The following is a 72,089-nucleotide window of genomic DNA, read 5'->3' as shown; positions in this document are numbered from 1 at the left end:
TTTTCAACTCTGAAATGGACAACCACAGTATGAATCAAACAAGGGTGGGTGGGTGAAATGGGACTTTAAGAACAGTACTAACACTTCGAAAACAATACGAAAGTGAAACTAAGATGGCAGCAGCGCCATTTGATAAAAGTAAATTTGAATAGTCTTACCTACGAAATAAAGCGATGAACTCAAAACGTAAGTAAACTAAACTAATTTTATGATGCCTATATTTATCAAAGATTCTACTCTCAAGTCTATGAGATATAGTGGAGTAGAGTGATTCGTTCCACTCTTAGTCCTTCCGCATGCTATGTTCTCAAGTGTTCGTACTCTAAATTAAAGTCTAATGAGAGTTTTACGAAAAAGGCAATAGACTACGATGCAACTACCCACGAAATGCAACTAGTCGACGATGGGAATAACTAAGGGAATGCTACGTTGATTCGATGATAAGGAGTTAGAGGGGGATTGATTCCACCTTAACTCGACTTAATCCTATTAATGACGAATCTTAGTAATCCGAATTGAACTGCTTCGCAGAACAATTGGTTCTTCCTAATCCCTAATTACACATGGCATTCCTACCAATTCATAACTAGCATGTGAACGATTAAACCCATTCTCATGGTGAACTAATCGTTTCTAGAGTGGAAAGGAAATTACGACGATTCTACGATATTCGGAATCAAGCTTTCATCAAGGCTTCTTAACCCCCTCTAATGGAGGTTTAGCCGAGAATCATTATGCAATCATTTCCGATTACTTTTAAACTAAACATGATATAAAGAATTGAAATTTACTTAATTAAACAATAATGAAATCTAATTTAATTACTCAAATGAAATAAAGACAGGAAATGAAATTAGATCTAGGAATGGAAATGACAAAATCAAAATTGATAAAAAATACTACTTTATTGATCTAATCAAAATGAAGAACAAGATTCAAAGGTTTAATCTAATACAATAATTGAAATGGAACTAAACTTAATTAATCTACATGAAAAACTAGATCTAAAATTCATTAATGGAGGCTAACTAATCTAAATCTAATCTAGGTCTAACTATCTACCATTAACAATCTACTAAGCTTTTGTTTTTATACATTCAGATCCAAAAATCGTGCATGGACTTGGAGCCATGTTTTGGGCCAGAGAATCAGGCCCAAAACCCAATTCTTTCAGTCCAAAAAGGCCTCTTCAGCTGCAGTTGGCTTCAACAGACTTTCCGTCCACTTCTGCTCCTCTGATTGGGTCAAGGCTTAGACCATTGGAAAGATCTTTCCGAGCCGGTCGTTTTGACATAAGGTAGGCCCTATTCCGAGGTCTAAGTCCAAAGATATGTCCTTTGGAAGTTCTGCTGACTTTGTGTGCTGTTTCGGCCCGCGTCGACTTTTCAGCTTTTGACCGGGCTTTTAGAAAGGCTTTGTCTTCTCGAAACTTGGCCTTTAATCACGGAACTCCTTAGTAACCGACCTTTTCTCCTTTATCTCGCTAAAGTGGCACATTTCTGCACATAATGGACTTTGAAGCCTGAAATGCATAAAAACACGATATCAGTGTTAACTCTTAATTATTACTCACATAATTGGTCTAAAAGTATGACTGTTAAAGGGTTAAAACTACAGTTTTGGGCTCTTATCATTTCCCAAATTCCAAGTTTCCAACAAAGGGGGTTTATCTTTGTCTACATTACGAGTACATGATTCCAAAACAAAAAAAAACACTTGATTTAAAAAGGAGCATTAAACTGTGTAGTTGTAGTACATTTGTCTATACTTTAGACCCACTTGATATATTCATCCAAGTTTACCCATTATATCCATTTAATAAAAGCGTAGCATGGTACCTGTAAAATGAAAAAGTGTCCTCTAAAAGTGATGGGTCCTAAAAAGGTAAGTCTCGTGCATGGTTATTGTCTAATACCCTATTGCAAAATGGATGTTGTACTATCAACTCCTACTGTAACATTCATGTTGCACTGTTAACTTGACTACAACATGAATGTTGCACTTTGCAATATCAATTACTACTACAACATTAATCATTTCATAGGCTATGGAATTCCATTATAACAAATGAAAAATAAAATAAACCGATTAGCAAATAATCTCAAGTGTGTATCAACATTCAATAAAGAGTATACAGTGAGTATCAACTTCTCATTGACAAACGTCAAAAGACCAAACTTAAAATTTTCAATTAAGATACCAAAAAAATATAGTTTGCCGAGAACATCAAAACAAATCACAAGCTAACGTATCATACCAATGCTTTCAATTCTTTTCTTCTTGGGTTTACCAAGACCAATCTTCATACTACAAGGATAAACAGAAAGAGAATCAGGCATACGTCTTGGTGATTAACTCCTAAATGTGCATTTTATTACCCTTATATTACTGCATTACAACCCTTCTTACGCATAATGAAAAGAAAACTCATAGCTTTTATTACTTTTTTCAAGTTATAGAGTAATTCAGACCACTTATCTTAAAAGCTGCGTCTTAGCACCAAAAGGAGACTTAATTATATTTATTATGAAGACTCAAAGCTGCTATGAAAAAATGTTGAAAAAGTCAAAGTCAAAGTCAAAGGTCAAAGGTCAAAGGTCAAGGACTCAAAACCAGAGAGCTGAAAGTTAAGTCCTTAACTCATAAGACCAGAGATAGAAGTCCTTGACACAAAAGAAGGCTTTCTCTAGACCTAGCTTGATCAATAATAAATGAAAAAGCAAAAGCAAAAAGCAAAAAGGAAAAGAATAAAGCAAACTTGGTGAGGTATCTTGATTGTAGAGGGAAAGGGCAAATCAGTCTTTTGTAAAAGTAGGGGTATAAGAACTCAAAAGTAGGATGAGAGAATACACCTAGACTTATTCTAGTGTCATGTAGGAGTAGTGTAGGATTTTATTTTTTCAAGTCATTTACATTCAAGTTGTTTACTTTTTGTTTTTTAATTCAATCAAGTTATTTCTATCAATTTGTTTTCTTCATTTCAATCAAAGTATTTCTTTCAAGTTGTTCTCTTCATTTCAATCAAGTTATTCATTTCAATGTTTGTACTTTCAATCTTTCATTCAACAAGTCTTTTCTTCTAATGTTCTGCAATACGACTAGAGTTAACTAAACAAGCCCTAAAAGAAAAGTACCTTTCTTCTTTCAAACTCCCATTGATTCAAGCTCTAAGCAATTTATGGTGAACCTCACTTAACACTTTGAACTTCTCACTACACTAAAATTTCAAATGGCGCCGCCGTCATGGATTGAAGGAGCATGAATGCTTGGTTGAGCATCTAAGGAGGGAAGCATCATTTTCACAATTTCATTTTTCATTTTTTTTTAATTTTTGTTGATATTTTTCATTATTTTTCAATACTAATCTATTTTATTTCAAATCTAGGTTCAACATTCAACTGCTGGAGAGGAGTCGAAGCTACTGCTAGAAAACAAAGCACGTTGGCCAGAACCGACTGGGCGACCACCCGCAGGTCCACCCTACTGGTGGCGTGCGACCGCCCAGCCACCTCAGCACAGTGGTGTCCAGTTTTTTCATGGTTCATTCAGTTTTGATTCATAGTTGTAATTAAAAGCCCAGATTTTGTAATAGAGTAGTATAAATCAGTGGACTTTGTTGTAATAGATAGAGATAAGAAAATAAAAGAGAAAAATGAAAAGAAAAGGAAAAAATTGAGTTTTTCATTGATTATGTGGATGAACATGAGTTGAATACTTGGTTGAAGTTGTGGAACTTACCAAGAGTTGGAGTTTTCATTGCCTTGGGAAGTTCAAGTGTGCGAGGCGAGTCGTGAATCATACGCTCACGCACTTTGAATAAACTTGGTAATCAATACTCTAATTACGATTGACTCTAGTTAATCTAGATAATCTATCTAATCTAGTTAATATATTAGTTTAGTAGTAGTGTTTGTTTACTTTTATGTTTGGGCCATTGAAGGCAAAGTTGTTTAATTATTAAAAACCTGGATTGTGGGCTTTTTAAGTAGACCTTTTTTGTAACCTAAAATAGGAAACGCTCGAACGGTTGGGCCTGATTCTCAGATCACGCGCCAACCAACATCGCATTCTCCTTAAGCAGCGTGTAAGCACGGCTTGAGAAATAAATTCTAAACCTCCTTGAAGCTCGCGTAAGAGGATATCTTGTGTGTTCAAGCATGCTTACGTGATTGTTTGAAATTAAATTTTCACACTACAATTTAAAATCTCGCATAAGGCTGAACCCGAGTAACATAACAACCATTGGGAAGTCATTCCCCAATGTAGATAAATCGGACGTTGCTTGATTCTTGAAGCCCTAGACCAAACAAACAAATTAAAACCAATCAACTAAAGTCTAAAGTTGTCACGCTCCTCCATAAAAGGACAAAAATATAGCCACGAGAATTTAGAGTAATCAGTTACCAGATTCTAGTGTACCAACTAATGCCTCACTCCCCTCCCCCATATTCATCGTGAGTGAGATTTTTAGTAGCATACCACTTAGTGAAGTGATTGCTTACTCTTCTGAGCCGTGTAGTAGATCCATCCTAGTCTCACGCCCAATTGTTCTCTTGAACAGGGCATAGTAAATTATATATTAGCAAAGATTTTCAAAACTCCAAACTTGCAAAAACAAATTTTGATTGCTTGAGCATATACTGCATAGTTTGAGCATGTTAGGATAGTTTTGCTGTCTTGCTAAAAGTGCATAATACTGCGCTCAGGCACTACAAGGGAGAATAAAACTTACTCACGTAGGAGAGCACGTCGTCCTAGACAATCTCCAATTTCTCGTCCTCCACCTTCTAAGATGGTCGACGAAGTCGTGCAAGCTGAAAAGCCTCTCTCCAACTTCTACACACCGTTGCATGATGGACCTCCATCTTGTATACGACTCACACCGCTCATGAGCGATTTTTGCATTCCATCAAACGTGTTCAATCTTCTACCCATCTTCCATGGGTTTGAACAGGAGTTACCGTATGAACATCTATACCGAATACATGAAGTATGTAATAATTTCACTACAACAATTTTATGATATGACATCACTTTTTTAACACCACTTTTTAAAATATAATGTTGTACATAAATTTTGAGATCACTTTTTCCAAAGGTGATGTTAGTAGTTGGTGGTAATATTGTTTTAAGGTCACTTTCCACAAAAAGACTTAGAAAAGGTCTACAACATCACTTTTAGAAGTGATGTAAATATTGTGATATGGTTTAATCTTTTAAATCACTTGTTGAATCATTTTATAAGTGATGTTAAAGTTTAAAGTATTAAATCACTTTAAAAAAGCGACTTCTTGTTTGGGAAAACAAATCACTTGGAAAGTGATGTCCCATTGTTGCTATTTCGTGGATGTTGAATCCTCTAAAGTCTAAACCCATATATATAACAAGTTTAATTAGTAAGCAAAAGTGATGTCCCGGCCCGGTCCATTAGATTACAACTGTATCGCTTATTAGATTAGCAGGTAATGTATACCTAAAAACTTGAAAAAGGAACTTATTTTCCCCAATCACTAAAATAATTTTGTTTTCCTGTCTGAGATTATTAGAAGTTTCTTGTTAATTAGTTAGGGCGGCAACAGTTATGAAAAATAGATCTCATCAAGCCAATACAGGTACTTATCAAATTTACATCTCTCATACAAAACTAATTTTCTCTCTTTTTTGGTGGATTTTACCAAGTATGTCTCTCTCATTAATGCACGATTATTCTTGTTTCACATTTAATTTTGTCAATATTATTAACTTATTAGTTCTATTAAAAGTTCTCAAGATTTTAAATTTATGTTGTAATTAGTTTCATTTTATATATTATTGTTTATTGGGTATTTGTTTGAGATGTATATTAATTACTTTCAGTTTATATATTAATTATTTGTTTGAGATGTATGGTAAATGTGGTTTTGTATAGAACTCTCGATATGTTTCCAACTTGAGGGGTATTAGATGCTAGTGAGGAGTGGTGTTTGTTGTAGTTATTTTAGTGTGTGTTTATAATGGCAGTGTGAGTCTGGGGCTGACTATTTTGAAGATGAGCATTATAGTTGTTTAGTTGATATGCTTTTAAAGGCAAATGAGTTATAGGAAGCTAGTGAAAGAAAATGCTATATATATAGAGGTAGTGTTTCCTTGTGGGGTGCTTTGCTTAGTGCTTCTACAAATTGTGGGAATGTTGAGATGCCTAATTTGGCTTCTCAAAGGGCACTGGAGGTGGATTCAAAGAATGTTGGCATATATGTTTTGCTTTCAAATTCTTATGCTAGAGTTAGTATGTGGGACAAGATTTAAAGTTGAGGAAATTGATTTAAGAAAGAGGTCTGACAAATGGTGTGGGACAAGATTTGCTAAGATACAAATGATGGCGAATATTTTCAACAGAAAAGAAGTGCTTACACTTATACTGCACTAAGTCGTCTTGCTTTTCAAGTGTACAATGAGACTAGTTGAAGGCTCCTGTAGGATAATTTCAATTACTTTTATTGTTGTGGGGCTACTACTGATAGGGTTATATACTAAAAGCATTACTTTTGTAATAACTCTAATTCTTTATATTTTGAATGAGAATCATATGGGAAAATGTTATGCATATTTTATATGTTATTAGTTATATGCATGCGTCTAATATCTTATGTTATAGATGATATGGTGTGTGGTGACACACAGAAGATCATATCATCAGTACCTTATAAAGTATAAGTAAACGTTCACAACCTAGATGGATTTGGACAAACCATTGGTACGGTTATAGTATAATCTGGTATTAGTCTATCTTGACTACAGGATTATACTAGTACACTTTGTGTGTATTGAATAGGACCAAGTGAGGTTGTTTCTCTTTATACTGACTATATAAGAGAACAAACACCTCTATTATTATGGATGCTTGTCCTCTTAATCCGGATATAATAACGGGCACTTACGTGCATTGTACATTGCTTTAAATCATCAATGAGAGATTCATTTGTGAATCAACAAACTCGATGGATTGGGTAATGACATTGTATGTAAGGTGTGATGTTGATTATAGAAGGAATTTGTGACCGGCAGGAAGTCGGGCTGATGATGTCCCCTTGAGGAGCTCATAAGGATTGTCATGTAAACCCTCCAGGTGGATTTAATCTGATATGACAATGAGGTTGAGTGGTACTACTCAAGGATATAAGAAGTTGATTAATATAGTTGTCAGTAACTTGACTTAATCAACGGGCATTCGATATCTTAAACACGGGGAGATCAATGAGCATATAATATGGAGCCCATAAACATAACACGTAATTTGGGATTAGGGTGGTAGTGCAACAATGGCCTTTAGTGGAATAAGTCATTTGTTGACGGACTTGGGCCGTGTGTTCTGGGAGAACATGGGAAGCCCAAGCCCGTCAGGAGACCTAACCCTGATTTCTCCTCATGGTCCCTGTTGTAGCCTATAAATAGAAACCCTCTTTCTCTGGCTAAAAAACCAAGGTTTTTCTCAAGAAAAGTGAGATCCAAATTCAGTTCCAACTTTGAGAGTGAGAGAGGCCAAGAGAGAAAGAAGAGGTTGGAAGATCGTTGCCCACACAACGTCCATTCTAAGGATAGGAATACACCAGAAGATCAAGAGGTTGCTGATTTCGTAGATCTTGAATTCTCAGAGATATCACAGCTGATCTAAAGGTATAATTCTAAACAAAATCATGAGAACCCTTTATTCCGCTGCGCATGGGTTTTCGGGGTTTGTAGTAAATCATTACATGAAACCATAACGGTTCCTACAGCTACACCGTTACTAGTTGTAGTAACTAGTGGTGGTGTTGATGTTGGTGTTGGAGTTCATTCGCTGTTTTAGAGTTGGGGTGGATCTTGCAATTGTGTACGTATCCACCATCCATACTTTAAAAATATTTGTTTATTTCTTCTAAGTGTTTCATTCATAACATGCTCATCTGTATAGCTTACATGTAATTCTCTTAAAAAAAAAGAGTTCCTATTAGAATGCGCATGAAGTAATTTTCTTTTCTGTTTGTAACATTGTTCATATTAGCAGTTCGTACTAGGCATAGTTAAGCAATCTTTAATGACTAGAAACAAGTGAAGTCTAATTGTTCAGGATCATTTGTTGAAAAGGGTCTATATTTTCCAGATTGACTTTGAATAATGTATACTTCATGGTTATGGCCATCTATTATCCTCTGTGTTACTTATTGTCTGTTCATTAGGGTGCATAGGAGATTGCCCTCTTATTAGCTAATAAAATGTATTTGGAAGTCCTATAAGTATTATGCTTGTATGAATGGCCTAGTGTTGTTCTCGCTTTAAGTTGAGAACAAAATTCAGTTCATCAAACTCGTGTCTTATAAGTTTATTGTATGGTAATTGGTAAGGAAATTGAGGGGGTTTGACCAGTGTCTTATCGGTTTATTGTATGGTAATTGGTAAGGAAATTAAGGGGGTTTGACCATTTAGGATTTGATTAATGTTCTTTCCTTTAACCAATATATATGAGAATGTTGTTGTTTGATGTAATCTTATGTTTCTTTTCTACTTTTAGCCAAGTGCAAGGTTCTTGGGTTCGTAAGCAGTTTCAAGTCAAGGACGCAAGTGGTTGGTAAGTCTTAAATACTTCCCTTCTTTCTTGTACCCAAGTTGCATTGTTTTAACAAATTTTAGATGAAAAGTAGATAAGTTCCAATGAACAAGCCATGTTAATATATCTGACCTCTTACTCTCTTTTATTATAGTGGTGGTGCTTGAAAAATTATGAATGGTGTTTCTTATATATAAATTTTAGAATTGGGAATAGAGTTTTAGAATGTACACTAACTTGTACGGCAATCGCTAGTTTGACAGTGCATAACCTATATCTTTGATCTGTTTCGATGTCAATTGAATAACAAATTCACGGTTAGTTCCAAAGTGCATAAACTATAGTTTCTTGTCAATTGTGAAAGTCAACCAGTTAATATTGGTTGTAGTATAATATCTTTTGTTTCTTCTGTCTTCATTATAAGTCATAAGTAGGGTGTCTAGTACATAACATAATAGGTCATTGGTTTATTGAATTGGACTTTTAGTTGTTTCGGTTTATATTCAAAGTGGCATCTCAGATAGGATGGTTCTTGCACTGTTGGAGTTAGAAGTTGGTAAATTTTCTGTTGGACACTAAGTACACATACTTGACATGGTAAAGAACTACAGATCTTGGACTTTTGTTCATTTTTTAACATGTACCCTATTATTCCTTATAGATATGTAGCTTTTATCTATGGGGTTGCTTAATCGAATACTATTTTCTGTATAATATCAAAGGGCAATCAACAAAGCATTAATAAACAAGGTCCCAGATGAGAAAGCATCCACCGTAACCAATGTAAGCTTATTTTATAGTTGTCTACTTTCCATTGCTTGTGAAGCTTTTTTGTCTAGTTGGTTTTTGAGAGTTGCAATGGTTAGACTTTAATGGACAGGGTTAGTAGTTAAACATTGTCATAAATATATGGTTCAATAGCATTGTTAATACTTTTGTAGTTAGTAACTTGAATTTTTAAGTTGCAAAGAAAAAAAATATTCTGCTTATTTGGACATAGTTTCGTAGGCTACTCTTATATTTTCCCCAATAGCTAGTCAATGTTTGTTTACGATAAAATGGATCCATAAGCTCAAAATGGCAAAAGCACTCAAATTTTTGAGAGGTTGATGGTTCGAATCCATCTGAATCCAATTATATTATTGTTTTTTCAATTTAAATATGTACTACTATGAATCAAGCACCCCTTTTTAAGTGATGTCATTGGGCTTTTCTAATGTCATTTTTCAAAAGTGATGTCAAATTGCCAAATATTACACCACGATAAAAGTGATTTCTATTCTTGCAACATCACTTTTGAACATCATATTGAGAAGTGATGTCATATCTTTAACCTTGTAACATCTTTTCAAAATGTTACGACATCACTTCTAGACATTAATTAAAAAGTGGTGTTAAAAACACAAACTTTTAACGTCACCACTATTAACATCACTTTCAAAAGTGATGTGATATAGTTTTAACATTATTTTTTCAGTGCTGTAATACAACTTTTCTGTTGTAGTGTTTCCACCATCCGGGCGTCACCGACGATCAAGTGAAGCTACGAGTGTTTCCTTTCACTCTAGCAAGTAAGAGTCACGCATGGCTTCTTTCTCATAAGCCCGATTCCTTCGATACATCGGAAAAGGTTGTGTTCTCCTTCATGAAGAAGTATTTTTCGTTGAAGAAAACAAAAGAGATAAGAAGTAAGATACAGTTCTTCAGACAGAGTCCGAGTGAGACATTTTCCGAAGCATGGGATAGATTCTCAGACCTACTCCATTCATGTCCTCACCATAAACTAGAAAAATCTACTCTTGTATAATATTTCTTCAAAGGTCTTCTCCAAGAACACAAAGTAACCCTCGACATCATGAGTAATGGTAATTTTTTTAATATAGGTGTAGCCGAGGCTTTAACCTTTCTTGAAAACCAAGTTGAAAAGAGTACCCATTGGGGTGATATAAACAATTCCAGAACAGCCCAACCTAGTACATCTAAGACTAGTGGTATCTTTGAGGTGAAATCCAACCTTGAAATCAAAACTTTAATCGAAACCCACACAAGAAATATAGAAGCCCTCACAACCAAACAAAAAGACCAAACTCCGCATCCTGTCATGAACATAAATACCTCACTATGCAATTTATGTTTAAACTTAAATCATATAGATGTCACCTGTCTCTTGATCACAAATGTATCATCACTTCAACCAGAAGAAGTATGTACTTTCAATGTACCAAATACACCATGGAGATAACATCCAAATTTTGCATGGACTAACAATCCACAAACCCAACCACTTCCAGGTTTCAATAAACCACTAAATACATTTAGACAATGACAAGGTACCTATAACAATCAGAACAGAGCATTTGTTTCATCCTATTTTAACAAGAACTACCAAAACCCACCTATCAATAACCAAACAGACCTAGTTCTAGTTACACCATCAACTAGCGTCCGAAAATATAAGCCCACCGAGGTAATATTATCTGTCATGCAACAACAAATCCAAATTCTAGCCTCCATGCAACAATCTCTTAACTTGTTAGACTAAGACAAAACCCAAAAAGGTGTGTTCCCAGGACAAGCTATTCCAAACCCTAAACCAACAAACACAGCTTTTGAAGCAACAAGTGCCGTGAACAAAGCTGGAGCACTAAAAATTCTTTCATGATCATCTTATATACGTGGATTAAATCCTCTTTCCCTCGATGTATTCCTTCCCCATTCCTTTTCACCTTTTGCTTTAAAGGGAATACATCAATAAGGTAATCGAACCCTCCATTTGGAGTGTGTGGTTGTAAGTGCGGAAGACTTAGTCCACGTATATCTTGCATATTCTTTGTAAAACATTTTTTACTCATAGTTTAAGTAAGTGTGAACCTGTAGAGCGAGTATACAATTTTTCTTTTCTTTATTTTACATACATTTCTTTTTCAAAATAGTTGTTTTTTCCATTTTGTTAATGCTAGATTCTCGATACATCAATAGTTATGTGATTTTCCAAAAACAAAACGGTCAATGGATTTTACATAGACTAACCCCTAGAACAACACAATCTAGGGGCAGTTTGAGATCATATCAGATTTGCTTACTAAGGGTCGCCTATATCGCCATGTTATTATTCCACGGGTTAGGACATTCCATGTCTTACGCAGTAAATCCTCCAACTCGCGTAGCTAAAGCTCTGTCTGTCTAGATTGGGTTCGCCCCAAAACTGACACAAAAGTTGTCTGAGATTACCTGTTATGGTTTGTTTTTCAAAAATTAGCGTTTAGAATCACAGCTTTTGAGTACGAGTATCTTAAAGACATCTCTCCATAGTTTTCAAAACTAGATGATATAAAAATTAAAAATTATACGCCCCGGAGTAACCAAAATGATACCAAATTCACGAATAATTTTATCATATTGTCAAAACCTCTATATGGGTAGATATATCTTTTGCTTGAGAAAACCAACTAAAAAAAAATGAGGCGACTCTAAATGAGAATGAAACAAATAAAGTAACCCAAAGTGATACTATTCTCTTTTTAATTCTATCTTTTTCCTCCACCTATCTATTTGTCTCGAGAATCTGACATTAAAAGACTCAAACTTGTACAAATTTTCAAAAATTCTTTCTTTTTTCCTAAAAATATTTCCCCTTCTATAGGTCCTATCTATGCTCACTGCGTCCAGAAACTCTGGCATCCACCTACCGCTAGAGCTGCTGAGCAAGCACGCCCTACCGAGCCTGTACATTACTTCATTGAAGGTGCCACTCGACAGTTCACTCAGCCCATGGACATAATTCACTTCTTCCCTGAGGGCCAGAGGATTCTGCACCAGCACATCCACCACCTTAGGCAAGGTCAGCAAGTTATCAGGACGGCTCAGCAGAACCTTAGAAAGGAGCAGCAGTCTTCCCAACAGGAGTGGCGACATTTTCAGCACAGTGTCACTAGAACACTGCATAGCATTAGATATGCACTCCCGCGTAGCAATAGACACGCTAGGACCCGACATCATCCAGGAAAAGGATTTTCTCAACGTCGTGACGAGTCACGCACGGATTCTGACTAGGCTGCTCCCTAGTGTCTGTATAAATAGTTTATAGTTTATGTTTTATTTTTAGTTTATTTTCTTTTCAGCACTTATGTATAATTATAACTAGTAGTGTAATTTTGATATTGTCTGCTTGTTTTATTTGTTTCTCTTGTGGAATTTGGTATATGAGTAGAAAGTAATACAAATGCATCATGCCAAAATTTTCCATTTTTCTTTTATGCAATTCATATGTTTTCAAAAATACAAAAACCCAAAATTTTCATAGTAGAATAATTTTCCCTAGTACAATAAACTATGTATTTCTCATTCTATATCAAACAACCCATGCCCCAAACTTATTTAAGGGTGATGTATTTTCATCATGAAGAACAGAATACAGGTGTATCCCCGTTTTTGCTCATGTTTCTATGGTAATCTCTTTTCTTATCTCTTCATACTTTGAGGACAAAACATATTTCTATTTGGGGGTGGTATAGTAACATTTTGCAAAAATTAAACATTTTCTTATATTAGATATAGTAGTATATTTCTTCCTTTCTAAAAGAATTTTTTGAAAAAGACCAAAAATATTTTTCTGTTTAGTATTAAAAGTCTTGTTTCCTTTTTCTATGATGAATAAAAAGTTTAGAAGTCTCATCATAGCAATAGAGTAAGGATTCGTTCTTCAAACTTAAACTAATATACGTACAATAGTTTCTCTATCTTTTCATGAATGGCATGCATAAGCATTTGATTGTATATAGCAGTGAGTTTTTGAGACCAAGGTTAGAACAATTAAGTTCCATATCCTGTGAGAATCTAGCCAAAAGCCTCATCTGAATGATCATTGAGTGATGACACAAAAGATGTCCCGATAGAAAGACCACACGTCCACTTGCTTGATCACCACGTCATATCCTAAAAGAGAATTTAGGCCCTTTTTGGATCGATATAGCCAAATCAATGTTAAAAACCCAAAAAGATAGTTTTCCTCTAGTTACCCTTCTTGAGCCCTTCACCAATTTCTAAAAGCCTTTTTATTCTTCACCATAAATCTCTAACCCGTTACAACACACAATAAAAAGCATACCCAGTTGATGAGTTGAGAATTGGATGGATATCAGAAAAAGATAAGAGAACACCTTGTACAAAAACAGATCAGTTAGTTTGTTCGAAAAGAAAAGAAAAAAAGTCCATCAAAAACCAAAACTCCAAAAAAAAATCAAAGGAGTCAAAAATCGAATCTCCTAAAAGTTCAAAAATCAAAAGGATACAATATCAAAAACAAAAGAAAAAAGAAACAAAACCAAAGTTAAAACTCTCAACATTCAAAATCATATGAAGTCACAAAGCCAAAGGGCTAAAGAATCACAATTCGGAAGCAAAGAACAAAACAATGTTCTTCTCTGGTTATAAATATCTTGAAGACCCAATTTCTCAACTTATCAGATTTTATTTTTCCCTTATTTTTTCTTTCTAAACCATCACCCCAACCCCGTAACTCCTAATAAAATACCTCTAGCTCAATTAGGAATAGGATGGTGTAATAGTAAGTGGTAAGTGTGATCAATCAACTCCAGTTTCCTTTGGATGTCATTCGTGTATGTGAGGAATATAAATACCCGCTGCATTTGAGAGAACGAAACTTGAATGAATCTATCAAAGAGTTTGTGTTTTAACACATTCCTGTGAGAACCCACCTTAAGGACGCTCTCCAAAAGTTTCAAAAACAACTCTCCTATTGCATTTCATTGCTCATGTTTTGCGCATTTATCTATAGATGATTCAATTACTATACATATATGTTATTCTAAGTTCAAAGGAGCTTGTCATTATTCCCACTAATGAGATGTATAGACTTCTGAGAATAAATAAGGAAAGAAGACATTTGTACTAGAAGAAGAAGTTCAATCAAGTTATTTCTATCAATTTGTTTTCTTCATTTCAATCAAAGTATTTCTTTCAAGTTGTTCTCTTCATTTCAATCAAGTTATTCCTTTCAATGTTTGTCCTTTCAATCTTTCATTCAATAAGTCATATCTAATGTTCTTCAATACAACTAGAGTTAACTAATCAAGTCCTAAAAGAAACCTACCTTTCTTCCTTCAAACTCCCATTCATTCAAGCTCTAAACAATTTATGGTGAACCTCACTCAACACTTTAAACTCATCGCTACACTAAAGCTTCACTTGGCATAGAACCATTCAGAATTGGCCTGAGAGAATGCGAGTAACATTGCTTGAACGCAATCACCGTATATCCTTCATCAATGTAGCCATAAAAGAAATCACCCTTACTACCAATACAGGCAATAACATGTATGCAAGGGAAATTATCAATATGTTAATAGTTACAAGTACATGTTTTGTTCATCAAATCAACTGAATGAATAACGTCACTATGAACTAGAAACTGCTTCTCATTGGATCTAACCACCCTCAAAGTACTAGCCAATAATACCTCCATATTTTTACATAACACTGAATTCCATTTCATAGACTCCTCCAATCTGTTCCAACTAAGTTCTAGAATCTTTTCCATTATTCCAAAAAGCATACGAGTAATAGGCAAGAAGCAGTACTTAGTGATCCATGCATTGAAACATCTAGATAGTGTTGAGCACATCTCACCATATCTAGCACCACAAAAGTATGCATTTGCCTAATTTTTCAATCTAATATCTCTCAAAAACCTTTGCATAGGAAGACCGCCATGTTTTTTCAACTTTTCAGCACAAGTAAAAAGTTCATGATGAGAAGTTGTATAAGCACAATTAGAAAATAGCTTCACAACATATTTCCTCAACTTATTATCTTTCTGTATAGCATAACCAATATTGTTCTTCAAGTGCCAACGATAATACAAGTAAAATGACCACAAAAACACAATTGGAATATTTTTAACTAGTCCAACATGTCGATCACTCAAAAATGTCAAATTTCTATCACTTGAAATAACAAGTTTCAACTATTCTAGGAACCAAAACCAATTTGCATCAATTTCAATAACCACTATAGCAATGGCCAATGGAAACATCCCTTCAAGAATAACCAAAATAGAAAATAAAAATAAAAATGGTTAGTCTAATATGCATTAACAAACATTATTACTAGGTAAGTTTCTCAATAACAATATAATATTATTTTATGCTTATATAGAAAACAAATAACCAATGCATTCTAAACGATATACTACCTTGATTTCCATTTTTGGCGGTTGCATCTAACAAACATCCCGTATGCTTATTCTTCAAAAAAGTATCATCTAAGTACACCATAGGAAAACAATGGTTAAAACCATAGCTCGAAGCCTCAAAGCATATGAACATTCTTTCACACTTTTTCGTAGAGTCAATATCCAGCATAACACGACTTCCAAGATTACTTTCTCCAATTGCATTCTTCAACCATTTCTACTGATGAAAACATAATCCATCTATACCGTGAATCTCTTCCAAAGCCATCTTTTGAGTTGTGTATGCATAGTGATAATACTAAAAATAGTGTTTTACTACTATTAATGTTAAGAAACACTAATACGTAATTCTACCGTTCTTACGTTTAAATTAATACTCTTACTCTCAAAACATAATCATGCAATATAAGGAGTAAGGATTCGTTCCACTCTCAACTATCTCGACGCTATTGAATTCAACTAATAGAACACAAGAAAACAAGGTGAGAGGAATATTTGAGATGTGAATTTACTACAGTGATTAAACTTATAATATAATAGAGTGCACTCTTAATTGAATTCTTAAGGAGGAGGTGGAAATAAGAGAACTTGTATGCCTCCTTGCTACGCTTACTTGTGCCTTCAAGCACGAGTTACATCGACTTGTATAAACCTGGAGCACCTTACCAGCACGTGTTTAGGATCAAGGAGTGACCTGTAAGGGACCTGGAAAAAATCAGATAATTCATAACCAGGCAAAGGGCGTGCACCCTTTGGTGCGTGTACCCAAAAGGGAGTGTTATGTGTCCTGACACATTCCTTGTGAAAACCTACTTAAGGCATGCTAAAACTCTCATGAGGCTATAACTCGTCCACTAGGGAATTCCTAGAGGTTTAAGGCCTTATTGTATATGGTCAATGTAATCGCATTCTGCGAAACGAGATTAGTTAGAACCACATTTTTTGCCACTTATCTATTTTTATTTCTCATCTTTGCTTAAGGACTAGCAAAATGTTGTTTCGGGGTGGTTGATAAGCACCCAAAAGTGTAGTTTAAATCCCTTAATAGTATTATATTTAGGCCGATTATGTTTATAATAAATAAGAGTTAATTAGTAATGTTTACGTGTTTTTCTGTATTTCAGGTCTTGAAGCTGTTTTTATGCTTAAAGATGTCATTTTTCATGGAAAATGAGTCAAGATGATTGCTGAGAGAGTTCTATTTTTAAAGCCCAAGAATCAAGAAGAAAAAGTTTGTTCAAGCCCAGTCAAAGCTAGGAAGTCAAAGTTAATTCGGGTAGAAAAATGACAAAAAGCCATAAGAACTTCAAAAGGGTGTATCTTTGGACTCGGACCTCAGAATTAGGGCTACTTTATGAAAAAACGACCGGCTCAGAATAATATTTCCAATGGATTTAGCCTTGCCCCAATCAGAGCTATAAAAGTGGATGAAAATGTACTAAATTAATTTCTAACAGTTATAGCCTCTTTAGACTTAACCTAATGGACTTTAGGCTCACATTAGAGGCCCAAAGTCTTCCTTTTTGGCCCATGCACGAAAATGTAACCATAACCCTCTCTTATATAAAGAGGGTTAAGGCTAAACTTAATCTTGCTTCCTCCCCTTAGTCTCTAATTAGTTTAGTTTAGTTTTAGTTTAGTTTAGGGTTAGAATTAGTTTTATAATTGTAGCCTCCATTATAACCTATCAATAAAAAGCTTTAGTTCTTCAATTAAATTCTTGTCTTTTACATTATGTCTTCTATTAATTGTTTAGTTCATATGAATCCGATGACACAAGGTTAAACCTCCATTAGAGGGGGTTTATGAAGTCACGTGAGGATGATTAGTAGTTACTTTTATTATTGTTTTGCATAAGAACTTCAAAATTCTTCGTTGTGAGTGTCTAGAGATAGAGCTCATAATGGAGAACTAGAGATTAGAAACCCCATCAAAGATATTTGTGGGGGTGGTAATCTCTCATGCTAGTCAAACAATGACTATAGAAATGTTGGTTGTTTACTAGGGATCAAGAAAGGCGATTCGATGACTAAACTAATAGCCAATCGAATCGTGTGGTGGATTAACTCCTCTCTAATCCTTTCTCATATCTTTAATTCACTATTTTGACATCTTAGTTTACTGTTTTCATATCATAATTACTCTCATCATTAGTTAATAGTAGTCTATTCTAGATTCATTTACAAGTACGTGCAAACAAGAGTGGATCGAAAACGATTACTCCTAGGCCTATATATCAACACATGTTTAGAGAGTATAATATTGAATTATTAGCATGATTTAGTACTGTAGAAACACTATTTTACATCTATCAAATCTAAGTTATCAGTGGACTAACGTAAAAAGCTTAAAGTCTGAGTACTGGATAAGGGGGCGTGCAACCTCAAATCCATAGTAAATATGGGGTGTGCACCCTCTGTACTGATAAAGAAAAGGGGGTGTGTGCCCTCTGTGGAAGAGTAAATAGGGGGCGTGCACCCTCAAGATTACTAGGCAGTACCCCAAACTTTTCCAGTTGGGTCATAATGTTTCCAAGAGATGAATTTTCAACTAGTATGTAGCCTGTAACAAAAAAAAATAAAAACTCAATATCGATCCAATAGGAAATTTAATGGAAATAAGAAAAACAATGTGAAAACAATAGGGTGGGTGGGTGAAATTGGACTGTTTTGCTTGAATTAACTAGCGAAATTCACATACGTCTTAGACCAATTAAGATGGTAGCGGTGCCATTTGATAATACTAAAAACTGTGTTTTACTACTATTAATGCTAAGAAACACTAATACGTAATCTTACCGTTCTTACGTTTAAGTCAATACTCTTACTCTCACAACATAATCATGCAATATAGGGAGTAAGGATTCGTTCCACTCTGAACTATCTAGACACTATTGAATTCAACTAAATAGAACACAAGAAAACAAGGTGAGAGGAATATTTGAGATGTGAATTTACTACTATGATTAAACTTATGAATTTCAACTTCTACTAATTTAACTAAACAATAGAAATATGTGAATCAAATAGATAAAGTTAGAGAGAGATTAAATTCCACTTTTCAATTCCTTAAATGCTAGCATAAATTTTTGAGAAAAATCTAGTCTTTATATTCTCACACAAGGTTCAAACATAAATCCTAGACTTTTCATGGCCCTTAATTAATTACTTTATACTATCTTTATTTATAAACTAATTAGTAAGGTGTGCATAAAACTGACCGAACTTCAATTTTTAAATTTCCATAGTACCCAATACACCCCAGAGTTTTCTAATCATGCAAACAATTCATGGAGTTCCATCACAGACAGTCAACCACCATTCATTTATCCATATGGTCAGTCAGAATATGGGTTCACTAACAGTCCATTACCATTCACATCACCATCCATTTCAAATTCATATTCTACTCCACCATCTATCGCAGACCAACTTTACCAAGCAATTGTCGAGCAAACAATTCAAATACAACAAATAGCAAAGACCTTCTGTTCTCTCCAATCCATTTCAATCTATACCACATCTGAGACTAATATTCTTCCCACCAATCTAGAACCTAACCAAAAAGAGGAACAAGGTGTTGCTATAACAGAGTCAATTGCTAAAGCCCAACCTGATATTTATGACCAATTAAAACCACATCACCATCCACCTAAATATCGTGTGAATTCTAGTTCTTATGATGATTACATGCCTAAAGTTACATTTTCTCCCATTTGTCTTAATACACCCATGGATGAGACCACTCCGGCATAAGAAAATCTAGAACATATGTTGGAAAATGACTCGACACACTTGGACAATGACAAAGAGAACAAAGAAAATCAAGTGCATGGAGAAGAGTATATAAACTCTATAGTGGAAAATTGATCTAATTTTAGTTTGGCGGTTAAAGACTTATCGATGGAACAAATTTGTGGCATCCTTAATATTGCAGATATAAACCACAAATTTATGGAAACGCTAAAGCTAGATGAAGACTTCCCTGAGTCCTCGAGATCATATGAAGAACCACCACCTGACCATCATTCTCCTAAGTTAACACCTCTCGAAAGCCAACCTCCATTCATCAAAAATCCACCAAATTCTGAGGACTGCACCATTAAACCATTTCAAAGAAACCTCAAGCTCGCACTTAAGTCAATCGCCTTCGAAATCTTTCATAATTTTCTAAACCTTCCTAGTAAAAAGACTTTGCCCAACATACAAACTCCCGAGACTATCATTCTAGTTAAGAAAATCCCCACATTGTTTGAAGTACCAGAAAAAGAGAAAATAGAATCTAAGGTGGAATATGAGTTCTTGATAGCATACGATGATCTCTTTATTCAAGTAGTTGAAAAAACCCAGTTTGTCATATGTTGCATCATCTAAGCCTCATGAAAAACAACTACTACCACACTCATACTCTCTTGGACAATTCAAACATGACGGATTACTACATAAATTCCATGATGTGTTACATAAGCTTTCTCTTATCATTTTGTATTTTACACTCCAAATGCATTATTTCATTCTGTTTGGGGGTAAATGCTTGCATATGTTTTTCAATAAAGATCCCCAACTATTTAGACTATTAGTATATAGTTAACAGCATATCATCCATCTCATATGCATAGTCTTGGGGAATCTGACTTAAAACGACCCCATATATAGTCTTAAATATCTTACTATCAAATATTCATGTTATGTTTTCTCGATGCATTCCATGGGAGTACATCATAAAGGTAACCGGACCACTCCACTTGGAGTGTGTGGTTGTAAGTGTCGGAGCCTTAAGTCCACGTATACTTGTATATTCCTTGTTAGCACTTTTACTCGTAGTTTGAGTAATGTACCCCTATAGAGCAAGTATACAATTTTCTTTTTCTTTATTTTATACTTCTTTTAAGAATTGCCTTTCTATTCTTGTCATTTACAATTCCTATCTTTATTTTTTTATTTTCTATTTTTACATAAGCATTTTTCTTTCAATCTCACCTTTGACGCTGAGTAGTCTTTCCTATATAAAGAAGAGATGTGGAACAAAGCAGAGGGCGATGGGGATTAAGTGAAGGTGTCTTATGGTTGTCTCTCATGGTTATTTAGCATGTCTCGTCTTCCATAGGCATGCCAAACCATGGGATGGTTGGCAATTAGAGCCCTTGATTTCGAAAACTTTTTCCTTCTATGGGTGATTTCTAATTATTTCGAGCTTCGTCTTTCTCTCTGGTTGGAATAGCTACAAAATAGGGCTAACTAGAGATTAGGAGAGGAGAGACTAGAGTATCTAGTAATAGAGCTAGTCATCTTCACTAGATTCACTTTCTTGCAAAACAAGGAAGTGCACAATCTAGGGCAAGCCAAACCCCACGCAGGTTCTCAATTAGAATCACTTAATTTCAAACATCTTTTCATACTATTGGGAGGATCACTTTTCATCATAGTGATGATTCTTAGTAGTAGTTTTTTCTTTTTCTGTTATTATTTTAAGTAATTTAGGAACATAAAACCCAAAAAACCAAAAAGAAAAACCTTTCTCTCACCCTTTCATAAAAGTTCTTGTTTTTTTTGTGCTTATAATAAAGTTTCTCAATACATCAATAGTTATGTGATTTCAAAAAAACAAAACGGGCAATGGATTCCACATAGACCAACCCTTAGAAGTATGCAATCTCCATTCTTCTAAGGGCGGTTTGAGGATCAATTATGTGTTATTAAGGATCGCCCATATCACTATGCACTTTCTGTCTCAGCTTAACCCACATAGATACCTTGTCCCTTGCTCACCATCATACCATCATATCCACCAGAATAAGTATGTGCATTCAATGTACCAAATGCACCATGGAGGCAACACCCAAAGCCACCTCCAGGGTTCGTCAAACCACAAAATATATTTAGACAAGGACAACGTACCTACAACAATCAGAATATAGCATTGGTTCCACTCTATTTTAACCAGAACTACCAAAATCCACCAAAGATACCTAGTTCCACCATCCACTAGTGTCCAATCAGATAAACCATCCCACTATGTTCTGCACAGTAAATCCCAACACACACATAACTAAAGCCACAGTCTAACTGGATTAGGTTCAGTGAAAAGCTGACACAAAAGTTGCCTAAAATCACATGTTATGCTTTGTTTTCAATCACTACTTTCGAGTACGAGTCTCTTTACAACATCTCTACATAATTTTTAAAAAACTTGAAGATATAAAAAAAATAAAATCTTATGCCCCAGAGTAACCAAAATGATACTGGATAAACATATAATTTTATTCTCTTATATAAACCTTTCTATATATCCAGCAACCCACACTCCAAATTTGTTTGGGGGGGTATATTTCCATCACGAAGAACATAGTATAGGTCACTGCCATTTTTGCTCATGTTTCTATGGTAATCTCTTTCCTTTTCTTCGTACTTTGAAGACAAAACATATTTGTGTTTGGGGGTGGTATAGTAACATTCTGTAAAAACTAGGCATTTATTATATATATTAGATAGATTTAATATATTTCTTTCATTCTTAAAATATTTTGAAAATATCAAAAATATTTTTCTTTTTATTACCAAAAGTCATGTTTTTCTTTTTCTATGATGAATAAATGGTTTAGAAGTCTCATTATAGCAATAAAGTAAAGATTCATTCTTCGAACTCAGACTAATATACATACAATAGTTTATGTACCTTTTCATGAATGGCATGCATCGGCATTTAATTGTATATAGCAGTGAGTTTCCGAGACCAAGGTTAAAACAGTTAAGTTCTATATCATGTGAGAATCTAGCCAAAAGCCTCATCTAAATGATTATTGAGTGATGACACAAGGATGTCCGGATAGAAAGATAACACATCCACTTGCTTGATCACCATGCCATATCCTAGGAGAGAATTTAGGCCATTTTTGGATCGATATAGCCAAATAAACGTTAAAACCACAAAAAGATAATTTTTCCTCTAGTTACCCCCCTTGAGCCTTCACCAAATTCTAAAAGCCTTTTTATTTCTTCGCCATCAATCCCTGAACCATTACTGTTTCGACCAAATATGATTAAAACACTAAGTAGTTACGAAAGATATGAATAATGTAGAAAAGTTGTGAGAAAAGTGATGGTGATTGAGTGAATGATGAAACTGTACCTTTCGATTGCCTACGTACCCAAATTATTGATGGGATCAAGTCTCAAGAATTTAGTTTTGTATGAAAAATAGTTTGGTATTTATATAGGTAGAGTAGAGACTCCTTGTAGCTCAAGTATTCTTATAGCTTAAGTAATTGTGATTGAATATAACTCTCAACTGATAATTATCTCTCTGATAATAAATCAATTTGGACATAAATTAATGTACATTAGTGGCAAGCCATGTGGCTAAGGTTCAGCCTTAGACACATAAGTTAATGGGCATGTACATTGATCCATTGTATTGCAAATTGGGCTTTAGCCCTGTCGATTAAACAAATAAAATAGAGACCCCTACTAATGGACGTTTGCCACGTAGGTGGGGGTCGAAACAGTTACTACACACACAATAAAAAGCTTACCTAGCTGATGAGTTGAGAATTGAATGATATGTTAAAAAGAGAAGAGAAGGCCTTGTACAAAAACAGAATAGTTAGAAGCTTCAAAATAAAAAGAAAATAAAGAAAAGATTCAAAGATCGAAATCTCCCAAAGAAGAGAAGAAAAATTAAGAAAAAAATGGAATAAGCAAAGAGTGAGCGGAATGTATAACAAAGTGTCGTGTGAACTTAAACGATAGGAAAATGGACAATCGTTTCGACAGTCGGGAAAAATTCGTGAATTATCGGGAACGAAATAATGTCAAACTAACGTATACGGGACGCAATGTAGTTAAATAAAAGATGGCTGAAAATACACAGAAAAAATAAAAGATGCACAGAAAAAATTGCAAAAAAATTGATGGCCGAAACTGTACCGAACGCATTATATAATAATACGAAAATTGATTTCAACAACGCATGCCAGCGGAATAGTGATATGAGGACTTAGACATTTAAAATTAAGTGTAGGGGCAGTTTAGTAATAACAAAAAGAAAATAAAGTTAAATACAAATTGGATTCAAAGGTTTCGGATTAGATAAGAATTCGGATTAGATAAGATATTTGATTAGATAAGAGTTCGGAGTAGATAAGAGTTTGGATTAGATAAGAATTTGGAGTAGATAAGAGTTTGGATTAATTAATGAGAAAATTAACGATAAATATGAATGAGAAAGTTAATTAATGTCAGAAACGTGATTCAAGGGAGTGGCAGTAACGTAATAGCAGTAGGAAGTAAAGGGAGGAACTTTTGATATGGACGGAAAAAGGGATGATTGTTTGTGTTAGCAGGCATGCATGTGAATTAAAAGGAGGGCCAAAAGAGTACTAATAAGAGGTCAACGAGTTAAAATATGAATTGGAATTGAATACAACTGCACATGTGCGTGAACTAGCTTTAGTATATAGAATCTCATTTCAAAAACAAGACTTGGGATGGACTTGGAATAATATTTGAACTTGAATGAGAATTGCCTATAACATATCTTCAAAGGAAAATAAAAAACGAAAACCAGAACTCTCTCTCTCTCTCTCTCTCTCTCTCTCTCTCTCGAAAAAGGGTCGTCTTCTCCTCTATTTTTGGCTTTTCTATTTTGGGGCAATAAGTGGGATAAGTGGACGCAAAAATTTGTGGCAAGTGGGGTATATATTGCTACTGTTGAAGAGAATTCAAGTTTCAAATCGGATGTCGCAGATCTCAAACAGGTGAACCTAAGAAGACCAAAAAGGTAAGAAGCGAGAATATCTTGGGAAAAATTGTAAAACTAATATAGGATGGCATCAAGAAAAACGTACAAACTCGGATTTGTTTTGTTATTAGGCGTTACCAATATTGGTGGGAAGTGGGAAGTCTGAACATAGCAAGTTCACATCAACATCTAGAAGAAGAAGACAAAGAAGATATCATCTTAGAAATTGTTAAACAATCCAAGGACGAGTTCAGGTACTTCAACCTTAACTCTCAAAACAATAAGAAACCATTGAAATTGATATTTTCCATAAGACAGGGTGTAAATCCAAACGAATTATCATTGAGGTCTTCTTGTAACTACATGCAAGAAGCATAAACGTTGGCAGCAGAGGATGGTGGTGGTGGAGATGCCTTGGATCGTAATTAAGAGTGTTTAGATGCATTGGATGCAGCGACTGCTGAGAAACGGGTGGCAGAGATTTTGTTTGGACTTGAGTTCGACAAGAAGATGCAAGCTAAGAAAACTCGAGATTATTCTGGCGGATGATGCGCCTTGTTCATGAATCCGACCATACTTCTCCTTGATGAACCTACAAATCATCTTCACTTGGAAGTTTATGTCTGGTTGGACGAGATGTTGAAGAAATTCGATCGCATCCTGGTGACTGCGGCTGGTATCATTGCTCAGGAAACTGCTGGTGGCGTTAGGATATATGACAGATACTTGCGCAGATGATAGGCATAATCTAGGTCATGATTGATCAGGTTCAAATTGGATCTGCTAGGATATTAAATTCAAAGTGTTGGGTTTCGATCAAAATTGAATTTGGGTTGCTGAAGAAGACAGAGAAAAGTTCGGAGAATATGAAAAAAGAAGTGTCAAAGAGTGTCGACAGTATAAAACAGGTATGCTAGTATTTTTTATCAGTTATCTTAAAATTTTGGTTAAGTCTGAAAGACTGACGAAAAGTTTATTCTTGTCATCGCAGGTAGAAAGTGAGGAATTACGAGCAAAAGATATTGATGAAAAATTTCGAGTGGAAAGATCTCAATGCCTTAGGAAAAAATAAAGAAGCTGAAGAAAAGTTTTGCCCAGGGTGATCGCGCCGTAATGCCATAGAAGAAATAAAGAAGCCTGAGAAAATTTTCACTCAGAAAAACCGACGAAAAGTGTCTCTTAGAAATATCGGCCCAATGCCTTAAAAAAAATAATGAAGATGTCAAAAAAATTCGCTTGGAAAATTTCTCTTAGAAAGATCAGCATAATGTCTTAGAAAAAATAAAGAAGCTGAAGAAAGCTTTCGCTAAAAAAGTTGACGTAATACGAATTTTCGCCACACGGAGAAACGGAGGTATGACGAGCAAATTATATTCACAAAGAGTCGACGGAGAAAAGTTCCGCACAGAAAGGTGTTAATTAATGTCGTAGAAGAATTAAAGAAGCTGAAAGAAGTTTCGTTGAGAAAGACCGGCGCAATGCCTTAGAAAAAATAATGAATGCGGAAGATAGTTAACCGAAAGCGCTAAGCGAAGCGAATGCAGATTTCGAAGAAGAAAACGAAGATGTAATCGAGTGACTGTAAGACAATTGACAGAGACAATTGATTAGGTAATTGTGTGAATGTAATACCATAGAGCTAAAACTTCTTTGAAGAAAAATAAAAATAAAGTATGGGTTTGTTATTGAATATTGTTGTTGTGTCAGATAACATACGTGTGAAAAACTGACACTGTTGTCGATTTATGTAGTTGAAATGAAATAGAAAGAGACGCCCCCATATAGAGAAAAATGCTCCCAATGCTAACTTAACTAGGCAAAATTAGACTAAGCGAGCGTAAAAGCGGTCAAACTTAGACTGACGAAGCTAAATGTGGTAACTTCGTCAGATTTTATCGTAGTGATAATAACGAACTAAGCAAGCGTAAAAGCGTTCAAACTTAGACTGACGAAGCGAAATGTGGTAACTTCGTCAGATTTTTTCATAGCAATAGTAACGAACTAAGTGACCGTAAAAGCGTTCAAACTTAAACTAACGAAGCTAAACGTGGTAATTTTGTCAAAGTTTGTCGTAGCGATAGTAACAAACTAAACGAGCGTAAAAGCATTCAAACTTAGACTGACGAAGCTAAACACAGTAACTTCGTCAGATTTTGTTGTAGCGATAGTAACAAACTAAGCGAGCGTAAAAATGTTCAAACTTAGAGTGACAAAGCTAAACGTGGTAACTACGACAGATTTTGTCGTAGTGATAGTAACGAACTAAGCGAGTGTAAAAGTATTCAAACTTAGACTGACGAAGCTAAACACGGTAACTTCATCAGATTTTGTCGTGAGCGATAGTAACGAACTAAGCGAGCGTAAAAGCGTTCAAACTTAGACTGACGAAGCTAAACGCGGTAACTTCATCAGATTTTGTCGTAGCGATAGTAACGAACTAAGCGAGCATAAAAGCGTTCAAACTTAGACTGACGAAGCTAAATGCGGTAACTTCGATAAATTTTGTCGTAGCGCGATAGTAACGAACTAAGCGAGCGTAAAAGTGTTCAAACTTAGACTAATGAAGCTAAACGTGGTAACTTCAACAGATTTTGTCGTAGCGATAGTAACGAACTAAGCAAGCGTAAAAGCGTTCAAACTTAGACTGACGAAGCTAAACGTGGTAACTTTGTCAGATTTTGTCGTAGCAATAGTAACAAACTAAGCGAGCGTAAAAGCGTTCAAACTTAGACTGACGAAGCTAAACGCGGTAACTACGTCAAATTTTGTCATAGCGATAGTAACAAACTAAGCGAGCGTAAAAACGTTCAAACTTAGACTGACGAAGTTAAACGCGGTAACTACGACAGATTTTGTCGTAGTGATAGTAACAAACTAAGCGAGTGTAAAAGTATTCAAACTTAGACTGACGAAGCTAAACACGGTAACTTCATCAGATTTTGTCGTAGCGATAGTAATGAACTAAGCGAGCGTAAAAGCGTTCAAACTTAGACTGACGAAGCTAAACGCGGTAACTTCATCAGATTTTGTCGTAGCGATAGTAACGAACTAAGCAAGCATAAAAGAGTTCAAACTTAGACTGAAGAAGCTAAACGCGGTAACTTTGTTAGGTTTTGTCGTAGCGCGATAGTAACGAACTAAGCGAGCGTAAAAGCGTTCAAACTTAGACTGACGAAGCTAAACGCGGTAACTTTGTCAAATTTTATCGTAGCGATAGTAACGAACTAAGCGAGCGTAAAAACGTTCAAACTTAGACTAACAAAGCTAAATGCGGTAACTTTGTTAGATTTTGTCGTAACGATAGTAACGAACTAAGCGAGCGTAAAAACGTTCAGACTTAGACTGAAGAAGCTAAATGCGGTAACTTCATCAGATTTTGTCGTAGCGATAGTAACGAACTAAGCGAGCGTAAAAGCATTCAAACTTAGACTGACAAAGCTAAACACGATAACTTCGTCAAATTTTGTCGTAGCGATAGTAATAAACTAAGCGAGCGTAAAAGCGTTCAAACTTAGACTGACGAAGCTAAACGCAGTAACTTCGTCAAATTTTGTCGTAGCGATAGTAACGAACTAAGCGAGCGTAAAATCGTTTAAACTAAAACTGAATAAGCTAAACGCGGTAACTTCGTCAGGTTTTGTCGTAATGCGATAGTAACGAACTAAGCGAGCGTAAAAGCGTTCAAACATAGACTGACAAAACTGAACGCGGTAATTTCGTCAGATTTTGTCGTAGCGATAATAATAAACTAAGCGAGCGTAAAAACGTTCAAACATAGACTGACAAAGCTAAATGCGGTAACTTCGTCAGATTTTGTCGTAACAATAGTAACGAACTAAGCGAGCATAAAAACGTTCAAGCTTAGACTGACGAAGCTAAATGCGGTAACTTCATCAGCTTTTGTCCGTAGCAATAATAATGTTGCAATGGAAACAAAATTATACCATTAGAACTGAAGTGAAAGAAAGACTTTATTGATCACCAAATCTTGAAAAGTGTAAAGATAATAACGGAAAAGAAACTATTGAACTGGAAACAGACTAACAAATTTTTGTCCGATTTTCGTTCAACTTGTTAATTTTGTCCGCTCACTTAGTAAAATAATTTGTTACGACGAGCAAGAAAGGAACACTGCCGGGGCTGTTGGAAATAAACCAATAATATCAAGACCCCATTTTGCAAATGACCAAGGTTTATGGATTGGATGCCGCTTCATCATGGAAAATTTGACCCATATCATATATCATGTTTTTGACAAGGCATACACTTCTCAGACAAACGCTTAACATCCGTTGGCATGTATGGCCACTAATACCATTGGGTCATTGCTATGTGAGCGAGACTTCGCCCACGGGAGTGGTGTTCTCATAGTCCTAACTGAATTTCTTCGAGGCCTAGTAAATCGTTCATTCTTCCCAAAACAACGAAGTAAAGGATTGAGACTTGTGCCGCTGCGATAGAGTTTTTGTTTATCAGGAATTCCGGAGCATCAGTAGCTGCATGATCGTCGTCAGTAGATACAGAGACATTATTAGTGTCAAGCTCGTTGGAATCATCTGACCGCATAAGTGGTTAATCCAGTGTTGTCGTAATAGCGATAACTTGATTTTCCACAGATAAGTTGCGATAGAATCAGGATGTCGTATATCATAGCGTGAATACTACACAATACTGATAGATATAAAATTTTATACAATTTATTGAATTAAGTCTATATAAACAACCATTTTATTATCGCGAGTTGCATATTATCATTCAAAGTGGCTAGCAACTAACTGAGAATAATTAATCGTAACGTAGTCGCCCCCAGCTGAAGAGTTGTGCGTATACCGCAAATGACAGTTTCGGACTCGGCCATATTATTTGAAGCGTCAAAACCCCAACGTAGAGACCTCCCAATTATGTCTTCATTCAACTTTAAGATGACAAAAACAAGATCGGAAGCGGACTTATTATGCTAACTATCAGTGTAAATCTAGCAATCAGCTGATATATCCGATAAATATTTCAAGTCATCGCCCGGGAGGTAATGACAATTAGGGATCAACATTTTCCTCATCGAGTAATGCATTCGACATAAGAATATCATCAATAAGAAAATTAGTCATTAGTGAAACCAAAGTTTGTCTATGTTTAATTGTACGAGTGTCAGAGACAATGTTGTAAACGCTAATGTAACTTTTCCATTCTGCGACTCGATTCGTAGACATTGCGAAAAAAACTTGTACAGCGGATATTCAATAAGTATAAATTTCGACTATTCCTTATGTGAAATAAGCTTAAGACGTCTGACAGCATGAAACAAGACCAGTGCAATATTCTCAATACAAGAATGCCTCAATTCAGCTGAAACGGCAATGGAAAAATATGAATTAGATATGTGTCATTGAGATTCGTGAAAAGTACCCATTGTGAAGCCCGCATGTATTATCTTGAACTCGTGGGTAACTATTGCGAACAGTGAGAATCTAATCACCACCACGTAAACGATCCCACATGCAACTATGTTATTGGCGTGTGTTATGTTGTGGTGTGATAGATACAACACCATTTTCAAGAACTCATAGATGACCGTACATTGTGAACAACATGAATCTCATCCTTACCACGTAAACGATCCCACATGCTACAATGTCATTGGAGTGTGTTACATTGTGGTGTGACATATACAATATCATCTTCGAGAAGAATGGTTTGTTTCAAACGACGTTTGTAGTAGTTGTTATTTTTGTCGTACACTCGTGCACTTTTGAAGAAGTATTTCTCGTGACATATGATGAACATTATCCGTAACAGATGACGAAGAATCATCAGAGGCAATAACTTTGTGCCAAATAATTTGGTGCATCGGTGGAATGGTAGCCGGGTCGCATGCAATCGGGTGTTGAAAGGGAGTAGTCCGATACCGCCAGGTTAACCTTGAACCTCCCATTCGCGATGATCGTCAATAAGTACATCAAAAACTTAGGCTCGTCGAGTATTCATCATAACTTTTGTAGAATGTGATTGTTGGTTTTGAATAAGAACCGCAGACGGCACCAATTATATTTTGACTAAATATGATTAAAACACTAAGTGGTGATGAAAGATATGAATAACATAGAAAAGTAGTGAGAAAAGTGATGGTGATTGAGTGAATGATGAGACTATACCTTTCGGTTGCCTACGTACCCAAATTATCGATGGGATCAAGTCTTAAGAACGTAGTTCTGTATGAAAAATAATTTGGTATTTATATAGGTAGAGTAGAGACTCCTTGTAGCTCAAGTATTCTTATAGCTTAAGTAATTGTGATTGAATATAACTCTCAACTGATAATTATCTCTTTGATAAGAAACAAATCTGGACATAAATTAATATACATTAGTGGCAAGCCATGTGGCTAAGGTTCAGCCTTAGACACATGAGTTAATGGGCCTATACATTGATCCATGGTATTGCAAATTGGGCTTTAGCCCTGTCGATTAAACGAATAAAATTGATACCCCTACTAATGGACGTTTGCCAAGTAGGTGGGGGTCAAAACAGTTACTACACACACAATAAAAAGCTTACCTAGCTGATGAGTTGAAAATTGAATGATATGTAAAAAGAGAAGAGAAGGCCTTGTACAAAAATAGAATAGTTATAAGCTTCAAAAGAAAAAGAAAATAAAGAAAAGATTCAAAGATCGAAATCTCCCAAAAGTTCAAAATCAAAAGGAGTCGATTTCAAAAGAAACAAAAGAAAAGTTAGAACTCCCAAAAATTGAAAATCATATGGAGTCAGTGGATATTGTGATCAATCGACCCGGTTTCTTTGGACGTCATTCGAGTATGTGATGAATATAAGTGCCCTCTGCACTTGAGAAAATGAAATTTGAGTGAATCTATCAGAGAGTTGTGATTGCAACACACCCCTGTGAGGACCTAACTTAAGGACGCTCTCCAAAAGTTTCGAAAACAACTCTGCTTTTGCATTTCACAGCTCATGTTTTGCACGTTTATCTTTAGATGATTAAACTACTATATATATATTATTCTGAGTTCGAAGGAACTTTTCTTTATTTCCCGCTAATGAGATGTATAACCTCTGAGAATAAATAAGAAAACAAGACCCTTTGTACTAAATAGAGGAAATTTGTGAGTACCTTCTTTGGAAAACTCTTACGAGGCTTAAGCTCGTCCACTAGGGAAGTCCTAGTGGTTTAAGGCATTGTTGCATATGGTCAATGCAATCGCACTCTGCGAAACGAGACTATTATAATAAATCACACATTTGTGATCTTAGTTTTTCTTTCTCATCTTTTGCTTGAGGACAAGCAAAATACTGTTTGGGGATAGTTGATCAGTCCCCAAATGTGCGTTTTATTACCTTTATATTGCTTCAAATATGCCCTTCTTATGCTTAATGAACAAACAACTTATAGCTTTTGCTACTAGTTGCAAGATACAAGCCATTTAGGACGCATATTCCTAATACGTGCATTTTGGCACAAAAAGGATGGCTATTCACGTTGCGTGGGAAGATTCCAGCTTAGGAGCAAAATGCTGAAAAGTCAAACTATCAAAGTCAAATACTGAAGGACTCAAGGCTGAAAGCTATGGACTCAAGGACCTAAAGCAAAAATCAAGAATTCTATTTCATGGGCTTAGGTCAAAAGCCCACTAGGTTGTTTCTAGAAGGGGGCATAATTGTAAATGGTGTCCTATATAAACCAAAAAGATGTAGAGAATTAGTTATCCAATGTTTTAGGGTCCAAACCATTTGGTTTGTTAGGAGTAGAGTAACCTAATTTTAATTTCAAGTCTTTTTATTTTATTTGAATTACTTTATTCTTAATTTCCATTGTTGTCTTCAAGTTCTTATTTCAAGTTCAATCAAGTTCCTTTCAATCAAGTTTTATTCTCTACTAAGTATTCCATGTTTCAATCCTTGTTTTCATTTTCATGTTTTAAACTCCATCCCTTTACTAGTGTCTTCCACCATTAGAAAAGAGAGAAGAGTTTAGAGAGAGTAGTTTCCATCCATCAGACCCATCCTCCAACATTTGGATCTAAGATGAACAACAAACCCAACTCCCACTTTCTCAACATGTTAGCTATAAAGTTTGTTGCAATACCCATACCTCCTATATATGCTCTAAGAACATTACCGTTGTTGTCTCTTAGAAGCATGCCCCAACCTGAGTTATCGGGATTTCCTCTTGAACAACCATCAGCATTCACTTTAATCATGTTAATTGGTGGTGCCACCGAATAACATTCAAAAATGTGTGGAGGCTTCCAGAGCTTGGGATGTAGCTTCCAAGCTTTCAAGACTTCCAAGTCTCGGGTAGTGTTATTCATGTGTTTCTTCGAATAACCATAAGCTCTTTTAACTGCTCCTCGGACTTGAAACATGACTGAACTTATGCTCGACTTCTTGCTGTCGTATAAGACTCAATTTCTATTCCTCCAAATAGCGACCAAACAAGCAATTGAGGCTACCTTCCACAAGTCCTGTAAAAGAGGACTTTCCTTTCTACATTTTGTGAGCATGTCTTCTCGATTATCAATCCTAGAGTGGTGATGCATATTTGAATAGAATATGTTCTTCTGTTTCCTCTGCCACCGTACAAATACAGCATCGAGATACCATCTGAAAATTCTTCGCCCTCAGTTTCTCATCTGTATGCATGGTACCATAAAGGATTTTCCAACCTGTCCCGAGAGTCCTTGGCATCACCTCTATTGACCAGAGAAATTTGGTCTGTGGCATCAATGTTAACTGTAGAGAAGCCCTTTGCAAAGTTGTAGCACACTAAAGATTGCAGCTCGATCTGCATCACTTTCTGTAACAAACAACTTTCCATCACGAGTGAAAGAAATATCAAATTCGTATAAATCTAGCTCATTTCTAAAATCCATAATTGACGAAGACGGGCCGGCCAATACGACTCACAAGAGTCAAATTTTTATAGGATATAACTACAAGAACAGTGAAATCCATCGTACACAAAAATTGAAATGAAACTATAAATTACAACAATTCCATTTTCAAAAGAGTGCACGTTATATTATTCAATGAAAAAAGTTATCTAAAAAATACCTTGTTAACAATCAAAAGGAGAACAACGGAGAAAGGAGAAAACACAGCCTCACTTTCAGTCCAAATTCACAATATGATCGAGAATTCACCATCGACAATTTCTTTCCAAATTCACGATAATGTAAACCTAAATTGAGAAAGAAATAAATTGATTAACAAGTTTCATATAAAATGGTATATACGGTATTTTTTTAAAAATAAATAAAGTACGGTTGGTTTTTTCTCACAACTTACAACAATTCCATTTTTCAAACGAGTGCACGTTATATTATTCAATGAAAAAATTTATCTAAAAAATACCTTGTTAACAGTCAAAAGGAGAACAACATAGGAGAAAGGAGAAAACACGGTCTCACTTTCAGTCCAAATTCACGATATGATCGAGAAATCACCATCGACAATTTCTATCCAAATTCACGATAATGTAAACCCAACCAAAAATGAAACTTTTATTTCACACTCTAATAAACCAGGTTGACTTTAGACGTAATTCATAAAGTCAATGGGTTTTAGGCTAATAAATACCGGAATCAGGGTTTTGAACCTAGTTTTATGAAACCAATAAACCTCATTTCCAAGTTTCCCATAATAATTAATGATGAGTTTTGTAATAAGGAGTTTAATCATTCCGTTTTGGGTATTTTAGATATCATGAAAATTGAGAAGGTCAGCTACCATCTAGTGACAGTCACAATCTAGGGCCACTCTACTACGTACTTGAAATAACAAAAGTAATACGGTAGTACAGTATCATACCTCCTATGACATATAGGAAACACATCAAGAAGATCTTTCTCAGAGATCCAACATGCTAAACCCCAAACCGTACTCCTAAATCCTAATCTCCTTCCACGCAACTCCCACCAATTTATTATGCACTTTTTCAAACTGCATAATATGTTCCCCGTAAAACCCGTATTCAGTATAGTAGTATTCTTCTTATCTCTACTTCTGGTGGTCATTTTACTGTCTCCTTCAACAACCCCTTTTCCTGTAAACTATTTCTACATTGCACCACCTTCTTCTTCTTCTACTCAGTAAGTACTTCAACACACTTCTATATTAATATTATTTGCATATTTGAGTTTATAGTTTAATGTATATATTACGTTTTTCGTATAGGCGGAAATCGGATATTTGGAGTGTTCCTAGATTGGTAGAATGGAGACCTTGTAAATGGTGGATACAAGGACATTTGACCCGTAAGTTTTAACCACGTTGTTAAGCGTTATGGATTAGGGATAGGGGTTATTTGCTTTTAAGTAGCTGAATATTTGTTTTTTTTTTCCAATGGTGGGGTTCATTGCAGACATTTGCATTGGTTTTTGTTGAAATTCCTGCAGCTCTTCCTAAACTGAGTAACGGATTCATTCGAGTGGATTGCTATGGTGGCCTCAATCAGATGAGACGAGATGTGGGTTCTCTGCTTTTTTTTTTGTTACTTTTATTTGATTAAGGGCTTTCGTTTTTTTGGAACTTTAATCATAATGATTTATAATGGTATTGCAGCTGTGTGATGGTATTGGCGTCGCGCGTTTGTTGAATGCAACCTTGGTTTTGCCCAAGTTTGAAGTCGCTGCGTACTGGAACGAATCCAGGTACTTTCGAAGCTTCATTTTTTATGACTTGTTGTGACGTAAGAGACACTATTGTTTAAATAGGGGAGAGTTCAATCCAATCAATGAGTGGGTTCAATCTTGAGTTTTGGATGGCTGACAAACCGGGTTAGTTGTCAGAACAGTTAACTGGATAACGAGTTACTACGAGTATTATCCATTTGCGTAGAAGATGGAATGTTTCGGAAAACTTATTCAAAAATCATAGGGTAATTGGTTTTCTCTCCAATGTCATAGTTATTCCTCACTCAAAAAAAATTTAGATAGAAGTTGAACAGCCAAAACATGCTAGAGGAAATGATCGGGAGATGCCTGCATTTATGCACAAGTAGGTAGTGATGGCTTTCCACCACTAACAAGCCATTGACCCTAAGAACTAGCTAAGCTCAATCTGCGGACTGAAATGTCTACTTCCTTTTATTCTAATAATGGAAAGGTAAAAAAAAATTGTTGATTAGTGGAGACCGATTTAACAGATGATGTGCATGAGGTAACCGCCATCCAAGTTAGAGGGCTCTAATCTTGAGCAAGACCACCTTGGTTTTGAAAATAAAGGTGTCTGCTGAGATAGAGCATAAGGGACAAATCTGAAAAAAGATAAGGAAAACTCTTTTGATAAAGTTAGACATTTCCAAATGAGCTAAATTCTCCGAGGATGATCTCCATGGTAAGGAGATCATATTCACCAAAGACGAACCCCTAAGGGGGTGGGGGGGGGAGTGTTCTCACTGTTCTAGTTAGTAGTAGCACGCGTATCAAAGACTTTCATTTTGTTTTACATCTTTTTAAGATGTTAGATTTGTCCTTTTTGCCATCTCATTTGATCCCTTTGTTTCAAAAATCCGCCATTTGTTGCAAAGATTTTAGAGCCCTTTCTATTATTAAATGGTTATTATCTGTTCCCCCAAAATGCACCATGTATTACTTTTTTTAATTGGTAGTCACTGTTTTATTAGTCTAAGTAAAAGTGTTTACAGAAGAGGCAGAGTGTTGACACACATCTGCGGATAAATACATCCAGGCCCACTTAGCTAGTTCATGGGCAAGCCCGTTACAATTTCTTGGAATAAACTTAAACAGACAACTAGAAAGTAGTGAAGTCGTCCATCAACATTCAGTAACATAGAGTTCCAACTCCATTCTGAACTGGAACTTTCCTTCTTCAGTGCCATAATTACTTCAGTAGCATCCCCCTCTATGATCACATTTGGCCACCCAAGTTCCTATGCCTTCAACACTGCAAGCTCAGATCCCAAAAGTTCCGCTTTCCCTGCAGACCTTGCACTTTCCTTCATAGTAAATCAATCCTGTCAGACACATTCCAACTTCATCCCTGGCCACCACAGGCAAAGCACAAGACTTAGAGTTCTTATGATAGGCTGCATCAGAATTTAATTTAATCCACCCTGGTGGTGGAGCTGTCCATTCATTCTCAACCTGCATATTCTCATTTTCGTCATACATAATAGGAGTATCATGCTGTAAGTTATTCATAACTGCATTCCATTCATTCCACCTCTCAAGTGAGGTAAGAACACAATTCTCAACAGAGAAAGAAATGTGGTTAACTAGAAGAGCAATTTCTAGACATCCAAATGGACTCCATACTCCATAGTGAAGAAAGCCAAAGCCGATGTACCATCTGACTCCTCATTCAATTGAAACAAAATTTTTATCCAATGATGCTCAGCTAGTAGCTCATCAGAGATTCTCCATGCTAGAAGTGATGCAAACCAGATTCTAGCAGTCCATTGTCATTTGAAAAAAGTATGTAAAGTACCATGCATTACAGAAATCAGATAGAGAAACTCTGAGGCCTGTATTTGTTTCAGTGAATCAAGATTTCTGCAAAATGAGAGAGACAGAGATGAAGATGGAAAAGGAAGAGGGAAGAAGTTATCCACATGGTCCAATTATTCAAGGAAAATGAACATCTTTAATTTAGAACGAGTATTGCTTTCCCCAAGTTTCATACCCTTTATCAACTTTGTTTTCTTTCACTTTAGATCTAACTCGCTTTTGTGTTCTATCTTTACAAAATCACCTTTGATTCTCCAAGAACCTTGATTCTTGGAAATTGAATTAAACACAGATGTAAGGCAAACACAAGGGTAGACTTACATTTTTTGGAGCACATTTTCCCCTCTTGTGAATTACAGTTATTGAGGTTTTAAACTAGCATTTGGACATGCTTATTGTTGTTCTTCATGCATTGATAACATTGTCAAGAATAGTTTTTGATGGGTCGCTAGATATTTGTTTAGTAGTCGTGCGTCTACTACACTATCGCTTATATTCTTTGCCATTGTAGTAGTGTATTATTTCTGTATTTGCATTTGCATTTGCATTATGGTCCCCTAAGTCTTGACTTCTGTTAGTGTCAATATAGTGGTTTTGCAGATGTCTTTGACGTTGACTACTTCATTCAAGAAATGAAAAACTACATTACGGTTTTGAAGACTGTGCCAGAAGAGATAGCATTGAGAGAACCAGTCCGAGTGGATTGCAGCAAACGTAAAGGCCATTTTGACTACATCGAAAGCGTTCTTCCTTTGCTTTTGGAGCATCGTTACATCTCAATTACACCAGCAGCAAGCCAGAGAAGGGACAGGTATCATTTGGCAATTCACCTACCAGTTGCATCAATTAAAATTTAAACTTCTTTTGATTGTCTTTGTGGATAGAATTGATAGATATGTAATTACTATAGTGCACTTTTGGTTATGGTGCTTGCCTGTTGGAAAGTTTTAATTGACACTTGGATTGTCATTATACCATAAAAACTTGAATTTTTTTCGTAAGGTTAGTCTCTAATACTGTACGACGGTTACGCCCTGTACCACTTCTTACCAAGATATGAAAAGAGGTTAATGGTTTTAAAGTCTCCATTTTCCCACTTTCAGTTTTTTGGTTCTCCTAAAGCTTAAACATGTGATAAAAGAAAATATTGTGTTAGATGGCCATGGAAACTTCTTTCATCTGTTGATTCGTCTGAGGTAGTCCTTCAGGGTTAGGCATTTCTTAAATCGCGTCTTTTCACAAGGACTCGTGTCTTGGCTGTTGAATCCTTTGTTAGTTGTAGTTATTTTGGGCCGATTGAAAAAAAAAAAAACATGTATTGACTGTCATTTTGTGATCCATATGTTGAAACTCATCGTTGCTTGAAAAGCTTAACTTAGTTCGCAGAAATATTGCAATGATCTTGCAGGTATCCATTGTATGCCAAGGCTGCTCTTTGTCAAGGTTGTTACAAAGCTCTTCGTCTTACTGAATCTCTAGAGAAAAAAGGCTCTGAGCTTTTGGATGCCATACCCAAACCCTTTCTGTCCCTTCACCTACGCTTTGAACCTGACATGGTAGCTTACAGTCAATGTGAGTACCAGAGCCTCTCTGCTGCTTCCAGAAAAGCCATTAGCTCTGCACAAGGGGATCGAAAACCCTGGACTGGAGAGATGGCTCATATTTGGAGGAGCCGTGGGAAGTGCCCCCCGACCCCAAATGAGACAGCTTTCATCCTTAAAGCACTTGCCATTCCGACGAACACAACTATTTATTTGGCTGCTGGTGATGGTCTCATGGAAATTGATGGGTTAACATCTGTATACACTAATGTTTATACTAAATCTTCTCTCCTCAGTGGTCAGGATTTCACGAGCATGCATGGGAACACAAAAGCTGCACTGGATTATTACGTGTCTGTCAATAGCGACTCGTATGTAGCTACGTATTTTGGAAACATGGACAAGATGGTGTCTGCAATGAGGACTTTTAAAGGATTATTTAAAACTCTTTTCTTGAGTAGAAGGGCTTTTGCGGAGTTAATATCTCAGGGTTATGTAGGAGTGAATTTGTTAGAAGCCTTATGGAAGGTTCATAGAGACGATTTTATTCTGGGCAGAGGATCTGCTTTACCTGATTGTTTTTGTGAGTGGAAGTTGTAAACTTTGTATGTCTGTGACTCTGTAATAACAATTTCATTTGTTTCCTTAGCGTCAGTTACTTAACCCTTGTTAGTATTTAGTATTAGGTGCAACCACAAAACTGTAGGTTGTGTTTGGTCTGTAACAACTTCTTCGAAAGAAAACAATTAGTTGCCTTGCCCACTTTCATTTCATTTTCAATCAACTGGTGTCATTTGTTTCCTTTCCATTGCTTTTCAAAAGGAATTTTGCCTCCCATTGGTTCTGCAAATCAAAAGGAAACACCAAACCAAGGAACAAAATATCGTCGATATATATCGTTTTTTGGTACACCGACATCGATATATCTAATATATATCCACCGAATATTGAATTTTTTTTTTCCGATATATATCAGAATTTCCGATATAATGATATATATCGACCGATATATCTGTAAATTGTTGACTTTGACCCATATTGTTGACTTTGACCAAATATTGTTGACTTTGATCGATATATTGTCGATATTTTTTATATAATAGACGATATTTCCGATATATCGACATACAAAACAAAATTTTGACAGGTCATAAAAAAACTGGATATTTCCGATATATATCGGTTTTTGAGTACACCGATATATTCACCGAATTCAATATTTTGATCCTTGCACCAAACAAGGACAGCAATATAATCTTTAAAAAAATCATATCACACAACCAGAACTATAAAAGAACCAAAACGTATATACAAACATTTGAATGCTTAGGTGGCTTAAGCCCAAATTACAAACTTAACGTGGGACAATTGTTGATTAGGATTGGATTAGATGATGTATTGGTGTATTGGTAAATTTAAATAGGAAAACCAAAATGTTCAAATATATTTGAAGCTGGGATGGCATTGATCGGATTGCAGTAAATTTTATATTTATTGAGACTGTGTTGAAGCATCGGAGAAATGATAATCGTTTTCCTTTTGTTCCTCAGTCAATAGATGCATCAATATATGTTGACAGTTAAAACTGTTCTCAAGTTATGGAAACACCACCAGATTACAGGAGAGTCAAGGAAATTGCATAGTAAACAGATTGTTGTACATTTATTAGAAGAAAAAAAAATGTAAAATGACCAGGAAGATCATGGGGTTCGGACAAACTTGCAACCCGTGCCTAATCGCCTAAAAGGTTGCCCAACCACTGACAAAATGACCGAACAACTAAATTAACAAATAATAAAACTTGTCACCAGATTTCTCTTTGGGCCTTGTGGCTAATTTCTTAGTTTTGTTTTGAAACGAAAGTGGGCCATGGGGCTAATTTCTTGTAGTATTTATTGGGTATTCCAACTTTGGTGTTTTGGTGGGTTTATTTATGAGCTTCGATTGCGAAAACCAAGGAATAAAATATCGCCGATATATATCGTTTTTTGGTACATCGATATCGATATATATCCACCGAATATTGAATCTTTTTTTTCCGATATATATCGAAATTTCTAATATAACGATATATATCAACCGACATATATGATATATCCGATATAAATTGTTGACTTTGACCGATATTGTTGATTTTGATCCATATATTGTCGATATTTCCGATATAATCGATAATATTTCTAATATATCAATATACAAAACAAAATTTTGACGGTCACAAAAAAACTGGATATATCCGATATTTTCAATATATATCAATTTTTAGATACACCGATATATTCACCAAATTCAATATTTTGATATATCACTTAATCGACCTAGTAGTTTCCTGAAAGCTAGGTTGGAAATTAAAAAACAGATTGACATTCCTTTTGCCTGTAAATCATGGGCAACAACACGTGACATTACAAACATCAAAACTAGTTAAGAAGGCTGAGAAACACTAACTGCAGCAGCTACAACCTCGCACAGGTTTAGCAGTTATGAACAGAAAAACTTGAAAATACTTGGCCATCTTCAGTTTCAAGATCTCTCATTAAATGAACTTGATACAGAAAATTGTCTCACCTACAAAATTTTCTTTTTGGATGTTATATAAAAACACAACTTAAACAAACACATAACACAGCTGCCATGCCTCAACTACATTTCATCTCCTTATATTTCAGCATATCGCTTCATTTTCATTTAGAATGCCCCTTTTTTGATGATTTATTTGATAACCCTTTCTTGGGTGTTTTCTTAAATGATTTTTTGTTAGATTTCGACTTGCTTGATGTTGAAGAAGACTTTCCATCATCATTCTTGCCCTTCCACTTTGAAGAATACTTTCCATCATCATTCCTGCTCTTCCTCTTCCTGTCTTTCTTCACATTGAACATTGTCACAGCCTGTTTCGCACAAAAACAATGAAAAATAAAATAAGTCCTACAAAAATTTCACAAACGTAAATGACTATCATTTCTTAGATCACCAATGAACTAATAACTAAATGATTTCACTCACCTTGTCTACATTGAGAATTTCATGAGAGTGCATGGATATCAGCTTGTTAAGAACCTTATCAGTCTGTTGCTTCTCCTGTGAACCCATTCCAGTTCCTTCTGCGACTGGGAGGAACTAGACAGGAAGAGATTGAAGGCACACATAAGCATTAGTCTTGCCAAAAGAAAATATTTACATGGCAACAAAATGATGTGAACAAAGTCAACAAACCTTCCGAAATTTCCCAGGATGCTTTGCTGGTTTCTCACCAGGTAGCTTTTTGTCAAATTTCCCACCACTGGCTGTGGAAGTTGCTGCCCTACCAGCAACATCCTCTAGCTCAGCTTTACTAAGTTTGTTCGAGGCACTTTGAGTACCTGTAATGGGCAATGCTTTTGCAGCCAATTGGACATGGCTGAGAACAAATCGGTCAGATTTTGGAAATGATGCATCAACTCCCCATCAAGAAAATTTATGTATGTGTACAAGAATTTAATACAGCACAAGTGTTTGACCCCTTGTAGCATATTTTGACACAAAGATACCTAAAAGGTGAGATCATTGGTTGGCCACAGTTGGCGTGTGTGTGAGAGTGTGTGGCAATTCAATGGGGAAATTGAGAAATATGGTGGTGAGGTGGGAGCAAGAAAAAATGTTAAAGAAGAAAAGAAAAATTGTTGAAGAAAAAATGGTGGAATGTCAGGACTGAAACGAAAAAACAGAGACGTAACTTTTATAATTGGACTAGAAGGTAATGACTGCCAGACATTGATTCATCAAAAAGTAAAAAGCCAAACCTTGGCAAGGCACCAACTTTAGCAGCTTGTTTCAGATTTTGCAACCGGTTCTTTTCTTGCTTTTCTACTCGCTGCTTCTTTTCCACTTGCCTCTTTGCAAAAGGATCCTGCCCAGGTTCTGGAATAAAATAAAGAGTAATTAAGAATGCGAATAAGTACATTAAAAAAAATTGAATCAATTTCAGAACACCCAAGGATCCAACACTTCCATCTCTCTCCATAAGAAATATTGAGCACCTAATAGCAAAGTAACAATGCTGCAACACTCACAGAATAAAACCTTACTAAAGAGAGCACAAAACCATCTATCTAAACAATTCACAGAATAAAACCTTACTAAAGAGAGCACAAACCCATCTATCTAAAACAATTCACAGAATAAAACCTTACTAAAGAGAGCACAAAACCATCTATCTAAACAATGTTCTTTTCTTTACCACGAAGAAAAGTCTAACAATTGATCAAAAAGATAGGACGTAAAATTCCATTCCTACCAACAACAGCAACATGATATGTTTTATCAGACTCCTCAACACAAAGTCATCAAAGTGCAACCAGACCGAAAACCGAAAATCCATCACCTAAAGTACCTAAGAACCTAAGCATAAAATAAAGAAGAAAAACAAAAAAGAAGCCCGTGAATCGCCACCAAACAGTGACTGTTGCCCACCCAGCCAACCTATCATTTTCTCTCTTCATACACCTCCCCCCTTCTAATTCTCCTCTGTCCATATAATTATCTCCATCAGTCTCAAAATTTCCTACAGTCATATTCCCTCATCTTCGTCATCTCTCAGATCATCATACCACTGTAATTATTTTTCCATTTCTTGTCCCGATCTGTTATTTTCCAATTTCATCCACCAAGTAATATTTTTCCGTTACCCTTGTCAACGTTCACTCCCCAATACTTATGCCTTTTGCTAGGTAATTCATGTATACATACTTCGGCTTGGGAAGACAATGAAGAGGAGCTATTTTGGAAATTCATATCATATAGTGATAGCTGCTAAATCCAAAAGCTTTTGAACCAATATTCATTCAATCTGAAAATAGGTCTTTTTATTAGGCTCTGTTTGAAAGTTGGAAAGTTTTGGTATTAAGCATGTTGAGTATTTAATTTTTTATGGCTAAAAATCTTAAAAATTCCAGTGTTTGATCAACATGGGGAAAAAGATTATTTGACAAAAGTTATGAGTTACGACTCCAGATCAATTTTGTGTGACAATGTCAAAATGATATAAAACAATGGCAATAGTAGATTTCACATGAAATAACAAAATACTGAAAATAGAGAAAAATGAACCGGTGAATATCCATGATTTTTCATAAGACCCGGTCCCGGTTCAACTATCCTAACTGGACCTAGAACAGGGTGAACAGCAAGGAACCAAAACCACAAAAATAAATAGTTCTTGATTCCTATATCACTAGGAGCCAACCAGGACCCAAAAAGTTGACACCTCAGCATATATCATCACATTTGTGTTACAAAAACCATCAAAACCTATATAAAATATTTTAAAAAGAAATAGTGTCTTCACTTTGTTTTCGTGTGCACATGAGTCTCACAATGATACTTGAACAAAGACAGAGTAGTTTAATTTGTTACCATCAGTCATCTTCGCCTCAATGATGGGAACGTCTCTATCATCATTAACACGATCATAGCCATGGCGGCGCTTCCACGTAGCAGTCTGTTCATCATAGACAACTTTGTCTTTCTTGCGGTTCTTTATACCTGACAAAGAATTGGAAAACAAGATCAGGTGATGAGGAAAAAACAGTGAAGGTTAAAATTGACAACGACGACTAACACGGTGCCTACCCTAAATGAAATATAGTAGAGGTCCCTAATATACAAGGGAAACTAGGACTAACCTTTCTTCTGAGCAAACTCTTCCCACTTGGTAGGAGGTTTAGGCCTTGGGAGCTGACAGGAAAAAAATTGGTCAGGAACTGATAATTATTCCAAACATATAGAATATAATTTAAAAGTGTCAAGCTCAAATGCTCCCCACAATATGTTTTCTATGTTTGGTTCAAAATAGAGGGAGGTGGAGAGAAAATGAAGATGGCATACATGCTTCTCCCTTGGTAACCTTGTTACCGGTGGAGGCAAATGCACCAAAGGACCATCTTGATCTTCTGTTGAAGGCAAACTGAAAAGGGAATTTGCAATTGCTTGGACAAGCTCTGTGCCTCTGCGTAAGCATTCCTCCGCTAGCGCTTCCCTAAAGAAGAAAACTTTTAGTTATTTACTGTAAAAAGAAATAATAATAATAATAAAAGAAGGGTAAGCAAAAGAATTGAACCTGGTAGGAGGGAGAGAAGTAAAATGGTGATGTGGGTCAAAAGCCATTAAGTTTCCAACATCAACCTGGTACTTATTACCACCACCACCACCCACCGACGACTCCGCTGTCAACGCCTTCTGCTCCATAATAATAATAATCTTCCAAGTTTGCGGTGGGAGCTCTGTGCCTTCACTTCTTTTCTTTTAGGGTTTTTGAGATTTTACACTCTTTGTCCTCAATATACCAGACGAAATATTTCCGATATATCACACATATGTCGGAATTCACATATTACACGTGTTCAGATTATCGTTTTGTGATGAGCTGCTGAAAGAGGTTTTATTTCGCTTACAAAAACTTTTATGGAACATTATCTTGAATGGAAAATTCCTATTAGTAACACTATTTGGAACAAAACAATGCAAGAACTTTCTTAAGAACATTGTCTACTCCTTGCATAGTTGTCTCACTATCATACATTTCATAGGATATATACATTGTATAGAAATAACTCTACAAAGTTCTGTTTAGTTCTAGCAAAAATCTGTAGTTAATGCCCACACAAAATTTAAGCCCTCATAACAAATCAAATAATGCTACATTTTATATTATAATTATGATATAAGAATACAAATAAACATAGAAGAATACATGCTTTCGAAAGTCAGTAATATTTAACTTTTAATTGGAGCTCCTGATTGTTCAACTTATACTAACATTTAAGGCTTAATTTTGTAGTTCTCAATAATACATAGATAACTACCTCACCTTAATCTTGCCATCTATTGTGACCTCGATACACTCTGCATGTACTACATGGTCCATCAAAGAGCCTAGAATGGTTTTATATACAAAGAGGAAGATTATTGATGTTTAGTATTTTGATGAGGGATGTCGAACACATTCAAATCAAGTGGAAAGAAATCAACTTGAAGACAAATAGTTAGAGAGGAAAGAAAAGTTTTCTTTTTTTGGGTTTTTGTTTACACTACTTTGAACAATAAGATAATAAATCTAACTACTTAAAAGAAAATTAAACTCCACCTCAAGATTCTTTCAAATGCAATAAATGTTACTAATTTGATTTAAATAACTAATCATAGACAACTAATTGTAATTGATCCATTATAGTTATGTTATCATCTCTAATAACCAACTATAAGCATATGGAACTCCATTAACATCATAGTTATATGTATGCAATGAAATTCCTAGCATTTGTATGAGTGAAATAAAATCTCTTTTAGTTCCAAACATAAAAATATCATAATTTCTAATGAAACCAAACTAGCTAAATCTATTACATCAAACTTTCTCTTGGGGTTTCATTTAACTCTAATTAAAAGTATTACTTCATTGTCATTGGAAGCTAATCAATAACAAAAAATAAACATGAAAAGAGAATGGAAATGGAAGAACAAGAAGTGAATTTTATTACTAAAATTACAATTATTTCTACAACTAATTTAATCCTACTCCTACTTACTAATTTAGAGAAAGAGAAGAATGAGAGAAAAATTATATTGACTATAAGGTCATAAGTGAATTGGCCAGTTTATTAAGAGCACCACCCCTCCTGTTTATAGTTACAAATAAGTAAAATGGGCGGCCAAGATTACATCTAACTTTTTAATCCAAATGTTACAAATTAACTTAATTTTATAATGGAAATTATTATTCATTAATTTAATCTAGGTGGATAAATAGTTATCCCCATTACAAGATATAAATAATTAAGAGTGGTATGTTCACTTATTAAGTGGAGAAAGTGGGAAAACACATAATCTTCCACATGACCAGGGTGAATAGTAATTGGATTTTTACTTTGTCTTGGTTCAGACTTATTTTAATTCCCAGACAAGTTAATTTATAGAAGCTATATACCATTGTGTAAAGCTCGCCACCCTGATTGTTTTGACAGGTCACACACCCAAATTGGAGTTCGGAATCAAAAGATATGTTTTTTTGAAGTTTCGTTATCTTTTCTGCAAGGTTTGACTATGCTTGACCAGTGTTAACCCGGTATTGACTATTTTGGTCAGACTTCATGAGCTTGAATATGATCTTTTGAAGGTTCCAATGGGCTTGTTTTGGATTTGATATAAATGTTTTGTTTCCAATTAGCATATTCACCTTATTTCCATGTCAAAAATGTCGGTTTTGTTGAAATTTTATCGTTTACATATCAAAAGTATGAAAATTATTATTATTTCTATTCACTAAACACATTATTGACCCAAACCAAATGTTATTAAAGGGTTATTTACACAATTTTGGGTGTTTATCAATTAGTGTATTCTACGCAAAACAATAAAGTTGGGCAGCTTAGAGTACCAAATGAGTAAACATAAATCTAAATGAGCTTAATTATTATTATAAAAAGCTAATTTTGTTCGTAATAAAAAGGTTAATGGAATTTGTTTATGAAACTTCCATGGTACATGCAGCGATGAAGCAGTCACAGCCATAGTCCGTAACTTAGATTGGCTAGTGAGAATAATTCACCATTAAAAATTATATATGGATTTAGTATATAACTCATAACTCGTACAACCAATGGATTTAGTACACCTACAATTATATATAACAAGAATCTTAAGCTGTGTAACTTATTTACTGCTATGTATTAAGACTTTCATTCATCCATTGATTAAGGGTACTACAACTATATATTCACTCATTGCTTCAAAAATTAAAACTACTGTAATCTGATTTGGATTTTAATTCTAAAAGAGTAAAAAAATTCATATATCGATATTCTAAAACAATCTTATTCACTTTGTAAATAAAATTCCTAACTTCTTGCACAAACATAACTTTTGAGGACTATGTACTATCATTTGGGTCTTGTAGTATGTCAAGATAGTTTTCTGGCGGGATCATGATAGATGTGTATAACATGTGAATATCAAGTAATGCAATTTATTGCAGTGTACATGTAGAACTTTCAAAACATGAAACATACTTGATTGATTGAATGCATCTATATGTGAGTTTGCATTAGAATGAATGCAAAACACTTGATTGATTTGATGCATGTACATATGAGCTTGCATTAGAATGAATGCAAAATGTTTGATTGTTTGAATAAACACATCTACTAGTGAGCTTGCATTAGAATACATGTAAAACAATTGATTGATCGATTGAATGCATCTAAATGTGAGCTTGCATTAGAATAAATGCAAAACACATTATTGATTGAATGTATCTAGATGTGAGCTTGCATTAAAATGAATACAAAATACTTGATTGATTAAATGAACGCGTCTACAAGTGAGCTTGCATTAGAATGAATGTAAAACACTTGATTTGAATGCATCTACATGTGAGCTTGTATTATAATGAATGCAAAACACTTGATTGATTGAATGTATCTATATATGAGCTTGCATTAGAATGAATGCAAAACACTTGATTGATTAAATGAACGCATCTATAAGTGATCGAGCTTGCATTAGAATAAATGCAAAACACTTTATTGATTAAATGCATGTACATATGAGCTTGCATTAGAATGAATGCAAAACACTTGATTGATTGAATGAACGCATCTGTAAGTGAGCTTGCATTAGATGAATGTAAAATTAATAGTTGATTGATTGAATGCATCTACATTTGAGCTTGCATTAGAATGAATGCAAAATACTTGATTGATTGCATGAACATTGATAAGCACCTAAAAGTGTAGTTTAAACCCCTTAATAGTATTCTATTTAGGCCAATTATGTTTATAATAAATGTGAGTTAGTACTATTTATGTGTTTTTGTGTATTTCAGATCTTGAAGTTGATTAGGTGACTAAAGACACCATTTTTGCATGGAAAATGAGTCAAGATGATTGTTGAGGAAGTTCTACGTTTAAAACCCAAGAATCATGAAGAAAAGCCTTTTTCAAGCCCAGTCAAAGCTGGGAAGTCAAAGTCAATTTGGGTAGAAAAAAGACAAAAACCCATCAGAAATTCAAAAGAGCGTATCTTTGGACTCGGGCCTTAGAATTGGGCCTACTTTATGTCAAAATGACTAGATCGGAATAAATTTTCCAATGGACCTGGCCTTACCCTAATAAGAGCTGTAAACGTTGACGAAAAGGGCACTAAATTAATTTTTAGAAGTTGTGGCCTCTTTAAACTTAACCTAATGGACTTTTGGCTCATATTAGAAGCCCAAAGTCCCCCTTTTTGGCCCATACATGAAAATATAACCTTAACCCTCTCCTATATAAAGAGGGTTAAGGCTAAACTATCACATGTTAAATATCCTTAACCTTTTTAGTATTTTAGTTTTAATTATGTTTCCTTTCTTTAGTTTATAATTAGGGTTAGCATTGTAGCCTTCATTAAACCTTAGCAATAAAGCTTTTTTAATACAATTCAATTCAATTCAAGTTCTTTTACATTATGTCTTGTATTGATTGTTTAGTTAATATGAATCCGATGACAAAAGGTTAAACCTCCATTAGAGGGTGTTTATGAAGCCACGTGAGGATGATTAATAATTAGTTTTATTATTGTTTTGCATAAGAACTTCAAGTTCTTCGTTGTGAGTGTCTAGAGATAGAGCTTATAACGGAGAACTAGAGATTAGAAACCCCATCAAAGAGATTTGTGGGGGTGCTAATCTCTTTTGCTAGTCAAACAATGATTATAGAGATGTAGGTTGTTTGCTAGGGATCAAGAAAGGCGATTCGACGACTAAACTAATAGCCAATCGAATCGTGTGGTGGATTAACCCCTCTCTAATCTCTTCTCATATAATCAAATCACTGTTTTCTACTATTAAATTTACTGTTTTGATATCTTAGTTAGTACTCTCATTAGTAAAGTAGTTTAGAAATCTAAATGTGCATTCAAGTAACATACAATTGGAGTGGATCGAACACGACTACTCTTATATACCTCATGATTTAGAGAGTATTTAAATACATTGTTTTTCCATCATAAATCTGCTATTTAGTATCTCTTCATTACTGTTTCAACAATTATAATTTAAGTATATTATCAATAACGAGGTTCTTCTCTGGTTACAAGTATCATGAAGACCCAGTTTCTCAACTTATCAGATTTTGTTTTTTCCTTCCTTTTTCTTTCTAGACTATCACCCTAGTCTTATAACTCCTAATAAAAGACCTCTAGCTCAAATAGAAATATGATGGTGTTATAGTAAGTGGCAAGCGTGATCAATCGACCTCAGTTCCTTTGGACGTCATTTGAGTATGTGAGGAATATAAGTGCCCGCTGCACTTGAGAGAACAAAACTTGAGTGAATCTATCAGAGAGCTGTGATTGCAACACACCCCTGTAAGAACCCACCTTAAGGACGCTCTCCAAAAGTCTTGGAAACAACTTTACTTTTGCATTTCATTGCTCATGTTTTGCACATTTATCCTTAGATGATTAAATTACTGTACATATGTTATTCTAAGTTCAAAGGAGATTTTCCTTATTCACTGCTAATTAGATGTATGGACATCTGAGAATAAGTAAGGAAACAAGACTCTTTGTATTAAATAGAAAATGTTTGTGAGTACATTCATTGGAAAACTCTCATGAGGCTTAAAGATCGTCCACTAGGGAATTCCTAGTAGTTTAAGGCCTTGTTGCATATGGTCAATGCAATCGCACTCTGAGAAATGAGATGTTTAGTTGATAATAAATCACACATTTGTGATCTTAGTTTTTTCTCTCATCCTTGCTTGAGGACAAGCAAGATGCTATTTGGGGGTGGTGATCAACTCCCCAATATGCATTTTATTACCCTTTTATTAATGCATTACAGTCCCTCTTACGCTTAATGAAAAGATAACTCATAGCTTTTATTGTCTTTTTCATGTTAAGGAGTATTTTAGACGACTTATCATAAAAACTATGTCTTAGCATCAAAAAGAACATTAATCACGCTCATTATGAAGACTAATAGTTGCTATGGAAAAGTGCTAAAAAAGTTAAGTAAACCGGTCAAAGACAACGATCAAAGTCAGCACTCAAAGAACTCAAATCAAAAGACCAAAGATGGAGGCCCTTATCTCAAATTATGAAGACTTATCCCTAAACCTATCTTGGTCAAGAAAATACCCATAAAGCAAAAGCAAAAGCAAAAGTGAAAGGGGTGAGGTGTCTAGTTTAGAATGGATGAGGGGAAATCTGTAATTGGCAAAATAAGGGGTATATAATAAAAAAGCAAAAGAGAGAGACCTCATTCATTGTATTAGGATCCAAACCATTTGGTTTGCTTTACTTTTCTAGTCTTGTTTTTCAATTCAAGTTTTACTTTATTGTTATTTATTTTCTTGTATTTCAATCTTGTTATTTTATCTTGTTTATTTCAATCAATCAATATTTTCTTGTTTTTCTTGTTGTAATATTTCATTCAATCATTTGCTTTCAATGTTTTGAGTCATTTCAATCTTTAATAACTTACTTTTCAATGTTTTTATTCACAACTAAACTAGCCAAGTCCTAAACTAAGAGTCTACCTTCTTTCCTAAACTCCCAATCTCTTCAACTTTAAACAATCTAGGATGAACCTCAACTTCTTACAAATCTTTGAAGTATACACACCACATTCAACAGCTTTAAGGGTAGAATAAGTTTAGGCTTAACCCTCTTTATATAGGAGAGGGTTAGGGTTACATTTTCGTGCATGGGCCAAAAAGGGAGACTTTGGGCCTCTAAAGTGAGCCCAAACTCCATTAGGTTATGTCTAAAAGGGCCAATTCCGATGGAAATTACTTCAGTACCCTTTTCATCCACTTTTACAGCTCTGATTCGGGCAAGGACGGATCCATTGGAAAGCTTATTCTGTGTCGGTCGTTTTGATATAAAGTAGGGCCAATTCCAAGGCCCAAGTTCACAGATACGCATATTTGAAGTTCTATTGACTTTTTTGTTCTTTTTCTATCAGAATTAACTTTGACTTCCCAGCTTTGACTGGGCTTGAAAAAGGCTTTTCTTCATGATTCTTGGGCTTTAAAAATAGAACTTCCTTAGTAATCATCTTGACTCATTTTCCATGCAAAATAACGTCTTTAAGCACATAAACACCTTCAAGACTTAGAATATACAAAAACACGTAAACATTACTAACTCTTATTTATTATAAACATAATTGGCCTAAATAGAATACTATTAAGGGGTTTAAACTACACTTTTGGGTGCTTATCACACCACAACCAAACATCATTTTGCTTATCACACCACAACCTTGATCATTTTGCTTGTCCTCAAGCAAACATCATTTTGCTTGTCCTCAATTGAACAAACACAAGGAACAATGGTGAGAGCAATAATTATGGATGTGAATTTATACTACGAGATAATACTATCAATTGATCTTATACCAATATTAACTAAAGTAATTAAATATAGATGAATCAAATATGGATAAAGAATTAGGGGAATTTTATTCCACCTTGAATTCAACTTAATAAACTAGCATAGATTATTGTAATCCAATTCTTACGTTCTTACGGTAAGAATTGGTCGTTCTAATCCCTAATTATACATGACATCTCTACCAATTCATAACTAGCATGTAAGGAAGTCCACCCATTCTCATGGCGAATCAACGACCTTCTAGAGTGGAATAGACTCTTACAATGTTTCTACACTACACAATCAAGTTTTCATCAAGGTTTCATCAAACCCCTCTAATGGAGGTTTAGTCTTGATTCATCAAACTATCATTTCCATATGAATTAAAACTAGACATCATAAAAAGATTGGAACTTTGCTTATTTAAACTCAAATGGAAACTACTCAAGCAATAATTGATTTAAACTACTAATGACAATTAAGTAAATCTAAGAATTGAAACTAATAATTAATGGAAAACGAAATTAGATTATCAAGAACTAAATATTTTATTGATCTAACAACTAAATAGCAATCATTCAATACTGAAATTAAAACAAGAATAACAACTAATTAATTAATTAAAAACTAGATCTAGAACTAAGCTTTAATGGCTACTCTAATAGCTACTTTCTATCCTAAGCTAATTGATACTTAAGAGCTAAGTCTTGTGTGTGGAAATGGAGGAGACCAGATCCACATTTTCATGCATGGGCTGAGGGTCCATATTTTGGGCCAGAAAATCGAGCCCAAAGCCCAATTTCTTCAATCCATAGGGCCCTTTTCGGCTAGCTTTGACTTCAACAGGATTTTCATCCAATTTTGCTCCTCTGATTGTGTCAAGGTTTGGACCATTGGAAAACTCTTTCCGAGCCGGTCGTTTTGACATAAGGTACGCCCAATTCTGAGGCTTGAGTCCAAAGATACGATCTTCGGAAATTCTGCTAACTTTTGTATGTTGTTTCTGCCCGCATTGACTCTGACTTTTCAGCTTCTGATCGGGCTTTACAAAGGCTTTTTCTCCTTAAATCTTGGCCTTTAATCATAGAACTTCTTAGCAACCAACCCTTGCTCCTTTATATCGCCAAAGTTGCACATTTCTGCACATAATTGACTTCAATGCCTGAAATACATAAAAGCACGTAATTAACATTAACTCTTATTTATTACCCGCATAATTGGTCTAAAAGTATTATTGTTAAAGAGTTAAAACCACAGTTTTGGGCCCTTATCATGGACGAGTTATAGCCTCGTGAGAGTTTTCCAAAGAAGATAATCACAAACTTCATTTATACTACAACGACTAAGAAATAAAAGTAATTGTCCCCTAATTTTATCTCAGAATCTACACATATCACTACCATTTAAACAAGGACCATCAATATAACTCCTAAATTAATACATGCATAATAATCAAATCATCTTAAGATAAACAACAATACAATGAATTATACGATGAAATGCAATAGCAGGTTCATTTCTGAAACTTTTGGATAGCGTGCCTAAGTAGGTTCTCCCAAGGAATGTGTCAAGACACAACACTCTGATTCTTCCACTCAAGTTTGCTAACTCCAGTGTGCAGTGGGCACACATTTCCTCATAATCTCAATGACAATCCAAGGAAGCCGAGGTCGATCAAACATAACTATCACTTACTATCACACCAAATTAATCCTAATTTGGCTAGAGGTCTTTATTAGGTGATACGGGGCTGAGTTGATGGTTTAAGAAGAAACGGAATGGATATTCAAATAAACAAGTCTGAGATAGTAGGGTCTTCAAAATATGTACTAGAGAAAACCTTCTTCTTACTTTGCTTCAACACTTTGTTTCCATACTTTGCCCTTATTTAGGCTTTTGACTCATTTTGATTCTAGTTTTGGAGTTCTAACTTGATTTTTCTTTTCATTTGGAACTTATATATTTTTCTTTTCTTTTCTTTTCTTTTTCTATTTATTTTTCTATTTATTTTTCTTTTAAAGCAACTAACTACTTTTTGTTTACACAGGTTTTTCTCTTCTCTTTTCTTCACTCATCCTATTTCTCAGACTCATCCAGATAGGTAGGCTGATTTTATTTTTTAGCAATGCATGATGTTGACCAGGAGACAATCTTTGAAACTCACTCTCAGTCATCAGAAAATCACACTCTTCTAATAGAGAATCAAACTACGCTATCTGGCAACCAGGGGGGCCTTCAACTCTAGCTTAGCCAACAACTTGATGAACTGAACAGTGTTGTCCATGATCTACATTCCTATCACCATCCTCATCATTATCCTGATCCATGAGGTCTAAAAAAATCTTAAAAAAAAAAAAAAAAAAAAAAGGGTTGGCGCTCGCTTTTTTTACAAAACTCAACTTTCCCCAAAATAAATAAAATAAATTTATTATTATTAAGTGTTTCATCGTGTGCTCCTTTCATTAATACTGTTATTATCTTTCTATCCTCTTTTATAAACTAGACCTACTAGAATTATCAGAATTCACGTTGTTATATCCAATAATCAAATTTTAACATGTATTTTAAATTTGATTATAGGAAGAGTCTATCTTCTTCCATACTCTGTCATCCATCTAATCAAACTTTATTGGATTTTTTTCTTCAGAACCATCTTTATCCATTAAGCGTGGGAGACATACTTGATTTCTTTCTGATTGGACTCTCACGTTGCTATTCGCAACGTGGCTACTTCATTTTGGACGTTTCCTCACATACACTGATTGATAGTCTGTCAGGAATCTTTGCATTACCCATCGCTCTACTCCATCACAAATGGCTTCTTCGTCACACGTAGCATCTTCATCAAGCATGGCACCTCCGAAACTCATTCTTGAGCAATCTTTTCAGGCTATGATGGATTCCAAAGCTTATGGCCTTCACTTCCGTGATTGCATTACTAACATCGGGTGGTCTTCCCTTGTTATTCGCCCTGAGCAAACTTATTCTCCGAGTTTGGCAGCTTACTTTTATGCTAATATGGAAGATACACCAGCATTCAACGCTGCTCATGGCTTTTTCTTAGACGGATTCACAATCCAAGTTGGTGGCACAAACCATGTCTTTTCGGAGCCAACACTTGCCCTGAGTTTGGATCTTCCATATCACGAGCCGGCAGCAACATGGCCATACATTTATCACAACTCTACTCGTTCCTTTTCATGGCCTGCTTTTCGTGCAACATACGGTGACGGTCTTGAAATTAAAGATGAAGGAACTAAACTTGGCAGATGGCCAGACAACACCATTCTTTTAGCCAGCATGACCATGAACGTGGGAAATGCGATGTAGTTTGTCCTTCTGAACATCATGGGAGATTGGCACTTTTCGACCGCCAATGATGCTACATGTGTAGTCTTCAATGCGCTTGCTCAAGGTCATACATCCTTTGATATCTTAAACTGTGTTATCTCCAATATGAAATGAGCTTGCACTTTTCAGGATCAGTATATACTTTTACCTGTAACTGCTTGCCGAATTATGAAGACACAATTCCCACAGTTTTCAGCTACTTTTCATGATTGGATCAAGGTAGATTCTATGTGCCCAACAAACAAGATAATTCGTTCATTGAGGTTTAGGTAATGGAAACGTCCTGCATGATACTTGAGGCATGTTTGTTGTTATCCAAACGATGATAAAATGTTGAAACATTTAAACGAATCCGGCGAACAAGAATGGGCCACCATTTGGGAATACATTATATTTTGGCGTGATGCTAAGGAAATGCATTTCACTAAAGAAGACGCCAGACCATCACCACATCCAGGATGCTAAGCTTGAGTAGGGATTTGTACATATATCTAACTGTATATAGTTGTATATAGTGTGCTATTATTTTTTTGTTGTTTATTTCTGTGTAATATATTATGTTACCACAACTTTCTGTTTTAGCAATCCAGCCCTAATTTTGCTCACGGACTCAGGTAATTCCTTTCTTTATCTATTTTTATTTCGAAGACTAAGCATCACTCTGTTTGGGAGTGATGTAATCCTATGGAAAAAATTAGGCAACCTCTAGGTTGTATATAGTTTATATTTTCTTGTTAGTAAAGGTAGTTAGTGACAAAGTCTTGTTTCCTTTTTAATGATGAAAATTGTCTAGAAGTTCCACGTTAGCATTCGAATTAGGATTCGTTTTTAAGAAACTTAAGATAATACGTACGCAATAGTTTTTACATCTTTTCATGAGTATTAGTGCACTGAGTATCATTAATTGTACATAGCAGTAAGTTTTTGGAACCTACGGTTAGTCTACTTAAACTATCAATCCTGTGAGAATCTAACCAAAAGCCTCAATATGAGTGATTTGTGAGAAATGATACAGAGGAGTAGTTTTTTCGAATAGAGAAAATCACACGTAGAGTTACTTGATCACCATCCGATCCTTAGGCGAGAATTTAGGCCTTCTTTGGATCGACATAGCTAAAAATTCTTACCTGTTACAAATTTTACCGCTAGTTACTCCACTGAACCTTTCATCAAACCTTTCACTTTCACTAAAAATTCCATACTCATCTATTAAACCCAAATAAAAGAACCTACCTAAGTGATGAGTATGAGAAATAGGATGAAATATAGAAAAATAAAGAGAAACACTTGTCCCAAATAAAAGTTAGTTACTTGCTTCAGGAAAGGAAAATAGAATCATGTTCTTAAGCCTTAAAAAAAATAAAAAAAAATTAGAGTGTGAAAGAAGTACAAGGCTTAAAAGCAAAGTAGGAAAACTCAGGTAGAAGTAGGAAAAGAAAACAAGGATTTCTCGAGTGTAAATATCTTGAAGACCCTATTCTCTCATACTTATCATTTTTGATTATCCATTTCCATTTTCTTCTACACTACCACCTAAGCCCCATAATACCTAATAAAGACCTCTAGCTCAATTAGGAGTAGGATGGTGTGATAATAAGTAGTAGATGTGATTAATCGACCTCGGCTCCTCTAACTGTCATCGAGTATGTGAGGAAATGTGTGCCCACTGCACACTGGAGTCAACAACACCTGAGCGGTAAAATTTTGAGTGAATTTGTGCTTTGACACATACTTGTGAGAACCCATTTAGGTACGCTCTCCAAAGGATCCAGAAACGGCCCTGCTAGTGCATTTCAATGTAAAGATCACTGTATGCATGTTCATATGTAGATGTTTTAATTATTGTATGCATATTAACTTGAGTTTCAAAGGAATTAATCCTCGTTCCCCGCTAAGGAGATGTATAGATATCTGAGATTAATTTAGGAAACAAGCTTTTGTTACTGAGTCATTGTAGTATAAATGAAGTTTGTGAGTATCTTCTCTGGAAAACTCTCACGAGGCTATAACTCATCCACTAGGGAGTTCCTAGTAGTTTAAGGCCTTGTTGCATACAGTCAATGCAACTGCACTCTGCAAAACGAGACTTAGTTTAGAATGCACAATTTTGGCCACTTATCTGTTTTAATGTCTCTTCTTTGCTTGAAGATAAGCAAAATGCTGTTTGGGAGTGGTGTGATAAACACCCAAAACTGTATTATAAAACCCCGTAGAGACGTAACATTTCGGTCAATTTTGTGTTTAATAATCATGAAATAATCGCATCTTCGTGCTTTTTGTAGGTTGGAGCAACTAATGTAAAAATGATGATATAAAGCCAGCATTTAAGCATAGAATAGGGAGTATACATAAGCCTTTCGATCAAGCCTATGTGAAGCTGAACAAATCTGGACTAAAGTCCAAAGACTCAAATATTACAGAATCCAGTCAGAAACGGGATTTCGTGCACAGAAGCATCAAACTGCCGAAGCTCATATCTCTTGAACCAAGACTCCGAATGCGACAAGTGAGCTGCTTAGACGATCAATACGGTGAACTCTACACAGTGGCAGGAAGTTGCAAAAATGCCAAAAGACCGGACTGCCACTGGACACAGCACATGGACCCACCATGTGAGCCCGCGAGAGTTGATGAGCCATCATGCAAGTTAAGACAAAGATGCAAATAATTGGTGCCAAAGTGACACCTTGCATGTAATTAATGAGATTAGGTGCTAATAATCAAAAGGAAGCAAGGTGTCAAGTTTTTGGATTGTGTGGGTAAGAAGGAAGTAAATAGGATTTTTTGTTTCACGTGGGAGGAAATGAGATTTCTCTCAAATAGAGAAGAAAACAAACAAGGGGGGATGCACTACATTATCTCCCTTGACTCTTGTTCCATTTTAATACTTAGTCTTTAATTTTTAGTTTTTTAGTTTTTGGTTTTAGAGAAAGAAAGCTTGTAATATGTTAATGGTGGACAACACCTTCTTAGTCTTGAAATAAAATTTCTTTCTTCCTTAGTTAAAAAAAAATAGGTTGTTATATCTTGTTTATCTTTTCTCTCTCTCTCTCTTTTACATATCTATTTTGTAATTTTCATCTTAATCCCAAGGATCATGAGCTAAAACCCTCCAAGGTGGAGGGTTAATGATGCTCACGTGAGGGTTCGTATTGATTTCTTAGTAGTAGGATTCATTGCCTAGACTTAAGGACGCATCTAACACACTACCCCAAAATGGTAGTGTCCGGCCAAACTTGAGGCCTGGAAGTGAAGGAAGACTCGCGTGCACCTCCCTTTCTATGCCTGGGTTAGCCGCGCACGCTGGCCTTAGTTAGCTTCTTGTTTCCAGATTTGACAGGATTAAGTTCTATAAGTCCAGGAGTTGAGATGGGATTTCAAAGATGAAACCCTAGTTCAACTTCTTAAGCTAGGGAAATGGACTTAGAGATGAGTCCATTTCGCTAGGGATCGACGCTCAAGCCGGTTCGGGTTTGATAATGAACCCCAAATAGCTTAGAGATTGTGATAATCCGATACTAAGATAGGATAATATGAGCTTGCATGAGCAGCATGATTCTCCACCCCTTCTTTCTCTTTGGATATCTTAGGAAACATCTTAGTTTTTACCGTCTTTTGTATTCAGCGTGTTTAAATGTTCATTAGGATTTACATGACATAACTAAACCTAGTTAGTAATCTAAAATTGAATCTTACTTACTAGTTCCCTACTTAGAGCACAATAAAGTTGTACACTATCCTAGTATTTAGGTTCGTTCGAATCCTTTCTCGAATTAGACACATGAAGATGTGAGTAAGGACTTGAATCTACACCAAACGGAATTGAGAATCAATCTTATTACCACAAAGTGTAGAGATCAAACCCTACAACTGTAGAAGTTCCAGTCCAACCATAACCAAAAGGTATAACCTTACTAAATACCACTATAGAAATTGATGATCCTACACCTATAGAGGTTCCAATATGGACACTTAGATGGAAAACGGCTAAAGATAAAGCAAAGACTAATAATACTTTTGACCTTTATGTTAAATATAGAGATAAACCACCATATCCCCAGAGACTAGTTGTGTCTAAAAAGGACAAGAATTTTGATGAGATTAGGGAAGTGTTTAAAAATCTGACTATAAACCTACATTTTCTAGATGCTATAAAAAGTCTACCTAGACACGCTAAATTTCTAAAAGAGTTATGCACCAAGAAGAGGAAAACCAACATACCCAATGAAGCCTTCTTAACTGAACAATATTCCTCTTTATCTGAACATAACAGAATTATTAAGTACAAGGACCCTGGTCGTCCTACTGTACAATGCACCTTAGGAGATTACTTTATAATAACTGCTCTATTAGACCTAGGGGCGAGTGTTAACTTACTCCCTTTTTATTTATATAAACAACTAGGTCTAACAAAACTTCAACCAACCAAAATGACTTTGCAGTTAGCAGATCGTTCTATTAAGTACCCCAAGGGCGTAGTTGAAAACATTCTCGTTAAAGTTCAAGACTTTTACTATCCAGCCGACTTCATTATTCTCGACACAGAAGTTGCTCATGATTTCATTCCCATCATCTTAGGGCATCCTTTCTTGGCAACCGCAAATGCCCAAATCAATTGTCGAGATGGCTCAATGACTCTTTCTTTTGGTAATCTTTCTGTAGAAGTTAACATGTTTAGACAAAAGAAAGGATAATTAGGTTTGCCTATAGAAGGAAAAGTGAATTCCATTGAGAGTTTTGTATCTCACATTAGTGTGGCCGACGCTTTCATCCCCACACTAGTAGATACCCCTCTTATGGAAGAAGACAAAGATCACAATTTAAACTCCCTAGACGTAGATGAAATGAAGGGAGATTTCCTTCGACTCTTTTGCAACCTTTCTTCGCCACCTCACCAGTCCCCTCCTATTGACATCCATTCATCCCTCAACGTTATGACGAAAGAAGAATTTTTCAACCTCTATCCCACAGATTCTTCTGACCCACCTTTTGAGGAATATCTTGCATATCTCAAGGCTTCTGATGATCTAGAACTGAGAACACTAGTTTAGCACCATTCACTCACCTCATATCCTCATGTCACTCATTCACCTTCCATCACCAATATTCCCCACCTTCCACCTTTTCAAAGGAACCTTGAGTTTGTACTTGACCTCCTTGCTTCTCTTATGCTTCATGATTTTCTAAACCCTCCTGATACGTAAATAATACCCAAGGACAAGCCACCTAACACCTTCATTTTCAGATTTGAGATAGTTCATACTTACACCATGAATGAGCTTTGTGCTAAACCCACATTCTCATTTTTTCCATTCCATCCTTCTAAAACTTATCCATATCCCACGTATTTTCCATAACCATCCATTTTCTCACGATCATTCACTTGGACACCCTTTCATTCAAAGAAGAAGAAGATAGTACACGCTCGATTAGGTTCTCGGTCCATCAAATCTCACTCTCATTCCACTAAGTTATGTCATAGGAAGTCTTGGTGCTTGATTCTATTTGGGGGTGCATTCCATGTTAATTATTTATAAAAAGACTCACAACTCTTTAGGTTGTTGATATATGGTAAACTGCATATTAATAGATATTTTAAATAAAGTCTAGAGTATCTAGTTTTAAAAGACCCACGTTTTTGTATAATACCGCCTTTCTGGAGTAAAGGCCACAAAATTTTTCAAACTTAAAAAAAGTTTTCAAATTTTGTTTAGGGGTGGCGTATTTTGGTATTTCATTTTAAATCTTTTTGCCACCCTTTGCTTATCATGTTTACTCTAGTAGAGTCCATGTTAGTTAATACGTAACAGTTTAATTGTGTTTCATGTTATCATATCTTCTTTATAATAATTCTGTTATAGGTAATGCCAATTTTTGCCACGTTTCTATGGTAAATTCTTTCTTTATCTCTTTCACTTTGAAGACAAAGCGTTCGATTGTTTGGGGGTGGGAGAGAAACATTTGCAAAAATTAGGCACTTTTAGGATGTAAATTACGCACTTTTCTTTATAAAATGTTAAAAATAATAAAAATTAGTTAGTTACATAATTTAATTGTGCTATTGAATTATTTCATGAACCCCCTTCTCCCAAAATGTTTGGAGGTGATATATTTAATTTTAGCACATTGCACACACGTATTAAAATTGTATGTATAAATATCAAAATATAGAATCCATTGGCCTTGTTGATTTTATTGGGATGCATAATGTAATTAGGTACCTTAATTTTGTGAAATTCACTATTTCACGGAATTTTGGAAGCTAATCCGATAGGAGCCACGATAGGCGCATGCTTGATTTGTGAATGTATGGTATTATTTTATTTCGGTTAGAGTCCGCTTATGTCCTAAGCGCTATTTATTATTTTATGTTATCCCCATAACGGGTGGAACTCATATAGGAGTTGCGTATGTTTTATTTTTTTTATATTAGTATAAATTAACTTTCTTTTTCAAGTGCCCCCATTTACAAATACGTTTCTATGGTACTCTCTATCCTTTATTTTTATTTCATACTTTGGGAACAAAGTATGATTCTGTTTGGGGGTGGTATAGAAACACGTTGTAAATGTTTAAGCACATATTAGGTTGTATATTATGTATTGTTTGTCTGATAAAAATTAGAAAATAAAACCAAAAATATAGTTTATGTTATGCACTTAGTGATAATGGTATTGTTCCCTTCTCCATGATGATATATATTAGTCTAGAAATCTCACGTAGTACTTGAATTAGGATTTAATTTTTGAAACTTAGATTAATATATAAGTAATAGTCATTGCATCTTTTCATGAATATCTTGCATGAGCATCTATGATTTCACATATTTGCTTGAGGACAAGCAAAATGTTGTTTCGGGGTGGTTTGATAAGAGCCCAAAACTGTAGTTTCAACCCTTAATAGTATTATATTTATGCAAATTATGTTTATAATAAATAAGAGTTAATAATGTTTACGTGTTTTTGTCTGTTTCAGGTGTTGGAATAAATTATGTGAAGAAATACGTCACTTTTGCAAAAGAAATTAGTCAAATTGCTTGCTAGAGAAATTAAATGATTAAAGCCCAAGTTTCAAGGAGAAAAAACATTTTTAAAGCCTAGTAAAAACTGAAAAGTCAAAGTCAACGTGGGTAGAAAAAGAGCAGAAAAGTCAACAGAACTTCCGCAAGCCATATCTTTGGACTCAGACCTCAGAATTGGGCCTATTATATGTCAAAACGACCGGCTCAAAAGAGTTTTCTAATGGTCTGAGCTTTGATCCTAATCAAAGTAGTAAAAGTAGATAAAAAGGGTGTTGCAGTAAATTCCTATAGAGAAACCCTTTTTGGACTTAAGTAATTAGGTTTTGGGTTTGATTTAGTGGCCCAAAACACAGCTCCAAAGCCCATGCACAAAATTGTAATTCTAATCCTCTCCTATATAAAGAGGGTTAAGGCTAAACAAAACTAGGCTACTCCCCTCTTTAGTTTAGTTGTAAATTAGGGTTCTCTCTCTCGCTCTCTCCCCTTTCTCTAATTTAATATAGTTTAAGTAATTAGGGTTTATAATTATAGCCTCTATAAAACCTGCATTAAAATACCTTCAAGTTATTATTATTACTCAATTCAATTGCTTCTCTTTCTATTATGTCTTCTTTTCATTCTTTTGTTCATGATAGTCCCATAAATCAAAGCTAAACTCCTATTAGAAGGAGTTTGAATGAAGCTTTGAGAGGACTTGATTTGTTAGTATAGATTTTTTATTTAGGGTTTCAAGTTTAGGTTTTTCTTAACTTAGAGATAAGAAAATTTAAACCTAAACTAGAGAATAGTGAGTTTCCCATGAGAATGGGAACAAATCAGACATACTTCCTCTTCTTACACAACTTACCAACAACAAACAATTACAGCTAAAGCTTAGCGAACCCAACAAAAACAACCAGCAAAGAAATGAAAAATGCAAAGAGAAAATGACAGAAACTAACTTGTGCATTTCGAAATAAAAGGGTGCAAATGAGGAACGCTTCAGTTCTCCAGGCATATATCACAAGTCGCCGGTTTGTTTTCCAAAGCAGTGCAATCATTTTGTTAAACCCTAACATGCCACGTCTCCCCACAAAATGAGGTGGTTCAGTTGCAACCTTTCAAATCATCTGTACCACGTGCTATCCTAATTCTCTCACCAAATCGCTATCCAGTACTTAACGACCTACTGAGATGGGGCTACGTGAGGGAGTAATATACACTTACAGTAAATATTAAGCACGCGTCAAGCACACCAGGATGATCACACGTAGCCACACGTCCAGGTCGCTGATTATCAGTTCATATAGGTCAAGCGACCTCATCAGCACCCCGAATTCTCTTCTCCAGAACGTCCGCGTCCAGAACGCTAAATCTAGACAGCATCCCAACGGCTAGTAACGTGTGTTGCAGCTGGCATCATCAAGACCGGGGTTTCAGCTGCGCACACCATTAATCCACCGCAGTACACCTTCATGGCTCATTAAATGCCATCAAGTCCAGAACTTGACCTGACACGAGAGAGGAGGAGGCGCGGTCACCTTTGCCTATATAAAGAAAAGGAGGAACTATGTCTGATCTTATTCAAGTCTCCCCCCAACAAAAAGAGCTTAATACGTAGGCAGTTCATCTAAACGAACTCGGTCATTTCAATCCATCAAACTCTTCTCCCCAAAGATTGCCTACATCAGTAAGGTTAACAAAAAAGGACATTTACAGCGTATTTTCATCATGAAGAACATAATACTGGTGTATCGCTGTTTTTGCTCATGTTTCTATGGTAATCTATTTCCTTATCTCTTCATACTTTGAGGACAAAGCATAGTTCTATTTGGGGGTGGTATAGTAATATTTTGCAAAAATTAGGCATTTTCTATAGTAGATATAATAGTATATTTCTTCCTTTCTAAAATTTTTTTTGAAAAGACCAATCAAAAACCAAAACTCCAAGAAAATCAAAGGAGTCAAAAATTGAATCTCCCAAAAGTTCAAAAATTAAAAGGAGACGATATCAAAAATAAAAAGAAACAAAAGCAAAGTTAGAACTCCCAAAAATTCAAAATCATATGGAGTCACAAAGCCAAAGGGCTAAAAGAATGTATCACAATTCGGAAGCAAAGAACAAAACGAGGTTCTTCTTTGATTACAAGTATCTTGAAGACCCAATTTTCAACTTATCAGATTTTGTTTTCCCTTCCTTTTTCTTTCTAAACTATCACCCTCGCCCTGTAACTCCTAATAAAATACCTCTAGCTCGATTAGGAATAGGATGGTGTGATAGTAAGTGGCATGTGTGATCAATCGACCACGGTTTCTTTGGACGTTATTTGAGTATGCGAGGAAAATAAGTACCCGCTGCACTTAAGAGAATGAACCTTGAGTGAATCTATCAGAGAGTTGTGATTGCAACACACCCCTGTAAGAACCCACCTTAAGGACGCTCTCCAAAAGTCTCAGAAACAACTCTGCTTTTGAATTTTATTGCTCATGTTTTGCACATTTATCTTTAGATGATTAAATTATTATACATATGTTATTCTAAGTTCAAAGGAGCTTGTCCTTATTCACCGCTAATGAGATGTATGAACTTCTGAGAATAAATAAGGAAACAAAACCCTTTGTACTAAATAGAAGAAGTTTGTGAGTACCTTCACTGGAAAACTCTCACAAGGCTTAAAGCTCGTCCACTAGGGAATTCCTAGTGGTTTAAGGCCTTGTTGCATATGGTCAATACAATTTCACTCTGCGAAACAAAATTAGTATAACTTATAATAAATCACTCATTTGTGATCTTAGTTTTTCTCTCATCTTTGCTTGAGGACAAGCACGATGCTATTTGGGGGTGGTGATCAGCTCCCAAATGTGCATTTTATTACCCTTATAGTACTGCATTATAGCACTTCTTACGCTTAATGGAAAGACAACTCATAGCTTTTATTGCCTTTTTCAGATTATGGAGTATTTCTTACCACTTATCCTAAAAGCTGCGTCTTAACACCAAAAGGAGCCTTAATCACGCTTATTATGAAGACCAGAAGCTGCTATGGAAAAGTGTTAAAAAAGTCAAAGTAAACAGTCAAAGTCAAAGATCAAAGGTCAAAGCCCTCAACTCAGAAGACCAGAGATGGAGGCCCTTATCTTAAAATATGACATTCTCCCAAAACCTACCTTGGTCAAGAAAAAATCAAAAAGCAAAAGCAAAAGTGAATTGTGAGGTGTCTCATTTATAATAGAGAATGGCAAATCTGTAAAAGACAAAAGTAGGGGTATATAATCTAAAAGCTAGGGAGAGAGAAGGCATTCAATACTTTAGGGTCCAAACCATTTAGTTTGTTTTAATTTCTTGTCTAGTTTTTCAATTCAAATCCTTTACTTTATTGTTCTTCATTTCTTTTTATTTAAATCTTGTTATTTTACTTTGTTTGTTTTCAATCTTCAATCTTACCTTGTTGTTCTTATTTCAATCTTCAATCAATACTTCTTTCAATGTTTTCATGTCATTTCCATACCAACAACTTGAGTTTTCATATTTTCATTGGCTTAAACTAAACAATTTATACCAAGAGTCTACCTTTCTTCTTCACAACTCCCACACTCAAGCTCTAAATAATTTAAGATGAACGTCACTTCTTACAAACTCTTTTGAGTTACCACCACATTTTAAAACTTCACATGTATCCTGCAAAAGGTAGCAAAAGCTAGAAGTTGTCTATTCATTAAGAATAAGAAGGGCATATTCGAAGCATTGTAAAGGTAATAAAATGCACATTTGGAGACTGATCAAGGGTCTTTGTGTAAATTCGATGAGCCAAGTGGGAACCTCTTGGTTTGCTTTCCTACATCAGTTCAGTAGTGGTTTAATTTTTTCATTGACGGGTTCCCTTCATTGAAGAATGTTGTGGCTAACTCAGACTTGCTAGCATGACAAGTTCGTCCAATCCAATGAGCCGTCAACCTCAATGTCCTTTGACAAATTAAAACTTATGTCATGAACCATGTTAGGGCAATACAACCCACGTGCAGTGATAAGAGCCCAAAACTGTAGTTTTAACCCCTTAATAATCATACTGTTAGACCAATTATGTGAATAATAAGTAAGAGTTAATACTGATTACGTGTTTTTATGCATTTCGGGCTTCAAAGTCCATTATCTTGAAGAAATGTGCCACTTTTAGCGAGATAAAGGAGCAAAAGTCGTGAGAACTTCCGAATGCCATATCTTTGGACTCGGACCTCGGATTGAGGCCTACCTTATGTCAAAACGACCGGCTCGGAAAGAGCTTTGCAATGGTCCAAGCCTTGACCCAATCAGAGGAGCAGAAGTGGACGAAAAGTCTGTGGAAGCTAACTGCAGCTGAAGAAGCCTTTTTGATTTCGAAAGATTGGGTTTTGGGCCCGATTCTCGCCCAACCCATGGCTCCAAGCCCATGCACGAATTTTGGATCTGGATGTATAAAAACAAAAGCTTAGCTCTTTGTTAATGGTAGATAGTTAGACCTAGATTAGAATTAGATTAAGTAGCCATTAAACCTTAGTTCTAGATCTAGTTTTCATTAGATTAATTAAGTTTAATTTCATTTCAATTCTTGTTTTAGATTAAACTCTCAAATTATTGTTCTTGATTGATTAGATAATAAAATAGTTGTTCTTGATTCAATTTCGATTTGTCAATTACAATTGTTAGATCTAATTTCATTTACTACTAGTTATTCAATGCTTAGTTGTTAATTAGATTTTTGTTATTGTTTAATTTAGATTAGTTAAATTTCATAAAGTTAGAATCTTTATATTATGTTTAGTTTAGATTCAATGGGAAATGTTAGTTTAATGAATCAAGGCTAAAACCTCCATTAGAGGGTTGATGAAGCCTTGATGAAAACTTAGTGGTTAGTATAGAATTGGTTGTAGAATCTATTCCACTCTAGAAAGTCGTGTTTAAGCCATGAGAAATGGGTGGGCGACTTCACATGCTAGTTAGTACTCGGTAGAAATGCCATGAACACTAGGGATTAGAACTTCGAGAATTTCTTGCCGTAGAAGAGCGTGAGAATCGAGATACAAGAATCTATACTAGGTTATTAAGTTGGATTCGAGGTGGATTCAATTCCCCTCTAATCCTTTATCTAGATTCAAAAACAAGCATATTTCCATAGTATTCGTAGTTAAATTCAACGTAGACTCATTTTAGTTTCATCGTAGGATAACACCCTTCGTAAAGCTCTCATTGACTTAAGAGCGACTAGTTAGACTTAGAAAACAATCCATGCTAGGGAACTAGGAGTGGAACGAACTTCGTACTCCATTTAGTGCAATTCGCATTGAGAGTAGAAGATTTGATATTAGACACGTAAAAGTATCAAGTTTAGTTTACTTACGTTGTGAATTCATCGTTCATTTCGTAGGTAGACTATACATTTTACATTTTATCAAATGGCGCCGCTGCCATCTTAGTTGCACTTTAGCATTGTTTTCTTTGTAGAAGTAGTTATTTTTAAGTCCCATTAAACCCACCCACCCTTGTTTGATTCATACTGTGGTTGCCGTTTCAGTTTTGGAAAAATTCGCGAAAACGCGACTGAAGCGCCAGCTCACGCCAAAAAGACGCGACCGCTATCTTCTTGGACTTTCGCTTATACACCGAAGCGCCCGCTTCAAGGCTTCAAGGACCAGCTAAGTTCTTGGAACTTCGAATTTACACCGAAGGCCAGCGCTTCGAAGTCGCCAGCGCTTTTAGCTGAAATTTCTGGATTTCCCGAGGTTTGATTCGAACTTCGAGTTGTCAAGTTTTTCGGTGTTCTAATCTCTTATTTACAACAACACGTAAACAAGACGCTTATTCAAACGCGTAGCAAGGAGGCATTCGGTACTCCTTCTTCCACTCCTCGCATCTTACGTGTCGGAGGAGTTTTAATTCTAGTATAATCGGGCTTGTTTTTCGTAGAAATAAATACAACACGCCTATCTAGAATTTCACACACTACACACGATATTATGGTGAAGAAAGAGAGACCCTCTCTCGACTTTTATAAAGCTTTGGCGATAGCCCTAAATCTTGCATCGTTCTAGCGGACCTAACGGGATTTGAATTCCCCAAACATATTTAATTGTTACCCGTTTTCCATGGTCTAGACCATGAAAAACCTTACCAACACATCGTAGGATTGAACAAGTCCTTACAACATTCCATCATCCTACCGTTGGTACGGAACAGATTAAACTAAGGGTATTTCCCTTCACCTTAGGCGATAAAGGCGTCTTGGTTAAGCGCCCAAGCGCCTAATTCTGTGGACTCGTGGGCCAAACTTGTTCAGATGTTTATGGAACATTTTTACCCACCCCTAAAAGACGGATGAGATGCTTTCCAAGATTCATTTTTTCCGACAAAATCCTCATGAATCATTTTCTGAGGCTTGGAATCGTTCACCGATCTGCTTATAGAGTGTCCACACCATAACTTAACTAAAGACACGTTAGTTCGTGCCTTTTCAAAGGACTTCTACACCACCATAAAGAAGTCCTTGACATAATGAATGGGGGTAGTTTCCTAAGTAAAGGAGCCAATGAGGCTTACAAATTTTTAGAGGATCAAACTAAAGCGAAATAACAACTGGGGGTAGTGACGATTACTCCGCTCCGCTAGTTCTTCTTCCACGATTAAGGCTACCAAGATATGTTTGAGGTTAAACCCGGTCTAGAACTTAAAAATTTAATCGAATCTCTAACTAAAAAGGTTGAGGCCATTTTACGTACAACAACAAAGCCTATCCCCGTCATGAATGTAAATTCAAATCCATGTAGTTTCGGTTGAGTCCACGAGCATCCCGACTCCCAGCGTCCTATAGCCTATGAACATTCTTGTTCAATTAATAGTGAACCTAACGCCCTTGGAGACAAAATCCCAACTTCGGTTGGAGAAATAACCAACAAGTCACACCTCCGAGGTACAATAATCAATATGTTAGGCCACCACACGGTTACAACCAAGCTACACGGGACAAGGGCGAGTCGGGGTAATTATAATAATTATAACAACCAAGCACAACCTCGACAAGGTCAAGCACAAGGTCAATATAGTTATAATAATTATAATGCTAATAGAGGTATCGTTAGGTAAATAATAACTATCACAATCCGCCTATAAATAATCAACGCGACATAGTTCAGTCCACACCACCCGTGACTATTACACCCACACAACGGATCGTCTTGACACCTTCATACAAGTGAGCCAACAACTTTTCCAAACCATGGCTCAATCTAACCAACACATTCTACAATCTGTTAATAATTTAAACCAACGGTTAGCCCAAGAGAAAGCTCCAACCAAAAGGCGTGTTTCGGGCCAAGCGATACCCAACCCTAGAACAAAGCAAAACACAGCCTTTGAGGTAAACGGTAATACTAGTGCGAAACTACAAAGCGTGGGTGAGCTAAATGCCATCACCACTCTCCGGATTGCGGAAGAGTGGTTGATAACAAAGTAACTATGCCTATAGTTACCCCATCAAGATACTCCTACAAATCGGATATCGAACTAGATACCGAAATAGAAACTGAAGAGCCTACAATTTGTAGAGGTACCAGTTAAACCACAACCTAAGAAACAAAAGCCAAGGTTAAACATCCTGTTGATCCATATGCTAATTATAGAGAGAAAACACCGTTTTCCCAAAAATTAGCCATGTTAACTAGGGATACAAATTATGAGGAGATTCGGAACGTTTTCAAAAATCTAACTATAAACCTTCCCTTTCGAAGCTATTAAAAGCTACCACACCATGCTAAGTTTCTTAAGGAGTTGTGGTACTACTAGGCGTAAGACCAATATACCAAAAGACGCCTTTTAACAGAACAATTCCCATATTTATCGAAAATAATGGAATTGTTAAGTACAAGGACCCCGGTAGATCCCCCATTTGACAATGCACCTTAGGAGATTCTCACACGACGACCGCGCTATTAGACCTGGGGGCTAGTGTTAACTTACTCCCATTTTATTTGTATAAACAAATAGGTCTAGAGGAGATGCAACCTACTAAAATGACGTTGCAATTAGCTGACCGGTCTATTAAGTATCCTAAGGGTGTGGTTGAGAACGTGCTGGTTAAAGTCCAAAATTTTTACTACCCAGCCGACTTCGTTGTCCTAGACACAGAACTCACTAACGACTCTGTACCTATCATTTTAGGGCGTCCCTTCTTGGCTACTGCCAACGCGCTCATAAACTGCCGCGATGGTTCGATGTCCTTGTCCTTTGGCCATCTTTTACGTTGAGGTAAATGTTTTCAAAACTAGGACCAGATATCCGATTCATCTACAAATGGAGAGGTTAGCATGATCGAGGAGAGCTTAGCTCAAGATTACTTCAAAACATGTTTCGGAGAAACAGATTAACAAATTCCTTTCCTTCGAATTTCGACTTTAACAATGACTCCACGGTAGTAGGCGAAATAGAAGAAGAATTCGCGAACTCTTTTGCACTTCTTTACCACTTCCGCGAGTCCCCCTTGCCAACAACCATACATCCTTTGATGCTATGACGGAAGATGAATTTTTCAATCTCTATCCCGGTGATCCTTTTGACCCAACTATTGAGGAATGTCTTGCACATATCAAGATTTCGATGATATGGACTTGAGAGCTCTAGGCGAGAATCATTCACCTTCCCTCACCAATATTCCCCACCCTCCACCTTTTCAAAGGAACCTCGAGTTTGCACTTTCGATCCTTTAGTTTCTCCTGTGCTTCATGATTTTTAAATCCACCTATTAAACAAATACTTCCCAAGGATAAAACCACTAGACACCTTCATTTTTAGACTTGAGGCAGGTCCCTAACTACACCATGAATGAGTTTTGTGCTAAACCCACATCCTCATTTTTCCATGCTTTCCTTTAAAACTTATCCCAATCCACCATATCTTCCACAACCATTCACTTTTCCACATTTATTCACTAGGACACCCTCTCGTTCAAAGATGAAACCTAAGGTGTATGCTTTCGGTTATGTTATAGGTCTATCCGGCGGCTTTCATTCCACTAGGTCAGGTGGTCCTAGGAAATCTTGGTGCTTGATTGTGTTTGGATATGTTTGCTGTGATATTTATTTATGGAATGATCCACAACTATTTAGGTTGTTGATATATGATAAAGCTGCATGTTCATACATATGTTTAGATAAAGTCTCGAGTATCGGGATCAGAACGACTCAATTTTCGTGTTTGGTGCACTTCCTTTCATTTCAATATATTATTGAGTGCACCATTCAGGTAACCGGGCCCTCCCTATGGAGTGTGTGGCTGTAAGTACCGGATCCTAACTCCACGTTTCACATAATTCACGTATTCCACTCTTGCATGTTTTCTCGGTTTTTGAGTCATGTTTCTCTATGGTGTGAATTATGTCTTTATCGCTTATTGTTTTTCCTTTATATTAAACCTAATTCATAAAAAGTAAAAAAGTTTAAAGCTATAAAAATAGTAATCTAGCAAGTCGGGAATCGACTTTAAAAGACCCGTTTTAAAACAAATTTTTACAAACCCTGTTTTCAAAAATTTGTTTGGGGTGGGGTGTTTGGTTTTTCCATTCTTGATCACTCAAATTCCTATTCTTACCCCCACCTCGCTCCCTTGAAGAGTAGCTAGATTTCTACTTGTTTGTTGTTTTGATGTTGTCTTTTATTATTTTTTAGTAGATAGGATGTTACGTTGTTAAATTCGTAGTTAATTTTGACTTTTGTAGTGAAATGTTGTTTGAATGACAATATGAATATAATGTCGTTATTTTTCATTGTCGTGATTAGTTAA

At 35.6% G+C, this 72,089-nt stretch overlaps 2 protein-coding genes across 3 annotated transcripts; one reads left to right on the top strand and one right to left on the bottom strand.

Annotated features, from left to right (window-relative positions):
• The first annotated feature begins 34,350 nt into the window (after window positions 1-34,350).
• On the top strand, window positions 34,351-39,189 carry LOC147510286 (O-fucosyltransferase family protein). Of its 2 annotated transcripts, XM_086602303.1 has the most exons (6): window positions 34,351-34,621; window positions 34,707-34,786; window positions 34,928-34,998; window positions 35,094-35,182; window positions 37,590-37,811; window positions 38,409-39,189. In XM_086602303.1, the coding sequence occupies exons 1-6, from the start codon at window positions 34,458-34,460 to the stop codon at window positions 39,139-39,141; spliced, it is 1,359 nt and encodes a 452-aa protein (XP_086458429.1). In that variant the 5' UTR covers window positions 34,351-34,457; the 3' UTR covers window positions 39,142-39,189. The 2 variants fall into 2 exon arrangements, with proteins under 2 accessions (XP_086458429.1, XP_086458430.1); XM_086602304.1 differs by lacking the exon at window positions 34,351-34,621 and having other exon boundaries at window positions 34,894-34,998.
• A 1,849-nt stretch (window positions 39,190-41,038) lies between these two features.
• Window positions 41,039-44,837, bottom strand: LOC147510285 (ribosome biogenesis regulatory protein (RRS1) family protein). Its single transcript, XM_086602302.1, has 8 exons — window positions 44,639-44,837; window positions 44,407-44,557; window positions 44,205-44,256; window positions 43,936-44,064; window positions 42,324-42,441; window positions 41,758-41,941; window positions 41,548-41,661; window positions 41,039-41,432 (listed from the first exon to the last, which is right to left on the bottom strand). Exons 1-8 carry the CDS (start codon window positions 44,764-44,766, stop codon window positions 41,226-41,228), a joined length of 1,083 nt encoding a protein of 360 aa, XP_086458428.1. The 5' UTR covers window positions 44,767-44,837; the 3' UTR covers window positions 41,039-41,225.
• Window positions 44,838-72,089: the final 27,252 nt, after the last annotated feature.

The sequence above is a fragment of the Coptis chinensis genome, chromosome 3, assembly GCF_015680905.1.
Source record: "Coptis chinensis isolate HL-2020 chromosome 3, ASM1568090v1, whole genome shotgun sequence".
NCBI lineage: Eukaryota > Viridiplantae > Streptophyta > Magnoliopsida > Ranunculales > Ranunculaceae > Coptis > Coptis chinensis.
The sequence above is the reverse complement of the archived record's forward strand: the minus strand, read 5'-3'. Positions and strand labels throughout refer to the sequence as shown.

Bases quoted from the DNA above. Each gene is read 5' to 3' on its own strand.
- LOC147510286 (XM_086602303.1), top strand. From the start codon at position 34,458: ATGCACTTTTTCAAACTGCATAATATGTTCCCCGTAAAACCCGTATTC. The intron at 34,787-34,927 runs GTAAGTTTTAAC...AAATTCCTGCAG, and splicing joins GATACAAGGACATTTGACCC to CTCTTCCTAAACTGAGTAAC. The intron at 34,999-35,093 runs GTGGGTTCTCTG...ATGGTATTGCAG, and splicing joins TCAATCAGATGAGACGAGAT to CTGTGTGATGGTATTGGCGT.
- LOC147510285 (XM_086602302.1), bottom strand. From the start codon at position 44,766: ATGGAGCAGAAGGCGTTGACAGCGGAGTCGTCGGTGGGTGGTGGTGGT. The intron at 44,257-44,406 runs GTATGCCATCTT...TTTTCCTGTCAG, and splicing joins GGTTACCAAGGGAGAAGCAT to CTCCCAAGGCCTAAACCTCC. The intron at 42,442-43,935 runs GTAACAAATTAA...ATTTTATTCCAG, and splicing joins TGAGGCGAAGATGACTGATG to AACCTGGGCAGGATCCTTTT.